Source organism: Phyllobates terribilis, unplaced genomic scaffold, assembly GCF_046119375.1.
Source record: "Phyllobates terribilis strain yellow unplaced genomic scaffold, ASM4611937v1 Scaffold_12__6_contigs__length_324123572, whole genome shotgun sequence".
NCBI lineage: Eukaryota > Metazoa > Chordata > Amphibia > Anura > Dendrobatidae > Phyllobates > Phyllobates terribilis.
In genome coordinates, this window is record NW_027362772.1 from 254,765,559 (window position 1) to 254,826,506 (window position 60,948).

General features: G+C 47.2%; 1 protein-coding gene across 1 annotated transcript; it reads left to right on the forward strand.

The window, feature by feature from the left end:
- The first annotated feature begins 26,327 nt into the window (after positions 1 to 26,327).
- On the forward strand, positions 26,328 to 38,399 carry UBE2J2 (ubiquitin conjugating enzyme E2 J2). Its single transcript, XM_073656863.1, has 7 exons — positions 26,328 to 26,481; positions 30,574 to 30,704; positions 32,857 to 32,897; positions 33,947 to 34,049; positions 34,164 to 34,302; positions 35,917 to 35,997; positions 37,484 to 38,399. Exons 2-7 carry the CDS (start codon positions 30,574 to 30,576, stop codon positions 37,766 to 37,768), a joined length of 780 nt encoding a protein of 259 aa, XP_073512964.1. The 5' UTR covers positions 26,328 to 26,481; the 3' UTR covers positions 37,769 to 38,399.
- The last annotated feature ends 22,549 nt before the right edge of the window (positions 38,400 to 60,948 follow it).

A 60,948-nucleotide genomic window follows, 5' to 3' on the forward strand; every position in this document is an offset into this window, starting at 1 on the left:
TGGCATGCCTACGGGAAAGGGTGTGCTCCGGTGCTATGCCTACGGGAAAAGGTGTGCTCCGGTGGCATGCCTACGGGAAAAGGTGTGCTCCGGTGGCATCCCTACGGGAAAAGGTGTGCTCCGGTGGCATGCCTACGGGAAAAGTGTGCTCCGGTGCCATGCCTACGGTAAAAGGTGAGCTCCGGTGGCATGCCTATGGTAAAAGGTGTGCTCCGGTGGCATGCCTACGGGAAAAGGTGTGCTCCAGTGGCATGCCTACGGGAAAGGTATGCTCCGGTGGCATGCCTGCGGGAAAAGGTGTGCTCCGGTGGCATGCCTACGGGAAAAGGTGTGCTCCGGTGGCATGCCTACGAGAAACGGGGTGCTCCGGTGGCATGCCTACGGGAAAAGGTGTGCTCCGGTGGCATGCCTATGGGAAAAGGTGTGCTGCGGTGGCATGCCTACGGGAAAAGGTGTGCTCCGGTGGCATGCCTACGGGAAAGGTTGTGCTCCGGTGGCATGCCTACAGGAAAGGTGTGCTCCGGTGGCATGCCTACGGGAAAAGGTGTGCTCCGGTGGCATGCCCACGGGAAAGGCTGTGCACCGTTGGCATGCCTACGGGAAAAGGGTGCTCCGGTGGCATGCCTACGGGAGAAGGTGTGCTCCAGTGGCATGCCTACGGGAGAAGTTGGGCTCCGGTGGCATGCCTACGGGAAAAGGTGTGCTCCGTTGGCATGCCTACGGAAAAAGGTGTGCTCCGGTGGCATGCCTACGGAAAAAGGTGTGCTCCGGTGGCATGCCTACGGGAAAAGGGGTGCTCCGGTGGCATGCCTAGGGGAAAAGGTGTGCTCCGGTGGCATGCCTACGGGAAAGGGTGTGCTCCGGTTCCATGCCTAAGGGAAAGGGTGTGCTCCGGTTGCATGCCTACGGGAAAAGGTGTTCTCCGGTGGCATGCCTACGGGAAAAGGGGTGCTCCGGTGGCATGCCTACGGGAAAAGGTGTGCTCCGGTGGCATACCTACGGGAAAAGGTGGGCTCCGGTGGCATGCCTACGGGAAAGGTGTGCTCCGGTGTCATGCCTACGGGAAAAGGTGTGCTCCGGTGGCATGCATACGGGAAAGAGTGTGGTCCGGTAGCATGCATAAGGGAAAGAGTGTGCTCCGGTAGCATGCCTACGGGAAAGGGTGTGCTCCGGTGGCATGCCTACTCGAAAGGGATTGCTTCGGTGGCATGCCTACGGGAAAGGGTGTGCTTTGGTGGCATGCCTACGAGAAATGATGTGCTCCGGTGGCATGCCTACGGGAAAGGGTGTGCTCCAGTGGCATGCCTACGGGAAAAGGTGTGCTCCGGTGGCATGCCTACGGGAAAAGGTGTGCTCCGGTGGCATGCCTACGGAAAAAGGTGTGCTCCGGTGGCATGCCTACGGGAAAGGGTGTGCTCCGGTAGCATGCCTATGGGAAAGGGTATGCTCTGGTGGCATTCCTACTCGAAAGGGTTTGCGTCGGTGGCATGCCTACGGGAAGGGGTGTGCTTTGGTGGCATGCCTACGGGAAAGGGTGTGCTCCGGTGGCATGCCTACGGTAAAAGGTGTGCTCTGGTGGCATGCCTACGGGAAAAGGTGTGCACCGGTGGCATGCCTACGGGAATGGGTGTGCTCCAGTGGCATGCCTACGGGAAAGGGTGTGCTCCGGTGGCATGCCTACGGGAATGGGTGTGCTCCAGTGGCATGCCTACGGGATAGGGTGTGCTCCGGTGGCATGCCTACGGGAAAGGGTGTGCTGCGGTGGCATGACTACGGGAAAAGGTGTGCTCAGGTGGCATGCCAACGGGAAAAGGTGTGCTCCGGTGGCATGAATACGAGAAAAGGTGTGCTCCGGTGGCATGCCTACAGGAAAAGGTGTGCTCCTGTGACATGCCTACGGGAAAGGTGTGCTCCGGTGCCATGCCTACGGGAAAAGGTGTGCTCCGGTGGCATGCCTACGGGAAAATGAGTGCTCCTGTGGCATGCCTACGGGAAAAGGTGTGCTCCGGTGGCATGCCTACGGGAAAAGGAGTGCTCCGGTGGCATGCCTACGGGAAAAGGTGTGCTCCAGTGGCATGCCTACGGGAAAGGGTGTGCTCCGTTGGCATGCCTACGGGAAAAGGTGTGCTCCGGTGGCATGCCTACGGGAAAAGGTGTGCTGCGGTGGCATGCCTACGAGAAAAGGTGGGCTCCGGTGGCATGCCTACGGTAAAGGGTGTGCTCCGGTGGCATGCCTACAGGAAAGGTGTGCTCCGGTGGCATGCATACAGGAAAAGGTGTGCTCCGGTGGCATGCCTACGGGAAAGGGTGTGCTCCGGTGGCATGCCTACGGGAAAAGTAGTGCTCCGGTGGCATGCCTACGGGAAAGGGTGTTCTCCGTTGGCATGCCTACGGGAAAAGGTGTGCTCCGGTGGCATGCCTACGGGAAAAGGTGTGCTCCAGTAGCATGCCTAGGGGAGAAAGTGTGCTCCGGTGGCATGCCTACGGGAAAGGGTGTGCTCCGTTGGCATGCCTACGGAAAAAGGTGTGCTCCGGTGGCATGCCTACGGAAAAAGGTGTGCTCCGGTGGCATGCCTACGGGAAAAGGTGTGCTCCGGTGGCATGCCTACGGGAAAAGGTGTGCTCCGGTGGCATGCCTACGGGACAAGGTGTGCTCCGGTGGCATGCCTACGGGATAGGGTGTGCTCCGGTGGCATGCCTACGGGAAAGGGTGTGATGCGGTGGCATGACTACGGGAAAAGGTGTGCTCCGGTGGCATGCCTACGGGAAAAGGTGTGCTCCGGTGGCATGAATACGAGAAAAGGTGGCTCCGGTGGCATGTCTACAGCAAAAGGTGTGCTCCGGTGGCATGCCTACGGGAAAGGGTGTGCTCCGGTGCCATGCGTACGGGAAAAGGTGTGCTCCGGTGGCATGCCTACGGGAAAATGAGTGTTCCGGTGGCATGCCTACGGGAAAAGATGTGCTCCTGTGGCATGCCTACGGGAAAAGGAGTGCTCCGGTGGCATGCCTACGGGAAAAGGTGTGCTCCGGTGGCATGCCTACGGGAAAAGGTGTGCTCCGGTGGCATCCCTACGGGAAAAGGTGTGGTCCGGTGGCATGCCTACGGGAATGGGTGTGCTCCAGTGGCATGCCTACGGGAAAGGGTGTGCTCCGGTGGCATGCCTACGGGAAAGGGTGTGCTGCGGTGGCATGACTACGGGAAAAGGTGTGCTCAGGTGGCATGCCTACGGGAAAAGGTGTGCTCCGGTGGCATGAATACAAGAAAAGGTGTGCTCCGGTGGCATGCCTACAGGAAAAGGTGTGCTCCTGTGGCATGCCTACGGGAAAGGGTGTGCTCCGGTGCCATGCCTACGGGAAAAGGTGTGCTCCGGTGGCATGCCTACGGGAAAATGAGTGCTCCGGTGGCATGCCTACGGGAAAAGGTGTGCTCCTGTGGCATGCCTACGGGAAAAGGAGTGCTCCGGTGGCATGCCTACGGGAAAAGGTGTGCTCCAGTGGCATGCCTACGGGAAAGGGTGTGCTCCGTTGGCATGCCTACGGGAAAAGGTGTGCTCCGGTGGCATGCCTACGGGAAAAGGTGTGCTGCGGTGGCATGCCTACGGGAAAAGGTGTGCTCCGGTGGCATGCCTACGGGAAAGGGAGTGCTCCGGTGGCATGCCTACAGGAAAGGTGTGCTCCGGTGGCATACTTATGCGAAAAGGTGTGCTCCGGTGGCATGCCTACGGGAAAGGGTGTGCTCCGGTGGCATGCCTACGGGAAAAGGAGTGCTCCGGTGGCATGCCTATGGGAAAGGATGTGCTCCGTTGTCATGCCTACGGGAAAAGGTGTGCTCCGGTGGCATGCCTACGGGAAAAGGTGTGCTCCATTGGCATGCCTACGGGAGAAAGTGTGCTCTGGTGGCATGCCTTCGGGAAAGGGTGTGCTCCGTTGGCATGCCTACGGAAAAAGGTGTGCTCCGGTGGCATGCCTACGGAAAAAGGTGTGCTCCGGTGGCATGCCTACGGGAAAAGCGTGCTCCGGTGGCATGCCTACGGGAAAAGGCGTGCTCCGGTGGCATGCCTACGGGAAAAGGTGTGCTCCGGTGGCATGTCTACGGGAAAAGGTGTGCTCCGGTGGCATGCCTACGGGATAGGGTGTGCTCCGGTGGCATGCCTACGGGAAAGGGTGTGCTGCGGTGGCATGACTGCGGGAAAAGGTGTGCTCCGGTGGCATGCCTACGGGAAAAGGTGTGCTCCGGTGGCATGAATACGAGAAAAGATGTGCTCCGGTGGCATGCCTACAGGAAAAGGTGTGCTCCGGTGGCATGCCTACGGGAAAGGTGTGCTCCGGTGCCATGCCTACGGGAAAAGGTGAGCTCCGGTGGCATGCCTACGGGAAAAGGTGTGCTCCGGTGGCATGCCTACGGGAAAAGGTGTGCTCCGGTGGCATGCCTACGGGAAAAGGTGTGCTCCGGTGGCATGAATACGAGAAAAGGTGTGCTCCGGTGGCATGCCTACGGGAAAAGGTGTGCTCCATTGGCATGCCTACGGGAGAAAGTGTGCTCTGGTGGCATGCCTTCGGGAAAGGGTGTGCTCCGTTGGCATGCCTACGGAAAAAGGTGTGCTCCGGTGGCATGCCTACGGGAAAAGGTGTGCTCCGGTGGCATGCCTACGGGACAAGGTGTGCTCCGGTGGCATGCCTACGGGATAGGGTGTGCTCCGGTGGCATGCCTACGGGAAAGGGTGTGATGCGGTGGCATGACTACGGGAAAAGGTGTGCTCCGGTGGCATGCCTACGGGAAAAGGCGTGCTCCGGTGGCATGCCTACGGGAAAAGGTGTGCTCCGGTGGCATGTCTACGGGAAAAGGTGTGCTCCGGTGGCATGCCTACGGGATAGGGTGTGCTCCGGTGGCATGCCTACGGGAAAGGGTGTGCTGCGGTGGCATGACTGCGGGAAAAGGTGTGCTCCGGTGGCATGCCTACGGGAAAAGGTGTGCTCCGGTGGCATGAATACGAGAAAAGGTGTGCTCCGGTGGCATGCCTACGGGAAAGGTGTGCTCCGGTGCCATGCCTACGGGAAAAGGTGAGCTCCGGTGGCATGCCTACGGGAAAAGGTGTGCTCCGGTGGCATGCCTACGGGAAAAGGTGTGCTCCGGTGGCATGCCTACGGGAAAAGGTGTGCTCCGGTGGCATGCCTACGGGAAAAGGTGTGCTCCGGTGGCATGAATACGAGAAAAGGTGGCTCCGGTGGCATGTCTACAGGAAAAGATGTGCTCCGGTGGCATGCCTACGGGAAAGGGTGTGCTCCGGTGCCATGCGTACGGGAAAAGGTGTGCACCGGTGGCATGCCTAGGGGAAAATGAGTGTTCCGGTGGCATGCCTACGGGAAAAGATGTGCTCCTGTGGCATGCCTACGGGAAAAGGAGTGCTCCGGTGGCATGCCTACGGGAAAAGGTGTGCTCCGGTGGCATGCCTACGGGAAAAGGTGTGCTCCGGTGGCATCCCTACGGGAAAAGGTGTGCTCCGGTGGCATGCCTACGGGAATGGGTGTGCTCCAGTGGCATGCCTACGGGAAAGGGTGTGCTCCGGTGGCATGCCTACGGGAATGGGTGTGCTCCAGTGGCATGCCTACGGGATAGGGTGTGCTCCGGTGGCATGCCTACGGGAAAGGGTGTGCTGCGGTGGCATGACTACGGGAAAAGGTGTGCTCAGGTGGCATGCCTACGGGAAAAGGTGTGCTCCGGTGGCATGAATACAAGAAAAGGTGTGCTCCGGTGGCATGCCTACAGGAAAAGGTGTGCTCCTGTGGCATGCCTACGGGAAAGGGTGTGCTCCGGTGCCATGCCTACGGGAAAAGGTGTGCTCCGGTGGCATGCCTACGGGAAAATGAGTGCTCCGGTGGCATGCCTACGGGAAAAGGTGTGCTCCTGTGGCATGCCTACGGGAAAAGGAGTGCTCTGGTGGCATGCCTACGGGAAAAGGTGTGCTCCAGTGGCATGCCTACGGGAAAGGGTGTGCTCCGTTGGCATGCCTACGGGAAAAGGTGTGCTCCGGTGGCATGCCTACGGGAAAAGGTGTGCTGCGGTGGCATGCCTACGGGAAAAGGTGTGCTCCGGTGGCATGCCTACGGGAAAGGGAGTGCTCCGGTGGCATGCCTACAGGAAAGGTGTGCTCCGGTGGCATACTTATGCGAAAAGGTGTGCTCCGGTGGCATGCCTACGGGAAAGGGTGTGCTCCGGTGGCATGCCTACGGGAAAAGGAGTGCTCCGGTGGCATGCCTACGGGAAAGGATGTGCTCCGTTGGCATGCCTACGGGAAAAGGTGTGCTCCGGTGGCATGCCTACGGGAAAAGGTGTGCTCCATTGGCATGCCTACGGGAGAAAGTGTGCTCTGGTGGCATGCCTTCGGGAAAGGGTGTGCTCCGTTGGCATGCCTACGGAAAAAGGTGTGCTCCGGTGCCATGCCTACGGGAAAAGGTGTGCTCCGGTGGCATGCCTACGGGAAAATGAGTGCTCCGGTGGCATGCCTACGGGAAAATGTGTGCTCCTGTGGCATGCCTACGGGAAAAGGAGTGCTCCGGTGGCATGCCTACGGGAAAAGGTGTGCTCCAGTGGCATGCCTACGGGAAAGGGTGTGCTCCGTTGGCATGCCTACGGGAAAAGGTGTGCTCCGGTGGCATGCCTACGGGAAAAGGTGTGCTGCGGTGGAATGCCTACGGGAAAAGGTGTGCTCCGGTGGCATGCCTACGGGAAAGGGTGTGCTCCGGTGGCATGCCTACAGGAAAGGTGTGCTCCGGTGGCATACTTACGCGAAAAGGTGTGCTCCGGTGGCATGCCTACGGGATAGGGTGTGCTCCGGTGGCATGCCTACGGGAAAGGGTGTGCTGCGGTGGCATGACTACGGGAAAAGGTGTGCTCCGGTGGCATGCCTGCGGGAAAAGGTGTGCTCCGGTGGCATGAATACGAGAAAAGGTGTGCTCCGGTGGCATGCCTACAGGAAAAGGTGTGCTCCGGTGGCATGCCTACGGGAAAGGGTGTGCTCCGGTGCCATGCCTACGGGAAAAGGTGTGCTCCGGTGGCATGCCTACGGGAAAATTAGTGCTCCGGTGGCATGCCTACGGGAAAAGATGTGCTCCTGTGGCATGCCTATGGGAAAAGGAGTGCTCCGGTGGCATGCCTACGGGAAAAGGGGTGCTCCGGTGGCATGCCTACGGGAAAAGGTGGGCTCCGGTGGCATCCCTATGGGAAAAGGTGTGCTCCGGTGGCATGCCTACGGGAAAAGTGTGCTCTGGTGCCATTCCTACGGGAAAAGGGGTGCTGCGGTGGCATGCCTACGGGAAAGGTTGTGCTCCGGTGGCATGCCTACAGGAAAGGTGTGCTCCGGTGGCATGCTTACGGGAAAAGGTGTGCTCCGGTGGCATACCTACGGGAAAGGGTGTGCTCCGGTGGCATGCCTACGGGAAAAGGAGTGCTCCGGTGGCATGCCTACTGGAAAGGGTGTGCTCCTGTGGCATGCCTACGGGAAAAGGTGTGCTCCGGTGGCATGCCTACGGGAAAAGGTGTGCTCCAGTGGCATGCCTATGGGAGAAAGTGTGCTCCGGTGGCATGCCTACGGGAAAGGGTGTGCTCCGTTGGCATGCCTACGGAAAAAGGTGTGCTCCGGTGGCATGCCTACGGAAAAAGGTGTGCTCCGGTGGCATGCCTACGGGAAAAGGTGTGCTCCGGTGGCATGCCTACGGGAAAAGGTGTGCTCCGGTGGCATGCCTACGGGACAAGGTGTGCTCCGGTGGCATGCCTACGGGATAGGGTGTGCTCCGGTGGCATGCCTACGGGAAAAGGTGTGCTGCGGTGGCATGACTACGGGAAAAGGTGTGCTCCGGTGGCATGCCTACGGGAAAAGGTGTGCTCCGTTGGCATGAATACGAGAAAAGGTGTGCTCCGGTGGCATGCCTACAGGAAAAGGTGTGCTCCGGTGGCATGCCTACGGGAAAGGGTGTGCTCCGGTGCCATGCCTACGGGAAAAGGTGTGCTCCGGTGGCATGCCTACGGGAAAATGAGTGCTCCGGTGGCATGCCTATGGGAAAAGATGTGCTCCTGTGGCATGCCTACGGGAAAAGGAGTGCTCCGGTGGCATGCCTACGGGAAAAGGTGTGCTCCGGTGGCATGCCTACGGGAAAAGGTGTGCTCCGGTGGCATCCCTACGGGAAAAGGTGTTCTCCGGTGGCATGCCTACGGGAAAAGTGTGCTCTTGTGCCATGCCTACGGTAAAAGGTGAGCTCCGGTGGCATGCCTATGGTAAAAGGTGTGCTCCGGTGGCATGCCTACGGGAAAAGGGGTGCTGCGGTGGCATGTCTACGGGAAAGGTATGCTCCGGTGGCATGCCTACGGGAAAAGGTGTGCTCCGGTGGCATGTCTACGGGACAAGGTGTGCTCCGGTGGCATGCCTACGGGATAGGGTGAGCTCCGGTGGCATGCCTACGGGAAAGGGCGGGCTGCGGTGGCATGACTTCGGGAAAAGTGTGCTCCGGTGGCATGCCTACGGTAAAAGGTGTGCTCCGGTGGCATGCCTACGGGAAAGGGGGCGCTCCGGTGGCATGCCTACGGGAAAGGTCATGCTCCGGTGGCTTGCCTACGGGAAAAGGTGTGCTCCAGTGGCATGCCTACGGGAAAAGGTGTGCTCCGGCGGCATGCCTACGGGAAAGGGTGTGCTCCGGTGGCATGCCTACGGGAAAGGGTTGGCTCTGGTGGCATGCCTACGGGAAAGGTGTGCTCTGGTGGCATGCCTACGGGAAAAGGTGTGCTCCGGTGACATGCCTGCGGGAAAAGGTGTGCTCCGATGGCATGCCTACCGGAAAAGGTGTTCTCCGGTGGCATGCCTACGGGAAAGGGCACCGGGAAAGGGTGAGCTCCCGTGGCATGCCTACGGGAAAGGGTGTGCTCCGGTGGCATGCTGACAGGAAAAGGTGTGCTCCGGTGTCATGCTAACGGAAATGGTGTGCCCGGTGGCTTACTCACGGGAAAAGGTGTGCTGCGGTGGCATGCTAGCGGGAAATGGTGTGCTTCGGTGCATGATAACGAGAAAAGGGGTACTCCATTGGCACCACAATGGTAAAGGGACTTGGAAATTTCACATGTGAAGTCATACTCGCATAGTGTCTGTTGTTGCAGCTATCAAAAGAGCGACCCGGTGGAGCAAGAGGTGTACACTGTGCGGCAGATGGTTGTTTAAGGACAGCAAACAGCAAAATAAGACCAAGTAACAGCAAGAAAACAATCCAAGAATTACCGCAGCAGACAAGTAAGTGATTGTGATTCTTTTAAATGGTGATGTATGTCAGATGAAGTGGAATGTAGTAAGTTTGGAAATATGATTAACATGTTAATAAAGTGTCTGAAATGTATGAGCGAGAAAGAGAGAAAGGTGGATTGTTACAGGGGGAAAGCTGAGAGTAGGGAGTTACAGAGAAAGTCCTTGTGACAGGTTTAGGATGTATACGGCTGTTTATTGTCTCCTCCACATACAAAGGCAGGAGATGAGACTATCAAACTATCGAACTTGAAGTTGTCAGTAATGTTGGAGGAGAAATTAATAAAGGAAGTAAAATGGGAAAGAAAAAAAGGGGTTGTATGTTTGCCTGGTCAGAGGGATGTTTGCCTGGTCAGAGGGATGCTTGTCTGGTCAGAGGGATGCTTGTCTGGTCAGAGGGATGCTTGTCTGGTCAGAGGGATGTTTCTCTGGTCAGAGGGATGCTTGTCTGGTCAGAAGGATGCTTGTCTGGTCAGAGGGATGCTTGTCTGGTCGGAGGGATGCTTGTCTGGTCAGAGGGACGTTTGTCTGATCAGAGGGACGTTTGTCTGGTCAGAGGGATGTTTGTCTGGTCAGAGGGATGCTTGTCTGGTCAGAGGGATGCTTGTCTGGTCAGAAGGATGCTTGTCTGGTCAGAGGGATGCTTGTCTGGTCAGAGGGATGCTTGTCTGGTCAGAGGGATGCTTGTCTGGTCAGAGGGATGTTTGTCGGATCAGAGGGACGTTTGTCTGGTCAGAGGGATGTTTGTCTGGTCAGAGGGATGCTTGTCTGGTCAGAGGGATGCTTGCCTGGTCAGAGGGATGTTTGTCTGGTCAGAGGGATGTTTGTCTGGTCAGAGAGATGCTTGTCTGGTCAGAGGGATGCTTGCCTGGTCAGAGGGATATTTGTCTGGTCAGAGGGATGTTTGTCTGGTCAGAGGGACGTTTGTCTGGTCAGAGGGATGTTTGCTTCACGTTGGGGAAGAGGGAAAGGACTGAATGATCCGGCACCTGTCCTATCCACAGGATGGTCAGCTAGTGCCGCCATAGGGAAAGAGCCGACCTAGTGTCACTATCAATCATCTGAGTCTGCAGTACAGCTGATTAGGGGTCCAGCAGGGGGGCACTGATGACACAGGTGGGCCTTGGGGCGGTTTTCTGGTTGCGGACGCTGCACCTAGAGGGTTTTCTACATGTAATTATCCTCCTCACATTGCAGACTTGTGAACTTTATAAATATTCTTCATTTGCTTATTTTCTTCCTTCTCTCCCAAACACGTTGCTGAAGTGCTGTCTCACCCCCACTGCCCCCATTCAGAAGCTTCTTGTAGCTGCTGTTCAGCGAGATTTGTCCTCTATATACCAGCAGTCTGTGTATGGGCCTGTCCCTGTCTGATCCTCTCTGCTCTCCACCCCTGCACTCAGACATGGGAAACCTTGTACTCGGATTACTTCATATCTTGGTGAACAACAGCTGAAAGGACCCTATAAAGGAGCCTGTACCAGGCAGGTGACAGTGATGTAGCATTGTGCTTGTGGGGGCAATCGGGCGGTGGAGTCAGAAATTGGGGAACACTTGGGTGCTCTCTGGACGGACAATATTAGTGCTGCAGTAATTTCCCACAAGTTTTTGCAGAGAGTGGCCACTAATATAGAATAAAGTAAAACAATTGTGCTCTGTAAATAACGGCTGTGCTTTGCTACAAATGCTTCATGTTTGCAGGAGGTTTTTATTTCTTTAATAAATTTTATTTAGTTTATAATTGATTTTTCTCTTTCTGCCAGATATCAGGACATGATAGAGGCCGTACGGGACTGATATAAGAAGTTCTTGGCTGAGAAGGAAAGAAGCTTCATTCCTCCATGAGCTGCAGTTCTTTGTGTCCAGTCGGGAGCTCTATTAGTAAGTAAATTTTATCTCCGGCGCAGACATTTCCGGGAAGGTTCCAATTGGCCGAATACAAGACGTTCATTAAACTCTTCATTTGAAATAAATATCTGGTTATCATCCACAATACTTAATACCGGTCACTTGCCACAAATTTGGACATTTTTTACCTGTTATATAATGCTGGCTGCTGATCACTTGAATCTTTTCTTTTTTTTTTGTCATTTTAGACAAGGTAAAACATTACATATTTCTGGCAAGTCCCAGGTCTTTTCACACCACTCATTTTGCAGGTTCTTTAATACTACAGCACTTACGTTATTGGGGTCATTTTTGTGCAGTTTGCAGTTACATGATTTTTTATGCATGTTTTTTTTAGCTTTGTCTTGTTATTACATCACATTCATCTTTTTCCTCTCTTGCTTTCCTGGACTGAAGGAAACATATCTCCAAGTCATTCTGAGCTCCCGGCAGGAGAGATGGACCCTCAGGAGCCTCATAGTCTTCAGAATCCACATGAAGGAGAAGTCCAAGAGCAAGAAAGGCCTCCGACAGCAGAGCAACCTGTCCGCCAAAAAGTCCCAGAAGAAGAAGCGATGGTCCCGCAGCTCATCTGTGTTTTTCCTAAATGTGGTTTATACTTTTACTGATTGTAATTTTCTTGGTCGATACCAGATAAAGTTTTGGATGACAACTGTCTGGACTTGTGTCTTATTTTACATTTCTCCTTTTTTCTTCTTGCTTCCCCTCCAGTGAGATCTGGCTTAGGTGGTACAAGCCTTTCTCTATCTGGCATTTTTGCAGCAGGCTGGAGAATGACTTTTTGGATGATAACTTGCCTTTGTCTCTGGTGCCCATATAATAGTTAGCTTTAGAACGGACACTTGTCCACACAACACATCCCGACTCCCCCATATACATGAATGTGGTTATATGTGTGGGGGAGAAGGCCCCATACAAAGCACATGGTCGGCAGTATGGGGCCATCTCAAGTAACTGGAAGTAAATGGCTAAATCGCACAGTGCAAAAATAATAAATAATGAAGGGTATTTAGTTAACATAATTTTGATCAAAATAATGTAAAAGCTATCCCGCCACGTCACTGCAACCCTTATGGGACAGTCCTAACTCTAATATTAAAACCTTACCATGCGTCAAGTGATGGACATATGGATAAGGGCAGAGAGACTGACCCCCTAGTAGAAGCATAGACCTGAGGCAGAATAAACATTTCAGCTCAGACAATGGGCGGCCACACCCTTATATGTACTAAAGCACACTGAACTACAAAGAAAAAATCTAGAAGTCTGAACTGAGACATAAATTGATGTGCATGCAAAATGTAAATGAATGTTCACACAAGGCCACTAGACAAAGAAAAACCAAAGACAAGCAAAATACCCAAGTAACTGGAAGTAAATGGGTAAAACACACAGTGCAAAAATAATAAATAATGAAGGGTATTTAGTTAACATAATTTTGATCAAAATAATGTAAAAGCTATCCCGCCACGTCACAGCAACCCTTATGAGACAGTCGTAACTCTAATATTAAAACCTTACCATTTGTCAAGTGACGTGCCTCAGGTCTATGCTACTACTAGGGGGTCAGTCTCTCTGCACTTATCCATATGTACGTCACGTGACAAATGGTAAGGTTTTAATATTAGAGTTAGGACTGTCCCATAAGGGTTGCCGTGATGTGGCGGGATAGCTTTTACATTATTTTGTTCAAAATTATGTTAACCCTTGAACGCATACCTGGGGCCTTTCAGGCCCACCCTGTTAATTGTTTTCTATTTTCTGCAAGATTACTTTAGTTAGAATTTTGAAACTCTAGGTATTCCTCAGGTATATACTGTAGTTGTTTGTCAGTTTTGCTTGAGTTATTCCATGTTATTTGCACACGGGCCTAAAAGGCCCCAGGTATGTGAAAAAGTAGATTTTTATGGTCATGCGTTCTAGGGTTAATTAAATACCCTTCATTATTTATTATTTTTCCACTGTGCGATTTACCCATTTACTTCCAGTTACTTGGGTATTTTGCTTGTCTTTGGTTTTTCTATATATATAGCATATATAACCATGTGCCCCTCCCCCACATATAGCCAAGTTCCGCTCCCCGCCATCCTGGTATAATGTCGCCCCATCCAGGTATAATGTCCCGCCATCCAGGTATAATGTACCTCCATCCCGGTATAATGTCGCCCCATCCTGATATAATGTCGCCCCATCCTGATATAATGTCGCCCCATCCTGATATAATGCCCCCCCATCCTGGTATAATGTACCCCCATTCTGGTATAATGTACCCCCATCCTGATATAATGTCCCCCATCCAGGTATAATGTTCCCTATCGTGGTATAATGTACCCCCATCCTGGTATAATGTCCCCTCATCCTGAGATAATGTTCGCCATCCTGTTATAATATAACATGGTAACATAGTTTTTAAAGTTGAAGGAAGACTAAGTCCATCTAGTTCAACCCATAGCCATCCTAGTATAATGTCCCCATGTCCCCCCATCCTGGTATAATGTCCCCCCATCCTGGTATAATGTCCCCCCAATCCTGGTATAATGTCCCTTCATCCTGAGATAATGTCCCCTCATCTTGAGATAATGTCCCCCCATCCTAGTATAATGTACCCCCATCCTAGTATAATGTACCCCCATCCTAGTATAATGTCCCCCCATCCTGGTATACTGTCCTCCATCCTTTTATAATGTACCCCCATCCTGGTATAATATCCCCCATCCAGGTATAATGTTCCCTATCGTGGTATAATGTACCCCCATCCTGGTATAATGTCCCCTCATCCTGAGATAATGTTCGCCATCCTGTTATAATATAACATAGTAACATAGTTTTTAAGGTTGAAGGAAGACTAAGTCCATCTAGTTCAACCCATAGCCTAACATGTTGATCCAGAGGAAGGCAAAAAAAAAACATTTGGCAAACACTAAGCTCCACATTGGGGAAAAAAATTCCTTCCCGACTCCATACGACAATCAGACTAGGTCCCTGGATCAACGCCCTATCAAGGAATCTAGTATTTATAACCTGTAATATTATACTTGTCCGACATCCTGACATAATGTCCCCCCATCCTGGTATAATGTCCCCATTTTGTAATAATTTTCACATCCTTGGCCCCTTCCTTTCTTCTCCATCACATTTAAAAAAAAAAGAAAAAAACAATCACGATTATTCTTACCTTCCTCCGTTCCCACGACATGCAGCGTACTTCAATAGCTGGCGCGGGAGCTGACGTCTGCGTGCCAGCAAACGCAGCGCATGAAGTAACTGCCATGTGCGACCCATCATTGGCGAGACGACATCTGCTGACAAGCTCTGACTGGCCGGCAGCGTGTATTGCAGTGCAGGGAGCCAGCGGGTCTCTGCGTCACAATACATTTCAGCGGAATGTGCGTCAGAGGACCTACAACCAGGTGAAATTGGTGTCGGCGAGCCACACTCCAGCATGGGCCTGGTCGCGGTTGACCCTCCATGACCACGATCATTACGCCCCTGCTTGTTTTGTATGTTTCAATGTAACAATATTGCAGTATATAGTGGAAATAATGCTCTATATGAATCCAGCCTAATGTTGGTCTTCACAGGAATATCAAGATGGTGGTGCACAGCTGAATGGAACCATACAAGCTCATGCCCGCTGTACAGCACAGTTGTCATATGTTGCATGTGAAGCGGGCTCCACTCCTGAGCCAACTCCACACATGCGGACCCTGCTGTGGATGGACTGGTACTGTACGTTCATCTGTGCAGAGGAATTAATGTTTTGAATTGATTTTATGTATGTGCATGGGGAGAGGAGAGCCCTTATCCCAGCACTGACTGTCTTAAAAAAGGCACGGAACAAATGAATTTATATTACAGCTTTTTTACATGCAGAAAAAGTTGCGACTTGTAGAAAAGTATATAACTATGCAACACACTGGACGCCAGCTCTTTTTTTAACATCGAGAAGTTTGCTACCTTGCTTAAAATGTTGCGCTTAAATAATCTACACCAAATTCATCATTAGGGGCGAAATTTGCTAAATATGGAATTGTGCAGTTGAAGTGATTACACAGGATTTGGCTCAGATTCCACCATTTTTGATAAATGTGAACCATTGTGTTTTTATGTTACACCACAATATTAGCATGTTTTACCACACAATTGGAGGGCTTATTTCTATGTAGCTACATAGTGGGCCCCAAGAATGATTTTCTCTGGTGGGCCCAAGCTACTCTAGTCCGACGGTGGTTGGATGTCACCGAATCCGTGGGGCCTCTATAGAGACTCCTTAAGGGAGGAAGTGTTACAATAACTTTTATGGGGCCATATGTCACTCGACTGGTGCTCCGCAACCAACACCAGCTTCTTACAGAGGAAAGGTGGATAGGTTTTTTTATTTATGTTATATTTTGCACTACTTTGGAGATGTATTCAGTGTCAGCTCCATTATGGGTGAGAAGAACAAGACACAATGAGGACGGAGAACGTTGCTTCTATCGTTGTATTATACAGTGTAATTAGTCCCAGCGTGGTCGCTGATATGCGCTCTACAATACATCCCACTCCTATGTAATATACAGTGTACAGACATCAGAAGCCCCCAATTCCCTCCCCTGGGCATATAGTGTTCATTACTGCTCCTGCCAAGATTGCAGCGTGTCCTCCGGTGCTGGCTGTACAGCGCGACAGCTGCTACGTGGCAGGCACAGTAAGTGTAAAGGGTGAGAATATAATGTAGAATCGTTATTGTACGTGCCATTGTCACTGACCACATAGCTCAGCCCTCAATAAAAATCTTTATTGTAACATGTCTGGTCTGTTTGTCATATTCTCGCCACCAGGAATGATTTGGGGGTAACAAAAATAAAGAACTTGCATTCCAAAGAATGGGGTAGGAACAACTGAACGCTGCACTGGGACAAGGATGTGGACGGTGATTGTTGCAAGTCTGCAATGACAGGTGCATGGCGGGAGGCATCTTCGCATGCGCCAAGGATCATTTATGATGGGCACACTTTTAGGCAGTGACCTGGGAGTCAGAGATACTTACAGAGGTCTTCCCCATGCTGTTCCCATGTCTTTTCAGCACTGTATGCATGTGTCTGATGATGTGTCACACACCACATGGCCAGATAAGGTTGTAAAATGTTAAAATGACATTTCCTGGTGAATGCATTTGTCTTGGTTGAAAGCAATGCAAAAGTGCAAAAATGCATCAAAAACGCTACGTGTGAACATAGCCCAAGGTGTGGAGGAGTATTTTTTTTTTCGTTATTTATTTTGCCTTATATACAAGTCATTACCCTCGAAAGGATGTTCCATAACATATTTCCCAGGAAAATCTATTTTTGTATGTTTTATTGTGAGTCCATAAAAGTGGCGTAATACTCTGACAACGTTGTTGACAGCAGTGACCTGGGAGTCGGAGATGCTTCCAGGGGTCTTTCCCATGCTGTTCCCTTGTCATTTGAGCACTGTTCCCATCGATTTGGGCAATTTTTAGGCCCTCTGCAGACCGCCGGGGGGAGCCGCCTGAAAAATGTTCGAGTTTCCCATAGACTTACATTGGGTTTGTTGCTCTGGTCGAGCACCCAATTATTCCAATGTGCTCGACCCAAGCAACGAGTACCCGAGCATTTTAGTGCTCGCTCATCACTAGATATGATCCATTTAATTTTTATTTTATTAGGGGCATAAAGATTGCCAATAGTTACCAAGGTTCCCGCTAGAAGACCTTTCACAAAAATATATCTCCCTTCTGGATCAATTATTGATTCAGTTAACAAAAGGGGGTACTGATGGCAAATGCAATTGACACTCCTCTAGAGCCCTTCTGCGGAGAAGTGGCCTGGAACCATTGATTATAATAAGCTTTTTCAAAAGAGGGGAGTTTCTCAATTTGAAAATGGGTTTCTTGTAAGAGGAGTATATAAAAGTTTTCTTTTCTAAACCTGTTTAGTATCTGGGATCTAGGTATGGGAGAATTTAGTCCATGTGCATTGAAATTTGCTAATTTAAGTGTGGCTTGTTTATCATCCATGTATGTGATGAAAGAGATGAGGACTTTGTTTTTTGTAGCTGTTGAGGTGGAACTAAATGGGGGGAGTGGTAGAATAGGTAATGAACTAGGGGGGAGAAGGTCATTAGAACAATAACTAGAGTAGTACATATACAGTACAGACCAAAAGTTTGGACACACCTTCTCATTTAAAGATTTCTCTGTATTTTCATGACTATGAAAAGTGTACATTCACACTGAAGGCATCAAAACTATGAATTAACACATGTGGAATTATATACTTAACAAAAAAGTGCGAAACAACTGAAAATATGTCTTATATTCTAGGTTTTTCAAAGTAGCCACCTTTTGCTTTGATGACTGCTTTGCACACTCTTGGCATTCTCTTGACGAGCTTCAAGAGGTAGTCACTGGAAATGGTTTTCACTTCACAGGTGTGCACTGTCAGGTTTAATAAGTGGGATTTCTTGCCTTATAAATGGGGATGGGACCATCAGTTGTGTTGTGCAGAAGTCTGGTGGATACACAGCTGATAGTCCTACTGAATAGACTGTTAGAATTTGTATTATGGCATGAAAAAATCAGCTAAGTAAAGAAAAACGAGTGGCCATCATTACTTTAGGAAATGAAGGTCAGTCAGTGCAAAAAATTGGGAAAACTTTGAAAGTGTCCCCAAGTGCAGTTGCAAAAACCATCAAGCACTACAAAGAAACTAGCTCACATGAGGACCCCCCCAGGAAAGGAAGACCAAGAGTCACCTCTGCTTCTGAGGATAAGTTTATCCAAGTCACCAGCCTCAGAAATCGCAGGTTAGCAGCAGCTCAGATTAGAGACCAGGTCAATGCCACACAGAGTTCTAGCAGCAGGCACATCTCTACAACAACTGTTAAGAGGAGACTTTGTGCAGCAGGCCTTCATGGTAAAATAGCTGCTAGGAAACCACTGCTAAGGACAGGCAACAAGCAGAAGAGACTTGTTTGGGCTAATGAACACAAGGAATGGACATTAGACCAGTGGAAATCTGTGCTTTGGTCTGATGAGTCCAAATTTGAGATCTTTGGTTCCAACCACCGTGTCTTTGTGCGACGCAGAAAAGGTTAAAGGATGGACTCTACATGCCTGGTTTGCACCATGAAGCATGGAGGAGGAGGTGTGATGGTGTGGGGGTGCTTTGCTGGTGACGCTGTTGGGGATTTATTCAAAATTGAAGGCATACTGAACCAGCATGGCTACCACAGCATCTTGCAGTGGCATGCTATTCCATCCGGTTTGCGTTTAGTTGGACCATCATTTAGTTTTCAACAGGACAATGACCCCAAACACACCTCCAGGCTGTGTAAGGGCTATTTGACCAAGAAGGAGAGTGAAGGGGTGCTACACCAGATGACCTGGCCTCCACAGTCACCAAACCTGAACCCAATCGAGATTGTTTGGGGTGAGCTGGACCGCAGAGTGAAGGCAAAAGGGCCAACAAGTGCTAAGCATCTCAGGGAACTCCTTCAAGATTGTTGGAAGACCATTTCCGGTGACTACCTCTTGAAGCTCATCAAGAAAATGCCAAGAGTGTGCAAAGCAGTCATCAAAGCAAAAGGTGGCTACTTTGAAGAACCTAGAATATAAGACATATTTTCAGTTGTTTCACACTTTTTTGTTAAGTATATAATTCCACGTGTGTTAATTCATAGTTTTGATGCCTTCAGTGTGAATGTACAATTTTCATAGTCATGAAAATACAGAAAAATCTTTAAATGAGACGGTGTGTCCAAACTTTTGGTCTGTACTGTATGTAAAGATGAAAATGTTAGCGGTTGCGGAATATGGCAATCAGAGCTATTTTTTTTTATTGTCATCATTTAAAAACTATACACGATTAGTACGGCTTTGAGGTCATGTGCCGCTACATGGTGCTCTATTTGGAGGCTTTGCCACTATATGGCACTCTATTTGGATGCTGTACCACTATATGGCACTCTATTTGGATGCTGTGCCACTAAATTGCACTCCATTTGGACGCTGTGCTACTATATGGCGCTCCATTTGGACGCTGTGCTGCTATATGGTGCTCCATTTGGACGCTGTGCTACTATATGGCGCTCCATTTGGACGCTGTGCTACTATATGGCGCTCCATTCGGACGCTGTGCTACTATATGGCGCTCCACTTGGACAATGTGCTGCTATATGGCACTCTATTTGAATGCTGTGCCACTAAATGGCACTCCATTTGGACATTGTGCCGCTATATGGCACTCTGTTTTGAGGCTGTGCTGCTAAATTGCGCTCCATTTGGACGCTGTGCCGCTATATGGCACTCTGTTTGGACACTGTGCCGCTATATGGCCCTCTATTTGGAGGCTGTGCCACTAAATTGCGCTCCATTTGGACGCTGTGCCACTATATGACGCAAAATTTGGACGATGTGCCGCTATATGGCGCTCCATTTGAATGCTGTGCCCCTATATGGCGTCCATTTGGAGGCTGTGCCGCTGTATATGAACACTGTGCAGCTATATGGCGGTCCATTTGGAGGTTTTGCAGCTATATGGTGCTCTATTTGGATGCTGTGCCGCTATATGGCGCTCCATTTGGATGCTGTGTCGCTATATAGCGTCCATTTGGAGGCTGTGCCACTAAATTGCACTCCATTTGGACGCTGTGCTACTATATGGCGCTCCATTTGGACGCTGTGCTGCTATATGGCGCTCCATTTGGACGCTGTGCTACTATATGGCGCTCCATTTGGACGCTGTGCTACTATATGGCGCTCCATTCGGACGCTGTGCTACTATATGGCGCTCCACTTGGACAATGTGCTGCTATATGGCACTCTATTTGAACTTTGAATGCTGTGCCACTAAATGGCACTCCATTTGGACATTGTGCCGCTATATGGCACTCTGTTTGGACGCTGTGCCGCTATATGGCGCTCTATTTTGAGGCTGTGCTGCTAAATTGCGCTCCATTTGGACGCTGTGCCGCTATATGGCACTCTGTTTGGACACTGTGCCACTATATGGCGCTCTATTTGGAGGCTGTGCCGCTATATGGCACTCTGTTTGGATGCTGTGCCGCTATATGGCGCTCTGTTAGGAGGCTGTGCCGCTAAATTGCGCTCCATTTGGATGGTGTGCCACTATATGGCATTCCAATTGGAGGCTATGCCATTATATGGCGCTCCATTTGGAGGCTGTGCTGCTATATATAGCTCTATTTGGATGCTGTGTCGCTATATGGCTCTCCATTTGGACGCTGTGCTGCTATATTGCGCTCCATTTGAACGCTGAGACGCTATATGGCGCTCCATTTGGATGCTGTGCCACTATATGGCCCTCTATTTGGAGGCTGTTCCGCTAAATTGCGCTCCATTTGGACGCTGTGCCACTATATGACGCAAAATTTGGACGATGTGCCGCTATATGGCGCTCCATTTGAATGCTGTGCCGCTATATGGCGTCCATTTGGAGGCTGTGCCGCTGTATATGAACACTGTGCAGCTATATGGCGGTCCATTTGGAGGCTTTGCAGCTATATGGCGCTCCATTTGGATGCTGTGCCACTATATGGCACTCCATTTGGACTCTGTGCCGCTATACTGCACTCCATTTGGACGTTGTGCCGCTATATGTCGCTCTATTTGGATGCTGTGCCGCTATATGGCACTCTATTTGGACGCTGTGTCGCTATATGGTGCTCTATTTGGATGCTATGCCGCTTTATGTCACTCTATTTGAATGCTGTGCCGCTATATGGCGCTCTATTTGGATGCTGTGCCGCTTTATGTCACTTCATTTGGACGCTGTGCCGCTTTATGTCACTCTATTTGGATGCTGTGCCGCTATATGGTGCTCCATTTGGAAAGTGTCGCTATATGGCGCTCTATTTGGACGCTGTGCCGCTATATGGCGCTCCGTTTGGACGATGTGCCACTATATGACCTTCCATTTGGACCCTGTGTCGCTATATGGCACTCTATTTGGACGTTGTGCCGCTATATGGCGCTCTATTTGGATGCTGTGCCGCCATATGGAGATCCATTTGAACGCTGTGTCACTATATGGCGCTCCATTTGGACGATATGCTGCTATATGGCGCTCCATTTGGACACTGTGTCGCTATATGGTGCTCTATTTGGACACTGTGCCGCTATATGACCTTCCATTTGGATGCTGTGCTGCTATATGGTGCTCCATTTGGACGATGTGCTGCTATATGGCGCTCCATTTGGACGCTGTGTCGCTATATGGTGCTGTATTTGGACGGTGTGCCGCTATATGGCGCTCCATTTGGACGCTGTGCCGCTATATGGCGGTCCATTTAGAGGCTTTGCAGCTATATGGCCCTCCATTTGGATGGTGTGCCACTATATGGCACTCCATTCGGACGCTGTGCCGCTATATGGCGCTCCATTTGGACATTGTGCCGCTATATGGTGCTCTATTTGGACACTGTGTCGCTATATGGCGCTCCATTTGGACGCTGTGTCGCTATATGGCGCTCCATTTGGACGCTGTGTCGCTATATGGCGCTCCATTTGGACGCTGTGCCGCTATATGGCGCTCCATTTGGACACTGTGTCGCTATATGGCGCTCTATTTGGAAGCTGTGTCGCTATATGGGGCTCTATTTGGACACTATGCCATTATAAGGTGCTTCATTTTGACGCTGTGTCGCTATATGGCGCTCTATTTGGATGCTGTGCCGCTATATGGTGCTCTATTTGGACGGTGTCGCTATATGGTGCTCTATTTGGATGCTGTGCCGCTATATGGCGCTTCATTTGGACGATGTGCCGCTATATGACCTTCAATTTGGACGCTGTGCAGCTATATGGCGCTCTATTTAGACGCTGTGCTGCTATAAGGTGCTCCATTTGGACGCTGTGTCGCTATATGGCGCTCCATTTGGCCGCTGTGTTGCTATATGGCGCTCCATTTGGACGCTGTGTCGCTATACGGAGCTCCATTTGGACGCTGTGCCGCTATATGGCACTCCATTTGGATGCTGTCGCTATCTGGCGCTCCATTTGGATGCTGTGCTGCTATATGGCGCTCCATTTGTACGCTGTGTTGCTATATGGCGCTCCATTTGGACGCTCTGTCACTATATGGCGCCCATTTGGACACTGTGTCGCTATATGGCGCTCCATTTGGATGCTGTGCCGCTATATGGCGCTCCATTTGGACGCTGTGTCGCTATATGGCGCTCCATTTGGATGCTGTGCCGCTATATGGCGCTCCATTTGAACGCTGTGACGCTATATGGCGCTCCATTTGGACGCTGTGTCGCTATATGGCGCTCCATTTGGACGCTGTGCCGCTCTATGGCACTCCGTTGGGACGCTGTGTCGTTATATGGCGCTCCATTTGGGCGCTGTGTTGCTATATGGTTCTCCATTTGGACGCTGTGTCGCTATATGGAGCACCATTTGGACGCTGTGCCACTATATGGCACTCCATTTGGACGCTGTCACTATATGGCGCTCCATTTGGACGCTGTGCCGCTATATGGCGCTCCATTTGGACGCTGTGTCGCTATATGGCGCTCCATTTGGACGCTGTGTCACTATATGGCGCTCCATTTGGATGCTGTGTCGCTTTATGGCGCTCCATTTGGATGCTGTGCCGCTATATAGCGCTCCATTTGGACGCTGTGTCGCTATACGGAGCTCCATTTGGACGCTGTGCCGCTATTTGGCGCTCTATTTGGACGCTGTGTCGCTTTATGTCACTCCATTTGGACGCTGTGCCTCTTTATCTCACTCTATTTGGATGCTGTGCCGCTATATGGCGCTCCATTTGGAAGCTGTGTCGCTATATGGTGCTCCATTTGGACGCTGCGTCACTATATGGCACTCCATTCGGATGATGTTCCGCAATATGGTGCTCCATTTGGACACTGTGTCGATATATGGTGCTCTATTTGGACACTATGCCGCTATATGGTGCTCCATTTGGATGCTGTGTCGCTATAGGGTGCTCTATTTGGACGCTGTGTTGCTATATGGTGCTCTATTTGGACACTATGCAGCTATATGGAGCTCCATTTGGATGGTGCCGCTATATGGTGCTCTATTTGGACGCTGTGCCGCTCTATTTAGACGCTGTGCCGCTATAAGGCGCTCCATTTGGATGCTGTGTCGCTATATGACCTTCCATTTGGATGCTGTGTTGCTATATGGCGCTCCATTTGGACGATGTGCTGCTATATGGAGCTCTATTTGGACACTATGCTGCTATATGTCACTCCATTTGGACGCTGTGTCGCTATATGTCGCTCCATTTTTACGCTGTGCCGCTATATGGCGCTCCATTTGGATGCTGTGTCGCTATATGGCACTCCATTTGGATGCTGTGTCGCTATATGGCGCTCCATTTGGGCGCTGTGTTGCTATATGGCGCTCCATTTAGACGCTGTGCCGCGATATGGCGCTCCATTTGTACGCTGTGCCGCTATATGGTGCTCCATTTGGAAGCTGTGTCGCTTTATGGTGCTCTATTTGTACGCTGTGCCGCTATATGGCGCTCCATTTGGACGCTGTGTCGCTATATGGTGCTCTATTTGGACGCTGTGCCGCTATATGGCGCTCTATTTGGACGCTGTGTCGCTATATTGCACTCCGTTTGGACGCTGTGTCGCTATATTGCATTCCGTTTGGACGCTGTGTCACTATATTGCATTACGTTTGGACGCTGTGTCGGTATATGGTGCTCTATTTGGACGCTGTGTCGCTATATGGCGCTCCATTTGTATCTGTGTCACTATATTGCATTCAATTTGGACGCTGTGTCGCTATATGGTGCTCTATTTGGACGCTGTGTCGCTATATGGTGCTCTATTTGGATGCTGTGCCGCTATATGGCGCTCCATTTGGACGATGTGCTGCTATATGGAGCTCTATTTGGACACTATGCTATTATATGTCGCTCCATTTTTATGCTGTGTCGGTATATGGCGCTCCATTTGGACGATGTGCCGCTATATGACCTTCCATTTGGACGCTGTGCAGCTATATGGCGCTCTATTTGGATGCTGTGCCGCTCTATGGCGCTCTATTTAGACGCTGTGCCGCTATAAGGCGCTCCATTTGGATACTGTGTCGCTATATGACCTTCCATTTGGATGCTGTGTTGCTATATGGCGCTCCATTTGGACGATGTGCTGCTATATGGAGCTCTATTTGGACACTATGCTGCTATATGTCACTCCATTTGGACGCTGTGTCGCTATATGTCACTCCATTTTTACGCTCTGCCGCTATATGGCGCTCCATTTGAATGCTGTGTCGCTATATGGCGCTCCATTTGGGCGCTGTGTTGCTATATGGCGCTCCATTTAGACGCTGTGCCGCGATATGGCGCTACATTTGTATGCTGTGCCGCTATATGGTGCTCCATTTGGACACTGTGTCGCTATATGGCGCTCTGTTTGGATGCTGTGCCGCTATATGGCGCTCTATTTGGATGCTGTGTCGCTATATTACACTCCGTTTGGACGCTGTGTCGCTATATTGCATTCCGTTTGGACGCTGTGTCGCTATATTGCATTCCGTTTGGATGCTGTGTCGCTATATTGCATTCCGTTTGGACGCTGTGTTGCTATATGGCGCTCCATTTGGACTCTGTGTCACTATGTTGCATTCCATTTGGACGCTGTGTCGCTATATGGTGCTCCATTTGGACGGTGTGTCGCTATATGGTGCTCTATTTGGATGCTGTGCCGCTATATGGCGCTCTATTTGGACGCTGTGTCGCTATATTGCAGTCCGTTTGGACTCTGTGTCGCTATATTGCATTCCGTTTGGACGCTGTGTCGCTATATTGCATTCCGTTTGGACGCTGTGTCACTATATTGCATTCCGTTTGGACGCTGTGTCGCTATATTGCATTTCGTTTGGACGCTGTGTCGGTATATGGTGCTCTATTTGGACGCTGTGTCGCTATATGGCGCTCCATTTGGACTCTGTGTCACTATATTGCATTCCATTTGGACGCTGTGTCGCTATATGGTGCTCTATTTGGACGCTGTGTCGCTATATAGTGCTCTATTTGGACGCTGTGTTGCTATATGGTGCTCCATTTCGACGCTGTGTCGCTATATGGTGCTCTCTTTGGACGCTGTGTCGCTATATGGCGCTCTATTTGGATGCTGTGCCACTATATGGCGCTCTATTTGGACGTTGTGTCGCTATATTGCACTCCGTTTGGACGCTGTGTCGCTATATTGCATTCCGTTTGGACGCTGTGTCGCTATATTGCATTCCGTTTGGACGCTGTGTCGGTATATGGTGCTCTATTTGGACGCTGTGTCGCTGTATAGCGCTCCATTTGGACTCTGTGTCACTATATTGCATTCCATTTGGACACTGTGTCGCTATATGGTGCTCTATTTGGACGCTGTGTCGCTATATGGTGCTCTATTTGGATGCTGTGCCGCTATATGGCGCTCTATTTGGACGTTGTGTCGCTATATTGCACTCCGTTTGGACGCTGTGTCGCTATATTGCATTCCGTTTGGACACTGTGTCGCTATATTGCATTCCGTTTGGACGCTGTGTCGGTATATGGTGCTCTATTTGGACGCTGTGTCGCTGTATAGCGCTCCATTTGGACTCTGTGTCATTATATTGCATTCCATTTGGACGCTGTGTCGCTATATGGTGCTCTATTTGGACGCTGTGTCGCTATATGGTGCTCTATTTGGACGCTGTGTCGCTATATGGTGCTCCATTTCGACGCTGTGTCGCTATATGGTGCTCTCTTTGGACGCTGTGTCGCTATATGGCGCTCCATTTGGATGCTGTGTCGCTATATGGCGCTATATTTTTTACGCTGTGTCACTATATGGTGCTGTATTTGGACACTGTGTATAATAACAATTAGCGCAAAAGTAATAAAGAGCAAATATGTGATAAGGAGGCATCAAAAGTGAGCAAATCTGAAACTGGACGGTGTTATCTCTATAAATGTGACTGCTCACTGCTGCACTCTGCATTATGAGCTTTATACTGATATATACTACAGGCAGTGACGTCACTCAGGAGCCTGACAACCACAGACGCGACAGGGCAGACGTGACGTCACCGCGCCGCTCTGCTCCTTACGGCCTGACACTCGCACACCGTTACCATAACAACCAGCGCTTCCAAGCTGACAGCCCAGAACGCAGAGAACCGGAAGCGGAAGCCGTAGTGCCCGGAGCGGCCATATTGGAAGCGGGGGAGGAAATAGACAGGAGGAGATCGAGGTGGAGAAAAAAAGAAAAGAGAAGCGCGCTGACCCCGGGCTGAGAGGTGAGGAGGCGGCGGTGACATGTCACTCTGGAGCACCGGACAGGCGGGAGACGGAGGGGGCAGGAAGCGGCGGGCGGCTGCTGGGGATATTTGTGGCCAGGCCCTGGCGGAGGGGGAGGCACCCAGTGCTGCTTGTCACCTGAGGGGGATTCTGGGGGGATGTTGGCATCCTGTGTGCCGGCGACATGGTGCCAAGGGGGTGACAGGCCCCCAGTTCTGGCCATGGACACCGCTGATCAGCGCTCGTCTGTTCCTATGGAGACCAGACACTTCCTGATCACTGCTGGGACTGTCAGCACAGCTGTTGTAACCTGCATAGAGCCCTCCATAGGAATATGTGCAATGTATTGTCCATAGAGGACCAGGTATTAGGCGCGAGCGAGTTTGTGCTTCCAGAATTCCCAGCTGTTGTGACCTGCTATTGTATGACTGTCCGAGAGCGGCATGTCAGGTTCTCTGTGGGGGGCGCCGGGTGTTGGACCCCATCAGATACTGATGACCGATCCTTAAAATAGCTCATCCATATAATGCTGTCAAGCCAGATTAATTGGCTATTCTCCCAAAATTACAGGATAACTTGCTGATCGATGGGGGTCCGACAGCTGGGACACCCAGCGATCCCGAGATTGGGGCTCTGCAGCCCAGTCCTAGGTGGTGCGTTTGCTCTGCCTCCATGTATTATCTATGGGACTGGAGGATGAGCATGTGCACCTCCTGCATTCAGGACCTGATCTCAGGACTCCAGTGGTCGGACCCCCTGCATTCAGTAAGTTATTCCTTATCCTGTGGTTAAGGGAGAACTTTATTTTATATCATAATGTGATCTGTTATACCCAGTGCTGGGCCTCGGGGGGCGCTAGCCTGTCACACCTGTCAGCTCCTTTTGACTTGTTAGGTTTAAACACTTGTATTCCTCATGACATAACAATCTTGAAGCAGCTATTCCTCTAGTTTTGCATCATGATGTTCCTCTTATTTCTTCTGAAAATGTGCAAATAAGTTAAACATTACCATTCTCTTTGTCAAAAAAGGAAGTGTCCTTACACAGCCTGACACTATCCACATTAATGGGTGAGTGTCAGGATGTGCAGAGACACGTCCCTTTAACTTGTAACTCCCGGTTGTCAGTATATTCATACTTTTCCAGGAAGGATTACAGAGGATTGACACAATACGGAGTTGTAAGAAAAGATGCGTCAGGTTATGTGCGCGCGTTCAGGATTTGATTGCAGAAATTTCTGCAGCATTTCTACAAGGTTCTGCACCTCTTGGCAGCAAAAACTATGCGGAAATTCGGCACGTTTTTGATGCATTTTTTTTGCATCTTCATCGTTTTTTTTATGCAATTTTTGCCTGCGGATTTGCCATGCGTTTTTTCCAATGCATTGTATAGGAAAAATGCATGCGAAAATGCCCAAAGAATGGACATGCTGCTTCTTTTTCTTCACATGAATTTCTGTAAGGAAAAATCCAGATCATGTGCACAGATCTTGCAGAATCTCATAGGAAATGCTGGGATAAGGTTTGCAATGCTTTTTTGGGGCCATTTCCATATGGATTTACTGCATCAAAAACGCACAAAAAGCACATCGTGTGCACATAGCCTTAGTCCTCCGGGATCTCCACTGCTCTCCCACCACCCCTGCTTTCCTTCCCCGGGGTCTCCACTGCCCTCCCGCCACCCCTGCATTCCTCCTCCGGGGACTCCGCTGCCCTCCCGCCACCCCTGCATTCCTCCTCCGGGGACTCTGCTGCCCTCCCGCCACCCCTGCTTTCCTCCTCCGGGGACTCTGCTGCCCTCCCGCCACCCCTGCTTTCCTCCCCCGGGGACTCTGCTGCCCTCCCGCCACCCCTGCTTTCCACCCCCGGGGACTCTGCTGCCCTCCCGCCACCCCTGCTTTCCTCCCCCGGGGACTCTGCTGCCCTCCCGCCACCCCTGCTTTCCTCCCCCGGGGACTCTGCTGCCCTCCCGCCACCCCTGCTTTCCTCCCCCGGGGACTCTGCTGCCCTCCCGCCACCCCTGCTTTCCTCCCCCGGGGACTCTGCTGCCCTCCCGCCACCCCTGCTTTCCTCCCCCGGGGACTCTGCTGCCCTCCCGCCACCCCTGCTTTCCTCCCCCGGGGACTCTGCTGCCCTCCCGCCACCCCTGCTTTCCTCCCCCGGGGACTCTGCTGCCCTCCCGCCACCCCTGCTTTCCTCCCCCGGGGACTCTGCTGCCCTCCCGCCACCCCTGCTTTCCTCCTCCGGGGACTCTGCTGCCCTCCCGCCACCCCTGCTTTCCTCCTCCGGGGACTCTGCTGCCCTCCCGCCACCCCTGCTTTCCTCCTCCGGGGACTCCGCTGCCCTCCCGCCACCCCTGCTTTCCTCCTCCGGGGACTCCGCTGCCCTCGAAAGTATTGGGCATCTGAATTTCAACTTCCCAATCCCTATGTTTCCTGTCATAATCTGTTGGGCGACATCTGGGAAGACCCCATACCCAATAGATGGTCGGCTGAAATTGGTGCAGTTGGCTTCACTTTATCTAAGGTGCATGGGGTCCCGTAGACGACAGTGTCACCCAGTGGTGGTCTGGGAGTGATGGTGTCATTCATCTACACAGCTCCACTGAACCCATCGGACATCATTACGGCTGTACAGCTTTATTGACCCATATGAGTGAAGTGTCTGCTTTATCGCGCTGTATTCTGGGAGCCGGGCTTCTACATATACACAAAGGTTCTGTCTCATCTGCTGAATCCCCCGTTTGGCCCCTAGGTCCGTCGGGTTTCCACTTTTTCTTTCGTCAGTGGTGAATAACACATTGTGTAATTGCTCCGACCGATGGAAAATATCTGCCCAAGTGTGAACAGAGCCTTTTTTTACTTGGTCTTCTCTTTATGTCCTGAGCAGTCAGCACCACCCAGAGCTAGGACGCTGTTTGTTGGGGTCATTAGATCTCCGGCTGGACAGGATTTTGGCTGCTATAATGTCTGCGATACTTGGGACTTCCAGGAACCAAACTCGGATCACTGTAAAACTTAAAAATCATCCACCTGATTTGCAGAACTTTAGGGAAGGCCTGAAGTGGCCCAACAGTCGTGTCTCACTTAAAGGGGTTCCCCGAGAACTGGAGAAAGTGATGACATAGGCAGGTAATGCTGTAAAATAATATTAATAAGAATCACTTGCCTGTTGTATCCCCTGCCGCTCCAGCGCCATTTCTTTGTGTAAAGGGCGGCAGCGGTGATGTCCTTTCTACAACACATGATCGTAACCAATCGCTTCTCTCCTGCTGTCTACATGGCATCACCCCTGAGGCCAGTCATTGTCTGCAGCGGTCACATGCTGTAGATAGGCTGTCACTGCTGCAGCCCTGTAAAGAAAACCTGGTTGGGGGCAGTGGTGGCTGTAACAGGTAAGAAATGCTTATTTTGTTATTTTACAACATTACTTGCATTTCCCCCATTTTTTTTCCATCGGACAACCCATCGTAAATGGGTAAAATTTGTAAAAAAAAAAAAAAAAAAAAAAAACCACATCGCAATTTTCTTGTTACTAAACATCTTTTCTGTTCTCAAGAACAGATGGATTTTTAATGTAATTGTTTACAGCTCGTTGCCTAGGTTACCGACCACCTCATTAGTCTATCAGAGATGGCCGATCTCTTACATGAGGAGCGCAGTGCTTACAACTCTTTTTAAAATGAGCTTGTAAGTGCTGCTCTGAAGCTGGATAGATCACTGGATCCGACCTGTTTGTGCCACTGATGTGGAAGAGGCCAGGCTGCCATTTGTAGATATACACACCTATCGCTTATATATATGTACAATTCAGAACCATAGCCATGCCATTGGTCTGAGCTGTCAATCATCAGGAGCACACAGCTCCCCAGCATGCAGGATACTGGGAAGCAGGGGAGTGCTATGCTCCTGAAGATCCATGATGAGATAACCCTTTTGAAGCTAATCCTAAGTATTGGTCACTAATATTAGATTTGTGGGGTCCTGCTGTTTGATGAGGCCTGCGGGTCTCCCGTGAGTGTCCCCTTCATTGTAGATGTGTAGATTACATCTGTGACCTCCACATGTCTCCTGTCTTCTTGTCTTTGTGTAGATGAGCAGCAACAGTAATAAGAGAGCACCAACCACTGCAACACAACGGTTAAAGCAGGACTATCTGAGGATCAAAAAAGACCCAGTGCCTTACATCTGCGCTGAACCTCTTCCGTCAAATATTTTGGAATGGTGAGTACCTGTCCCACGACCATCCACAGGCGTAATGACACATAGCGGGCTGGAGACGCTCCAGTGTACTGGAAAGCCCACTAGGTGTTGTTGCTCATGTCCGCTGACTGGCCCATATATTATCCTATTGGACATGTATCTGTCAGGAGTGGTCATGTAGTTATTTTAGTCCCCAGCTATCATCAGTTGATTATTCTGCCAAAGGACTTTCTGTAGGTCCATGAAGTCACAAGACATTGCTCCTTCAAGGACAGAACAATCCTTGGCATTACAGGAACGAGACGTAAAACCACGAATGCCAATGTCACCGTTCTGGCCTGAGTTCGGGGGCACGGTTTGATACGCCAGAGCTTAGCTGCTCCGTACCCTTCACTAATACTATATCCCCCTTCACAGGTGAGTGGGGAGCTGCTTACACCTGTCCCTTAGGCTTCAGTTTCTCAGCAACTTTTCCATAGGGAACACTGAGATCCTCAATAACTGGGGTCCCAGGACTATTGTGCAAAAAAAATAGTCACTATGCAGCCCTGAGCTTTGAGAGATCGATGGCTTCATCTTCTTCTACAAGGACGTCTGGCATTTAATGACTTCTGATCTACTAATGTAAGCTTTGCAAGAGCTATATGGCTCCAAACTAAACCCAACTGAGCTGCAGTACCTGACATGGCCTGAGTACAGGTGTGTCGCTGTTTTTCAAATCTAAACTCCACTTTATCCAAATCCTTAACAAGGTCTCGGTAACAACTTATTGTTGTCGTAAATGTTTTTTTTTTTATGTGCACCACGTTGATAAATACAACTCCATAATAGAGCGACGTGTCGGTTCTTCTAGGTGAGAGGCTGGCATTTGTTTTATGGTGTTCAGCTTTCTAAGGTCACGTGTATAGAAGTTCACACGTGGAGCAAACAAACCAAAAGGCCGTGTGTGCACAGAGCTTGTTTATTGGGCCTGAGAGATATGAGCAGCTGTTCTGTATTGTCACCTGTCGCCTGCTGGGGTTATAGTGACCTAACTTCTATGGGCGGCAGCATATATATTTTTTTTTTTTATTAAAAATTTGTGACTAATACATACACCTGAGAGTGTATATATACACAAGTGCTTCTCACTAAATTAGAATATTATCAAAAAGTTAATTTATTTCAGTTCTTCAATACAAAAAGTGAAACTCGTATATTATATAGAGTCATTACAAACAGAGTGATCTATTTCACGTGGTTATTTCTGTTAATGTTGATGATTATGGCTTACAGCCAATAAAAACACAAAAGTCATTATCTCAGTAAATTAGAATAATTAACAAAAAACACCTGCAAAGACTTCCTAAGCGTTTAAAAAGGTCCCTTAGTCTGTTTCAGATTTCTGACAAGCGTCGCATGAGCGCCCCATCAAATGAGCTCAATACACAGCAATAACAAAACGACATTGCTGTGCATATATTCCGTCTTTTATAACTTTTAGCCGTTTCAAGGTTTGGAAACAATGAAGCGGTTAAAAGAAGTGACCTGCTCATTCTTTGGGCGGCTTCTGCTCTCTACACTCCACAGTATGATGAGAAAGACAACGACGGCGGAGCCAGCCACCTCGGGAAAAAGACCGCTATTGTTTTTGTGAAGCGGATCCACCTGGAAAAACTCGTCGGCAGCGTCTAAAAGTCACATAGCGATATTGGGAGTTTTAGGAGGAGTTTTTGTTTGTTTGTTTCCTGATGCAGTTTTGAATAGTTTTTCAAGCATTTTTTCCCCAGACTTTTCCCTTGGTTTGATCTTTGTAGCCTTTTGATTGGACAGTGCATTTTCTGGCGCAGACATTCACTTTCTTTTCTCCCACAAGGCATTTTTCAAACCCTGAAGTGGAAGAAAATTACTCAAAAGACTGAAGATCTAAACAACAGCAAAGTGGTTTTATCTTACAAATTAATTGAAAAATCTTTCAAGCATCCCCCATCCCCATCCAAAAGACTCCTCCAAAAACTCTGTGTGCATATACCCAAATAGTTTTGCATAACACTGGAAAACCACCACTAATATGTAAAATGACTTATTGTACTTATTAATGTTTAACCTTATTTTTGCAGAAAAAAATCTAAAATGTATTAGATTTGTTTTTGGTGCTTAATAGTTGATGCTTCTTTTCATTTCTCCCTTGCAGGCATTATGTGGTCCATGGACCGGAGATGACACCTTATGAAGGTAAGTCACTAATAATGGCATTTGGGGTATCTTTAATCCCACCCCACTATTGTTACGACTACAAAATGGTTATCACTAAAAGGAGGGCAATGGGGGCGATGCTCTCCTGATGATTGACAGTGTGTACGAGCAGCGTGGTTATGCCGCTGGCCCCGACCATGTCCTCTCCGATGTTGCTATAAGTGGTAGCCTTGCCTCTGCAGCATTGGAGGTGCCCAGACACTGATGCTGGCCGGATCCAGCAATCTGGCCAACTTCAGAGCAGCACTTACAAGTTCTGTAGTAAAGAGCTTGTAAGCACTGTGTTTCTTGCCTAGGAGACCAGCCACTGCTAATAGCCTACATCGGAAGCCGGTAACCTAGGCAACAGTAAGTACACAATAGAATTAAAAATCCCTCTGCAAGGGTATGTGCACACAATGCCTTTTTCAGACGGATTTTGCCTGATAACGCAGCGCAAATTATGGACATAATGCACAGTATTGTAAAAAACAACATTGCTGTGCACATGTTCAGTCTTCTGTCACTTCTTTTAACCGCTTCAGGGCCCAGAAACCGTGAAGCGGGTAAAAAAAAAAGTAGCATGCCCATTCGTTTGGAAGCAACTTGCTCTTTTATAGTTGAAAGTATAGGAAAAAAGTCACTAAACCGCTTCAGGGAAAAGGAGGAATCAAGACGTGGTGTGCACATACCCTTATTGAGACTGGATGGGTTTTTAATAAGATCCAAATTGCAAAGCTGATTGTTTTTACAAGCACTTTGCAATTTTACTCATCAAAGGACTTGGAAATAACCCTGTAATAGCGCCGTGACGTCATCTGTAGGGTTTTCTTTAGGTTAATTCAGTCTCTGAAACTTAAGGTGTTTTTTTTCCCCACATTTACCGTGCACTGCAGTCTCAATTTATGCACAGGCTGCACTGAATATTTTTACCTATAACCCATCCATAGATTACTATGTTAGGACAAACCAGCATGTATCTGTGAACTTCACTGTGGGTGATAATTTATTCATTAATTCTAGCTGTAAACTTGTCTGATCTCTTGCAGGTGGCTACTATCATGGAAAACTAATATTCCCCCGAGAATTCCCCTTCAAGCCTCCCAGTATTTATATGATTACTCCAAATGGCCGGTTTAAATGTAACACACGGTAAGTTTAGTTTGCTGGATTATGTCTGCGATTTTTGGATTTTTTTTTCCTTTTTCTATTTTAAAAAATAATGTTCTAAATAAGTAATCGCTATTCTTATAAATCCCCTGGCAGACTCTGCCTTTCAATCACAGACTTCCACCCCGACACTTGGAATCCTGCATGGTCGGTATCCACAATCCTCACAGGACTCCTCAGCTTCATGGTGGAGAAAGGACCCACACTGGGCAGCATAGAGACCTCAGACTTCACAGTATGTGCTGCCAGTATTTATTTGTATCTGCCTACCACAGGTATACCCTATTGGGCATAATGGGTGGTATGCTGAGATAGATTCCCTTTAAAGCATGTTATCAGCAGGTTTACGCTATGTAATTTGAGAGCAGCATGATGTAGAGGCAGAGACCCTGATTTCAGTCATGTCTGATTGTTGCAATTTTGATAAAAGCTGCTAATCGATGTAAGCGAGATTACACAGAGCAGGAAGATTAGAATGCATAAAACAACTCGTTCGGTAGTGATAATCTCCTGCTGATATTATTGAGACAGCAACAAGGAGCCTAATAGGTTACACATCGCTGGAATCGGGATCTCTTACCTTACATCATGCTGCTCTCAGATTAATCCCTTCACAACATTTGCGTCATATGTCGTGTACCTGCATTTGATTCTGCTCGTAACCCGAGCCCACATCTTTCCTGGCAGATGATGGCGGATTTATTCAGCCATCATCTGACTAACAGCCACGGGTGTGGCAGAGCTCGCAGATGTTAACCCGTTAAATGCTGCTATCATTCTCTGACGAGGCATTTTAACTTGTGATAGTGATCGTGGGGTCTGTTGGGATGCCAACACAGCCGGGGGTCTACTGAAGACCTGTCATTACAATACTCCTGTGAAAGCCATCATTTAGCTGGCGTTCATAGGAGATTGTGATTTTTTTTTTTTTTTTTTTTCGCTATACATAGCAGTGCTTGTGCACGGCTATGTATAGCACAGGTGATCCGATGATCGCAGATTCAAGTCCCCTATGGGGACTAACAAATACAGTAATAAGTGAAAAAGGTGTGTTTTTTAAAAAAAAGAAAGAAAAAAAATGCAAATCACCCATCTTTTGCCCCATTTTAAAAATAAAGCAATTAAATATATATAAAAATACATTTGTTATCGCCGCTTTGGTAAAAGTCAGATCGGGGGGGGGAATAAAATCGAAATGCCAGAATTAATTTTTTTTTTTTTTTTTGGGTCACTGGTACATTGCATAAGAAGCAATGAAAACCTATCTACCCCCAAATGGTATCAGTATAAATGTCAGCTCAGGACGCAAAAAATAAGCCCTCACACAGCCCACTATCCCAAAAATTGAGAACTCAGAAAATGACCACAAAAGCTATTTTTATTTTTAACAAATTTCCTAATTTACTTTTCACCACTAAAACAAAACAAGACTACATGTATTTGCTATCTCAGTACTCTTACTGACCTGTAGAATCATATTACCAGATCAATTTTACCATATAGTGAACAAAGTAAATTAGAAAAAAAAAAAAAGTGCAATTCCACAATTTTTTTTTTTTGGCAATTTCACCGCACTTGGAATTTTTTTTCCCCACTTTCCAGTGCACTATATGGTAAAATGAATGGTGTCATTCAAAAGTACAACTCATCCCGCAGAAAAAACAAGCCTTTATATGGCCATGTGGACAGAGAAATAAAAAATGTATAGCTTGAGGCGAAAGGGACACTAAACTCAAACGGGAGAAAAAAAAAAAACAGGAAATAGCCCAGTCATAAAGGGGTTAAAGAGCGAAAACCTGCTGACAATTCCTTTATTTTTTAATAACTTATTTTTGTTTTTCTTTTGCAGAAACGTCAACTCGCAGCACAAAGTTTAGCATATAACTTAAAGGATAAAGTTTTCTGTGAGCTTTTCCCAGAAGTAGTAGAGGTAAGGGCTCTCCCTCAGGCAAAAAGGACAATTTTCTTGCGTCGGAATAAAGTGTGTTTTTTTTTTTTTTTGTTTTTTAAAAAAAAAAAAAAAAAAATCTTATGTTGAAGTGGTTCATGGGAGTACAGCTTGTAATTATCTTTTTGTTTTGGCTCATCGTCTTCTTTCTTTGACTGCAGTGGAGAATTATATGTTAAGGGAGAATTCACACGCTGCAGATTTTATCGTAGAAAGTTCTGCAGTTGTCCTATCCCAGAAATGACTGCAAGGAAATCTGCAAGTTGGAGTTTTAACTCACAGGGTGTGTGCACACGGCATCTTTTTTTAGGTGGATTCCTCCTGAAAAAGCATTCTGTAAACTTAATATGTAAAAGCAACTTGCTGTGCACATGTTCTGTCTTTTTAAACTTTGTTTAACAACTTCAGGGTTAAAAAATGTCTAAAACGAAAAACAAAAAAAGAAGTGATAGAGGCAAACATGATGCGTCAGGAAATACACTGCCAATGTTTACTTGAATCTTCCACTTCAAAACTGTTAGTCTATAAGACGTCATGTGCACATTAAAAAACAACAAAAAAACAAACAAAAACAACCCACGATACTCATTTTGGGTGTTTAAAAAAAAATGTGGCGCCCAGAACTGGATACAGTATTCCAGATGAGGTCTGACCAAGGAGGAGTAGAGGGGATAATTACTTCATGAGATCTAGACTCTGCTTCTCTTTATACATCCCAGAACTGTTTTTGTCTTTTTTTAACTGTTGCATCACACTGTTGACTCATGTGCAGTCTGTGATCTATTACTATACCCAAGGGTTTTTCACACGTGCTGTTGCTTAGTTCTGTTCCTCCCATTCTGTAGATGTCATTTTTGTTTTTCTTGCCCAGATGTAGAATCTTGTATTTCTCCCTGTTAGAATGGTATTTATTAGTCACTGCCCATTGTTCAAGCTTATCTAGATCCTTCTGAATGCTTTATCTTCTCTAGTGTTAGCTATCACTCCTAGCTTTGCATCATCTGCAAATTTGATTCTAGATATCTAGATCATTTATAGAAATGTAGAACAACACTGGGGTCAGGACAGAGCCTTGTGGTTCCCCACTTGAAACACTCTTTAAATTGAATGTGCAACCATTTATTATTGCTCTTTGAGTATGATCACGGATTCGGTTATGACCCAACCTAACCGTAGCCTTGTCAATCCCATACCTGGTCATTTTTTCAATAACGATAGTGTGAAGATACTTCATCAAATGCTTTGCTTTTATGATCCATTCAGAATTTTACATCAAACTACGGGTTCTAAAAGGTAGAGAAAAAAATAGACTGGGACCTAAAAATGAAGCCCCATGCATCACGAAAAAAGACGCAAAAATTTTACACCTCCTTCATCAGGAACGGGGTAGATTGACCACTTTTGTTTCCCCACCACCCATTTTTTTTTTAATGCTATTTTTTTATTTTTATTTTATTTTTTTTTATAGGAAATAAAGCAGAAGCAACGAGCGCAAGAAGAGTTAAACAACCGGCCACAAACACTTCCTCTCCCCGACGTAGTGCCGGATACAGAAGCTCACATTGGTCAGAACGGTGCCGCACTTTTGAATGGTCATGTCCCCCTGGCAGCAGCAAATCACCCGGGTCTACAACAGCCAAACCGCAATCATGGACTTTTGGGGGGCGCGTTGGCCAATGTCTTTGTCATAGTGGGTTTTGCTGCCTTTGCCTACACAGTCAAGTATGTACTGAGAAGCATAGCTCAGGAATGACCGGCTGGCCGAGTGCGCCAATAAGAATCGGAGACCAAACTAGTCGGAGAGAGCGAACCGGACTGCTGGGAGGAGTTGGACTTGCTCGGCACTACGCTCGAGTTACTACTTTTCGTGCTACAGTTGTGCAAAGTGATATATCGTTGGCTCATGGGTTTAAGATTATAATTTTTTAGAACATGAGAGGAGTGGTTGCGTGTTTTCCATGGCAGCAAACCCCGGTAGAGAACCTGTTGACTGCAGGCTCCTACCAGGCATTTTCTTTTTCTACCATCCAATTTAGTGCATAGAAAATTGGTGACCTAGACGGTAAGATCCTTTTTTTTTTTTTCTTTTTTGGGCCAGAAAGGAAGACCTTATCCTCTTGACGATGTGGTCCACCTGCTTGCACCTCTTCCATTATACAGATACTGAAGGATTGTCCTCTTTTTCTGGACAGCAGTGATTATGTTCTAGCGTCTAATGTTCACGTCTTTATCGTCACTTTTTTGTTTTCTCTTTTTTTTTTTTTTTTTTTATGTTGCTGTATATTTTAGGAATGACAGTGAGGTGTATTTTATGATGAACGCTGAAATAATTATATCAGTTAATTTATATCCTAATAAAAATGGGTAATGACCTTTTTTTATTAGATCACAGTGACCATAACCCCAGAACTACGGCTGCTGCTTCCATCAACTCTTGCCTTTCCCTGAGTGATCCAGTGGGCTTAGTATTTAGAACCTGATATAATGTCACTTGGGAACCTAAAACGTCTCCGAAAAATATTCTACCCCTAGAATAGTAAGCGTGGATATTAGTTTGGAGATGGTAAGTTAGTTGACAACAGTTTATCATTGCCTCCCATAGAAAGTGGTATCCATTTGGCCAAGAAAATTGGCTGCTGACCATCAAGATCTGACAAGATCCAAGGACACTTATCTTAGAACTTGGTATTGTGGTGTTCCTCAGATATTCCTCCGGGAAATGCATTACTATTACCGCTTGCCAGTGTCTCAACTCTGACCGTGTCACTGTTTAGGGACCTTCCCTATTTACAGGAAAAATGCTGTCCCCCTTCTTCATACATTTCCAAAAGGAGTAACAGAGGGACCGCACAAAATTTTATGTTGAATTGCGGACACACTCCATTTACAGGAAAAAATGCTGTCCCCTTCTTCATACATTTCCAGGAGGAATAACAGAGAAACACCACAGCACTCCGCTCCAAGAAAAGTTGCTCCAGAATTGTTTTCATTGGGGGGGTATTTAATAAATTAGACTCGCCTTTTTAGTAGCAGAGATGAAGCACGAGTGATGTAAATGGCACAAGATGTCCCATGATCTATAGGCGTCACGACTTATTTTATAAAACGTAGCACGTCAGACGGACGAGGCGTCAGGAACCTTTAGTCGATTACTAATCGGATCTTAATGGATTACGGTATATACTTAAAATCTGCAAGCGATCACCACGATCTGGTTATGACGTCTTTACAGTTTTGTATATTCTCTGTGCTGGCAAATGTACTGAGTTTTATAAACTTAATTTCTTCTGCACTCCAATCTCTCCTTGTGGTACAGTGTCTCGCATTCGGGTCGTGCAAAGGAGCATTTATTCTAATATTTTATGCCGGCATTGATTTCAGCATGGACAAGCCATGATGCGATAAATTCCTTCCTGCTTTTAAGACTGGAGAAATGTCAGCCTTAAAGAAATTGTCCACTACTAGGACAACTTCTCATACATCACGCCTGGCCCCGATAAAATAAAAATGCCCATGCTCGCCTCCAGTGCTGGTGCTGTTCCTGCGATGTCGGCACTTGCTGTCCCCGGGGCTCTTGTGTGGCTGTTGTGACACGTGGTGCCCGGCGCCCAATCAGCGCTGGCGTCACGGTCTCCGCCTCCTGTCGAATTAAGTGTGATGAAGTCATAGATTGGCTGCAGCCCAGACTTCACCTTCACGCTCAATTAGGAGGCGGGGACAGCGATGTCAGCGCTGATGGGACACGTGACACCGGCGCCCAAACAGCAGCGCGAGAGTCCTGACACCGCGGGAACGGCACCTGCATGGGAGGTGAGTATAGGCTTTATTTTATTGGGGTCAAACATTTAGATCAAGTATTGGACAACCCCTTTAAAGAGGACTGTTTGCCAATTTTCGCCTTATATACTGTACGTTATTGCACATAATGGCAGGAATCTACATAAAAAAAACTTTTTTTTTTCCTCCACTTTGTTGTGGATATACAGGGCACTGAAATTACTGGTGCCTAATGTGTTAATAGTCTTATTCAGCTATGACACTGTCCAATCATAAAAAGTATCGTCATAGGGAAGATAAAGTAGACACTCGCCAAAATGAAATGCCCATTAAAAGACATTAGACGCCATTAATTTCGGTATCTCCGAAAAAATGGAGTGGGGTGGGGGTGGAAAGTAATTTCACTCAGTGAATGAGCATTTTCCTCATTCTTCGGGGGATCAGCAGCCTGTTTACACTGCAAGATAATTGTGAAATGACAGATAATCGTGAATGACAGTAATAATGCTCATCGTATGCGCAGCTTGTACCTCTTTATGGATTTGTCATTAAGTTCCGTTTCTTATGCTCAACAATGCAGTTGGATGTGGCCACTTCGGACGAGGCCTTGAAGGTATGTTGTAGTCTTCCCAATTATGATCTGGACTTTACTGATGAATCTGTGCTACTGTAAATTTATCACTTAAACATGAGCCATGTATGAGGGAGTCGGCGTCTGGAAATTGAGTCGAAGGTTTGACTTACCCGACTCCACAGCCCTGGTTGTAACTCAGATGGCTATCAGAATTGCTCGCATGGACAAAATTGTTGATGTCCTTCTGTTTTTAAAGTAATAAAAACCCATAATGGTCACTGAAATAACTAGAAACTGACAAAGCAAATAGTTTTCAACTTAAATTTACTGAATATCAACTATTGAAAATCAGAAGTTGCTTTTGCGTTTCAAAAACTAACGAAAGTGGCCCAAACAAGAATGATGGTTTCCTTAACTTAATATTGTGTTGCACAATGTTTTGAGGCAATCATTGCAAATGAACGATTTCTGTTACTCTCAGTGAGAATTCTGCCCCCATCCTCAGGTACTTTGTCCGCTCCTCGAGAGCAAACTGCTTCTTGTGTCCCTGGTGTGAAGGAGTCTTCTCCAGACGCCATGTTTCAGCTCCTTCCACAGATGTTCAGTAGGATTTAGGTCAGGGCTCATAGAAGCCACTGCTGAAGAGCCCAATGCTTTGCTCTCAGCCATTCTTGGATGTTTTTAGCTGTATGTTTCGGGTTATTATCCTGTTGGAGGACCCATGACCTGTCACTCAGACCAAGCTTTGTGACACTGGGCAGCACATTTCGGCCAGAATGCCTTTATAATTTTGAGAAGTCATTGTACCCTGTACAAATTCAAGACACCCTGTGCCCCAAAACTTAACCGAACCTCCTCCATGTTTCACAGTAGGTACATTGTTCTTTCTATGCTTCATATTTGTGCAAGTGAACATAGAGTCGATGTGACTTGCCAAAAAAGCTCCAGTTTTCTCTCATCTGTCCAAAGGATATTATCCCACAAGCTTTTTGGCTTTCCCATCCTTTTTATGATTTGCTTTCAACAGTGGTTTCCTCCTCCGTCGTCTTCCATGAAGTTCCCTTTGTTCAAGACAGCGACTTATGGTGAGATCTGAAACTGATGGACCTTGGAATTCACCTCTAATCTCTTGAAGTTGTTCTGGGCTCTTTGGTTACCATTCATATTATACGTCTCTTCAATTTGTCATCCATTTTCCTCTTGCTGCTACGTCCAGGGAGGTTGGCTACAGTCCCATAGACCTTTAAACTTCTGATTAATACGGGCAACTATAGTAACAGGGACATCAAGCTGTTTGAAGGGGGTGTTATAGCCTTTCCTTTTATCACATTTGTCTATAATTTTCTTTCTACTCTGAGAAAATGTTAGCTTTTTTTTTTTTTTTTTTTTTGCTCCATGTTCAGTCTGTTACACACCACGATCCTAAACAGAACCATGACTACTTTTCACCCTTCAAATAGACAGACTGACTGATTCCAAGTATGTAGATACCAGCGATGTTAATTACAGGACACACCTTAGTTTAACATGTCCCTATGGTCAAATTATTTTCAATATTTTCTTGTGGTACCATCATTTTTTGTCCATGCCATTTTCTTTAGTGTTTTTTGTTTTCCTGTTGAACCACAATTCAAAAGCAATGTCTGATTCTCATTAGTTGATATTTTAGTAAATTTAAATTGAAAATGTATTTTGTCCCTTTCTAGTTATTTCAGTGACCATTGTGGGCCTTTCTTACTTTACCAGAAGGGTAGTAACAATTTTATCCATGTGCGCAGGTATATTCCAATGATTTATATATTTTTTTTAATAATGATTTGGTCTTGCTTTTGCTTGAACAATCCAATTTTGCACCCACCAGTATATCAACAAACTAAATTTTTTTTCCCCCCAAAAAAGTCATTCTAAATTGACTTTAAAAAAAAATATACATTTGCAACGTGTACTGATGCTGTATGTTAGCATTGGCTGCCTCTGCACAGCTCTTTATTACTAATCTGACCATCATCCCTAACGAGCATCATGTATTAATCTGTCAAAACAAAACGTTGTGTCTTCTTGTAAAATCTCCAGCAGTATCTCATCACCGCCACCGAGACAGTCTTTAACTGTAAGACGTACCACACTCTCGACGGCGCAAGACGTATGAGATCCTAATCAGTGAATCCCCTCGTATAGACACAACGGCGTGGACATAGTTGTGTAACGTACATCACAATTCGGCAGTATCAGATCTACTGTCACTTCCAAACACTTCACTAAAGCTTCTAATAAGAGGAATGTGCTTCTCCTGCAAAATGTGACTATTCCGCACACTTATTCCCGAAAATGCTTCAGGGCTTATTAGATAATATGTCAGATAAGTGCTGTATTTTTCTTTAGGACGGGGTCCTGCAATAAATGTGGAGGCTTGAATTGAGCTTCTGCTTTCTAATATGCACGCTGTCCGATGTGGTGTTGGATACTTCTTTGGCCTGCGATGGATGAAATGGTTTACAATAAATTCTGGCAGACTGGGGAGCCTAAGGGCTGACCCTAATGCTTCTTTACTTGGAAATTTTTCCAGTTCATACTCAAGCTTCATTCACATGCACAGAGATCTGGCCACAGCTGTTAACCATTTAGTTGCTGCTGTCAATCCTGGACAGCGGCCTTTAAATAAGGTTACAGCCAGTGTGTGAATGCATAGGCTCCTCTCACCACCCCGTGACGCCATTCTTGTTGAAGGCACCATTGCTGCCATCTTGGTACTCCTGTTTGGCTCAAATATATGCTGAACTTCAAAGGAGACCACAATTTACACTAATATACAGTACAGACCAAAAGTTTGGACACACCTTCTCATTTAAAGATTTTTCTGTATTTTCATGACTATGAAAATTGTACATTCACAGTGAAGGCATCAAAACTATGAATTAACACATGTGGAATTAGATACTTAACAAAAAAGTGTGAAACAACTGAAAATATGTCTTATATTCTAGGTTCTTCAAAGTAGCCACCTTTTGCTTTGATGACTGCTTTGCACACTCTTGGCATTCTCTTGATGAGCTTCAAGAGGTAGTCACCAGAAATGGTTTTCACTTCACAGGTGTGCCCTGTCAGTTTTAATAAGTGGGATTTCTTGCATTATAAATGGGGTTGGGACCATCAGTTATGTTGTGCAGAAGTCAGGTGGATACACAGCTGATAGTCCTACTGAATAGACTGTTAGAATTTGTATTATGGCAAGAAAAAAGCAACTAAGTTAAGAAAAACGAGTGGCCATCATGACTTTAAGAAATGAAGGTCAGTCAGTCTGAAAAATTGGGAAAACTTTGAAAGTGTCCCCAAGTGCAGTTTCAAAAACCATCAAGCACTACAAAGAAACTGGCTCACATGAGGACCACCCCAGGAAAGGTAGACCAAGAGTCACCTCTGCTTCTGAGGATAAGTTTATCTGAGTCACCAGCCTCAGCAATCGCAGGTTATCAGCAGCTCAGATTAGAGACCAGGTCAATGCCACACAGAGTTCTAGCAGCAGACACATCTCTTCAACAACTGTTAAGAGGAGACTTTGTGCAGCAGGCCTTCATGGTAAAATAGCTGCTAGGAAACCACTGCTAAGGACAGGCAACAAGCAGAAGAGACTTGTTTGGGCTAAAGAACACAAGGAATGGACATTAGACCAGTGGAAATCTGTGCTTTGGTCTGATGAGTCCAAATTTGAGATCTTTGGTTCCAACCACCGTGTCTTTGTGCGACGCAGAAAAGGTGAATGAATGGACTCTACATGCTTGGTTCCCACTGTGAAGCATGGAGGAGGAGGAGGTGTGATGGTGTGGGGGTGCTTTGTTGGTGACACTGTAGGGGATTTATTCAAAATTGAAGGCATACTGAACCAGCATGGCTACCACAGCATCTTTCAGCGGCATGCTATTCCATCCGGTTTGCGTTTAGTTGGACCATTATTTATTTTTCAACAGGAAAATGACCCCAAACACACCTTCAGGCTGTGTAAGGGCTATTTGACCAAGAAAGAGAGTGATGGGGTGCTACGCCAGATGATCTGGCCTCCACAGTCACCAGACCTGAACCTTGGGGGTGAGCTGGACCGCAGAGTGAAGGCAAAAGGGCCAACAAGTGCTAAGCATCTGTGGGAACTCCTTCAAGATTGTTGGAAGACCATTTCCGGTGACTACCTCTTGAAGCTCATCAAGAGAATGCCAAGAGTGTGCAAAGCAGTCATCAAAGCAAAAGGTGGCTACTTTGAAGAACCTAGAATATAAGACATATTTTCAGTTGTTTCTCACTTTTTTGTTAAGTATATAATTCCACATGTGTTAATTCATAGTTTTGATGCCTTCAGTGTGAATGTACAATTTTCATAGTCATGAAAATACAGAAAAATCTTAAAATGAGAAGGTGTGTCTAAACTTTTGGTCTGTACTGTGTATATATATATATATATATAATATAATTTTTTATTTTTTTTTTCACATTCACACACTGGCTATAACCTTGCAGAAATTCGTGGGACAGGGGCTTGAAATTCAACATAATTGACACCAGTAATGGAGTGTAAATTCCGGCAGAAATGTAAACCAGTGCCTGACTGGAAGATATTTGGAGGGGCATAGCTGCTGAAAGATGCACTAAATTCATTAGGAAGGCACAGTTTTGCACGCTGTAATGTGTGTAAAGCCTCATTCACATGCACATGAGAATTTTGAGTATGAACTGGAAACATTTCCAAGCAAAGAAGCGACAGAATTATTATTTTTTTTAAATACAGTATCACAAGCGAGTACACCACTCACATTTTTGTAAATATTTTATTATATCTTTTCATGGGACATCACTGAAGATATAACACTTTACATTGTATCAAAGTAGTCAGTGTACAGCTTGTATAACAGTGTAAATTTGGTTCCCTCTAACTAACTCAACACAAAGCTATTCATGTCTGAACCTCTGGCAACAATAGTGAGAACACCCTAAGTCAAAATGGCCAAATTGTGCTCAAAGTGTGAACATTTTGTGTGGCCACCAATATTTTCAAGCACTGCCTTAACTCTTTTGGGCGTGGAGGTCACTAGAGCTTCACAGGTTCCCACTGGAATCCTCTTCCACTCCTCCATGACGACATCTCGGTGCTGGTGGGTGTTGGAGACCTTTGTGCTCCTCCACCTTCCGTTTGAGGAAGCCCCACAGATGCTCAATAGGGTTTAGGTCTGGAGAGAGACATGCTTGGCCAGTCCAGCACCTTTACCCTCAGTTTCTTTACCAAGTCAGTGGTCATCTTGGTTGTGTGTTTAGGGTTGTTATCATGTTGGAATACTGCCCTGCAGCCCAGTTTCCGAAGGGAGGGGATCATACTCAACTTCAGTATGTCACAGTACATGTTGGCATTCATGGTTCCCTTAACCCCCTTCACGACCTTGGGATTTTCGATGTTTGCATTTTCGTTTTTTGCTCCCCTTTAAATTTTTTTTTAACTTTTTGCTTCTATAGTCTCCATAGGAGACTAGGAGCAGCAACTGTCTGATCGCCACTGCTACATAGAGGTGATGAGCAGATCGCCTGTATGTAGCAGAAATGCTCCTGTGCTATGAGCGCCGACCACTAGGTGGCGCTCATAGCGCTCTTTACACGACAACTACTGGGGTTTGCTGCAGACCCCGGATTGTCATGCCCACGCATCAGTGACCCGGGGTCACCGATGGGTGGGGTAAGTGACACGCTTCCAGCAGCGGCATTTAACATGTTAACAGCAGCGGGTGGATCGCGATTCCACCCGCGGCTGTTGCGGGCACATGTCAGCTGTAAGAATCAGCTGACATGTGCCCTGTTCAGTGCGGGCTCACCGCCGGAGCCCTCACTGAACGGGGGTGATGGCCTGGGGCGTACCAATACGCCCCAGGCCAGAAAGGGGTTAATGACCTGTAACTCCCCACAGCCAGCAGCACTCATGCAGCCCCAAGCCATGACACTCCCTCCACCATGCTTGACTGTAGGCAGGACACACTTGTCTTTGTACCCCTCGCCTGGTTGCTGCCACACACGCTTGACACCATCTGAACCAAGCTCAGTCTCATCAGGCCACAGGACTTTTGTCCAGTAATCCATGTCCTTAGTCTGCTTGTCTCCAGAAAACTACTTCCTTCTGCATCATCTTTAGAAGAGGCTTCCGTCTGAGACGACAGCCATGCAGACCAATGTGATGCTGTTTGCGGCGTATGGTCTGAGCACTGACAGGCGGACCCCCCCACCCCTCTAACCTCTGCAGCAATGCTGGCAGCACTCATACTTCTATTCTTACCATACAACCTCTGGATAGGACGCTGAGCACGTGCACTCAACTTCTGTGGTTGACCATGGCGAGGTCCGTTCTGAGTGGAACCGGTCTTGATAAACCGCTGTATGGTCTTGGCCACCGTGCTGCAGCTCAGGTTCAGGGTGTCGGCCATCTCTATGTAGAGCAATAATCCTCAGAGAGTTCTTTGCCATGAGGAGTCATGATGAACCTCTAGTGACCAGTATGAGAGAGTGAGAGCAATAACACCTATTTACCACACCTGCTCCCCATTCACACCTGAGACCTTGTAACACTAATAAATCTCATGACACTGGGGAGGAAAAATGGCTAATTGGGCACAATTTGGCCATTTTCACTCAGGGGTGTACTCACTTTTGCCAGTGGTTTAGACATTAATGGCTGTGTGTTGAGTTATTTAAAGGGCACCAAATTTACACTATTATGCCACAGCTGTACACTGACAACTGTACATTGTGTCATATCTTCAGTGTTGTCCCATGAAAAGATATAATAAAATATTTACAAAAAATGTCAGGGGTGTACTTACTTTTGCAATATACTGTACATAAGTGTATGACTTTGAGACTAATGTGTGTGTATGTATATATTTATATGTATATGTAGATCATACGCTCCCGTCCCCACGCCAAGTCAGTGACACACATTTACATCTTGATGCAAGTTACTGCAGATCATCAGGACGTCCTGCAGCAGGAAGGGGTTAAAGCAGGTCTATCACCAAATTTCAAGCATGGCTAAATAATCCTGCATTTAAACAAGCATTTTTAGATTATAAAAGCTCATTATAACATTACACATGGAAACTTTTATCAGTGATTATGCAGCCATTCTTAGTTCCCCCCCCCCTCAAAGTAAGTACATCAGCCTCATCAGTGCTAAGAGATCTATTTAATAATGTATACGGTTTTGTATTGTGAAATCTGCTGACAGATCTTCCTTAAGGGTACTTTTTTATGTATTACATATGGAGACAGCAATTCCTTTTGCAAGCTGACCCTGTTTCTCATAACAGCTGTATCACGCGAAGGGTTTACCTAATCACTGCCCATCTACAGTAGTGCATCATAATAGGTCATCAGGCTCTAGGTTATGGTGGGGTTCACTTACTTCCATGACAAGCAGTAATATAGTCACCATTTGCTAAACAAGGGCCCGGGTATTTTCTTTGCAGAGGGCCAGTATGGCCAATCGCAGTGCTTTTTTTTTTCACCACTAGATGGCGCTTTAATACAAGGAAAGTAAATGACTCCACGGCTCGTATATTCCTCCAGTAATACAGCGCAATACACAGGGGATAAAGTGCAACATCTGCGGACCCTTCAGACTGCTCGGTGGCAGAGAGACCCCCACTGATCTTGGACACAAGCTAGTTTGTTATTTAAAGATGTTTTTTTTTTTTATTTAATTTTCACTTTTTTTTTTTCTTCATCAATATCGTCATATGAGGGCTTGTTTTTTTTGTAGCATGAGATGAATTATTTTGAAATGCCACCATATCAGAGTACCTATAATGTATCACTTATTCATTTTTGAAAGGGGACCAAAACACAGTAATCCCCCCCCCCCGCCGCCATTTTTATTTACAGCATTCACAATGCTGAATAAATTCCTACTACATTTATATTTAAGTTTTTCTACATTTGCACCATAAAAATATATTTATTTTGAATAATCATTTGCTTTTGTAACGCTGAAATTAAAGACCCAGAAGAAAGAGGGGGTCCTCAAATTCTTATATTGAAAGCCATATTAAAAAAAAAATGTAATCATGCCCCCTTTACAAATATTAATACCACCTGAATCACCACCAAGAAATGTAATAATGCCCCAGAGAGCCCATGGCTCTCTGCTCTACCTTTAGGTTCTAACTCTATTGCTGATACATTTTTTAGTGGGAACCGTTTCAAGAAACGTTCCTTCTTTGAGGAGTTTTTGGAGGAGTTTTTTCTTTTCCAGAAATGGTTTTTAAGAGTTATTTTCCTGAATTTTTTTTTTTTTTTTTTGCAGCTCTGCAATTGGACAGTGCCTTGTTTGGAGCATTTTTGCTTCAGGATCTGCTTCAAAGAAGTAACCTTTACTTTCTTTTTTTTCCAACCGAGCGTTTTTCAAAACCTGAAACGGAAAAAAAAAACCCTCAAAAAACTGAATATATGAACAGCAAATTGGTTTTTACAATAGAAATGAATGGAAGGAAGCCGTAAAGTTGTTGTTTTTTTTTTGGAGCAGATCAACTCCAAAAGACTCCTCAAAAAACTCTGCACACGACATATTTTAGAGTAGGGCGACCCCAGCGAGTTTTTTTAGGAGGAAGATGCTTAAGGACACGCCATCATCTTGTCCTGCATTGTCTTTTTTTGGTAGTTTTTTGCAACGTTTTTTGCCGCCAACTAGTTGTATATACTAGTGAGCAGCGTCGCCTGAAGAATGGACATGCCGTGCCTTTTAACAGCTTGATGTTCATTCTTTTTTAGCATTTATTTTGCGTTTTTTCAGGTGGGTTTTCAGAGCGGACTCACCTGAAAAAAAAAGAAGTTATGCGCACATGCCCTTAGTGTTACTACCATATTACAGAGTTCTAATACCTCCGCTATACAGTTCGGCACAGAGCACCATTCAGCGGCACATGGAGGGCCAGTAGTGCAGCAGTGAGAACCTGCTGGGCCCCTGAATGTCTCTATGATGTAGTTTTGAGAGAGAGAAATGGAATTCAATTGACCGCTTCATTATAATGGATTGTATAGAAAACAAATGGATAAACATTGCAAAGAAACTATGTAGATAATTTCACAAATAATATAGTCTTTTATTACCAGGACCAGAAAAGAGTTTTATTCTGTCCCAGTCTGTACAGAGCATCTACTGGGACAGAATAAAACTCTTTTCTTACCAGGACCACTACCCATCTGTTCTGTACAGACTGGGACAGTATAAAACTCTTTTCTTACCAGTACCATTAACTGTCTGCTCTGTACAGACGGGGACAGAATAAAACTCTTTTCTTACCAGGACCACTACCCGTCTGTTCTGTACAGACTGGGACAGTATAAAACTCTTTTCTTACCAGGACCATTAACTGTCTGTTCTGTACAGACTGGGACAGAATAAAACTCTTTTCTTACCAGGACCATTAACTGTCTGTTCTGTACAGACTGGGACAGAATAAAACTTTTCTTACCAGGACCATTAACTGTCTGTTCTGTACAGACTGGGACAGAATAAAACTCTTTTCTTACCAGGACCATTAACTGTCTGTTCTGTACAGACTGGGACAGAATAAAACTCTTTTCTTACCAGGACTATTAACTGTCTGTTCTGTACAGACTGGGACAGAATAAAACTCTTTTCTTACCAGGACCATTAACTGTCTGTTCTGTACAGACTGGGACAGAATAAAACTCTTTTCTTACCAGGACCACTACCCCTCTGCTCTGTACAGACTGGGACAGAATAAAACTCCTTTCTTACCAGGACCACTACCCGTCTGTTCTGTACAGACTGGGACAGAATAAAACTCTTTTCTTACCAGGACCACTACCCGTCTGTTCTGTACAGACTGGGACAGAATAAAACTCTTTTCTTACCAGGACCACTACCCGTCTGTTCTGTACAGACTGGGACAGAATAAAACTCTTTTCTTACCAGGACCACTACCCGTCTGTTTTGTACAGACTGGGACAGAATAAAACTCTTTTCTTACCAGGACCACTACCCGTCTGTTCTGTACAGACTGGGACAGAATAAAACTCTTTTCTTACCAGGACCACTACCCGTCTGTTCTGTACAGACTGGGACAGAATAAAACTCTTTTCTTACCAGGACCATTAACTGTCTGTTCTGTACAGACTGGGACAGTATAAAACTCTTTTCTTACCAGTACCATTAACTGTCTGCTCTGTACAGACGGGGACAGAATAAAACTCTTTTCTTACCAGGACCACTACCCGTCTGTTCTGTACAGACTGGGACAGAATAAAACTCTTTTCTTACCAGGACCATTAACTGTCTGTTCTGTACAGACTGGGACAGAATAAAACTCTTTTCTTACCAGGACCACTACCCGTCTGTTCTGTACAGACTGGGACAGGATAAAACTCTTTTCTTACCAGAACCACTAACTGTCTGCTCTGTACAGACTGGAACAGAATAAAACTTTTCTTACCAGGACTACTAACCGTCTGCTCTGTTCAGACTGGGAAAGAATAAAAATGTCATGACCTTGCGATTGTTAGTAGACTATTTATGTGTGAGCGAAGTGTCTTTACTATTAACTACTTGTGCTGTACTTGACAGCACCAATGGTTGCTGTCAAGAACGATAAGGGAGATGAAATGTAAAACAATTAAAAGAGGAGTAAAGAAAAGCAAGATGGAGTTTAACCATGATAAACCGACCAAAGTTGCAGACAATGAAGGGATGTGATTACCTTACATTTTTTAGCATTTCTCTTCACATCTTCCTACTAAGCAGATTTTATCTCCTTAGACTGAGGTCTCTTACACCTCGCCAGGAGCTTCTCTGTCCATTGTCATCTATTGGATCATTACCTTCTGTAGACAGACAAGTAAACAAAGCTCTCCTGCGTTGTCGCCTCCACTGGAGTTCCACTTAGTTGACCACTTTGTTTTTGACTTACATGATGGATCCTTTCCACTTCTATTTTGACCTTAATTCCTGAAAACATAAACACTTGTCCAGTACCGTATTGACCAATATTTGAGAATCCCACCTTCCCATGACCCATGCTCAAGGAACTGATCTTATTATGCCCCGTAGAGCAACCACCCTACTTTAGGTATCTTCATCTATCATTTATCATCCCCACATAAGGGGACAGCTGCTGTCTCTTCTCATTTTTGTCTCCTCCATTGCTTGGCTTGCACCAAACGAACGTGTTTTTTGGATCCATTGGTGGTCAATAGTAAGATTCAACTGCCCACAAAAATTTTGTGACTATCTACCCCAAGCCCAACTGGTGCCGTGGTCAAACGCTGGTCCCAAAGCCTTCATCACTTCATACTGTATTGAAATAGTAAGGCTCCAAGGGGCCCACAGAATTTTTGGACCAGGAGATCCAAGATGCTTACAGGCTCACCATTGTGAGAAGCAGTAGCTTTTTAATTTTGTTCACAGCATTGAGCATCTCACTCCGATGGTTCTCCATTCTCCTGCCTGGTTCATCAGATACTGGAGTCTTTACTTGCAGAGATAAGCTTCACCCTATGGCTTAGTTCACACCTTCAGGATTTACTGAAGATTTGTGATGTGGATTCCGCACTGCAAATCTGCAGCAATTTACAATACTATAAGAGTAAATTGGGTCTTCAGAATCCCATTCACAGGTTGCAGAAAAAAATCAGCAGGAAAATAAAAGCATGGGGGAATACAAGCTCATTCTTGTGCAGCTTTTCATGGTGGATTTCACCCTTTTCAACGCTTTGTAATGGAGTAGAGTGAAATGTGTAGCCATCAAAATCTGTAAAGTCACACATTCGGATTCTGTTTGCAGATTTGTCGTTGTGGCCAAATCCGCAGCAGAAATTTTACGTAATGTGTGAACATGGAGAGACAGCAGGATACTGTTTCCTAGTGCACAGCTATGAGCATCCCACAGAATGGACCGGGGTCGGTCCCTGTTGCTATTTAGAAATAAAATCGGCTATATAAGTTATTTAGAAAAAATATGATTTTTTGTGCACATTGGTTAAAAATAAATGGAAAGTGAGAAAGTGCTGACACAAGGTAGAGGAAGCAATGGCTACAATAACACATTGTAAATGTCTAAAGCATGAAATAAAAGTTAATACAAGCAATTTATAAAAAAAAAAAAAAAAATAACGAAATAGGAAAAAACAAAACACAAAGCCAACAATAAGAAAAATAGGTACAACACATATTTTATTATTGCCAGTAGAGTCACGTCTTTAAAGTGTGATGTCATTAACGATACCAAGCGCAGTGACTCATATCCAGAATAATAGAGTAATAAAACACCAGGAATTGCTGTAGCTTGCATGATCCATCTCAAACAAAAATACCTTGCATTGTAGCACAAGAAAAACAATCCAAACTCACTTCAACCTGGTCCAGTTCAGCGAATGGTTTCACAATCAACTTCAAGCTTCACGTTGGTTCCAAGAAAGGAAACATATTCTTGTGTTGTATTCAGACTTACAAAATGGGTATATATCAGGGGTGGACAATTAATTTTCCCAAGGGGGCCACATGAGAGACCGTGGCTGTTGTGGAGGCCAAACCAATAGGCTGAAATTATTTCTGCTCAATATTAATATTAACATATTAATAATCATTATTTATATTAATATTAATTGTATCACTTAATATTGAGCAGAATTAAGTATGCTGACAGCCCCCACATAGCTTCCTATATACAGTATGAGCCCTCACATAGTTTAATACATTCAGCTTGAGCCCCCACATAGCCTCCTACATTCAGTATGAGCCCCACATGCCTCCTACATTTAGTATGAACATATAAAGCCTCCTATATACAGTATGAGCCCCCCACATAGCCTCCTACATTTAGTATGAGCATATAAAGCCTCCTATATACCGTATCATCCCCCACATAGCCTCCTACATTCAGTATGAGCCTATATAGTCTACTATATATGAAGAAAGCATAATTTACACGTACATGTGCATGTATCACGTCAATTATCCCTTGAACCGGAGTCAGTGCAAAATTTCCATTGCATTGGCTATCAATGGGATATCACCCCCAAAATTAAAGTGGAAAAACACACTACAGGCTGATCCAACTTTGATGGAATGTCCTTAAAACAAGTCAAAATGAGGCTCAGTATTGTGTGTGGCCTCCATGTGCCTGTATGACCTCCCTACGCCTGGGCATGCTCCTGATGAGGTTGCGGATGGTCCCCTGTGGGATCTCTTCCCAGACCTGGACTAAAGCATCTGTAGCGCCCCGAGGGTTCGGCCGCTACAGGGGTATTGCACCTCAGTCCAGAGGTGTGATATTCCACTCCCGGGTAAGGATGGAGTATGGACCAGGGCTCAGTTAGCTGCATACAGCACACACACCCCATTTCCGAGGGACAGCTCAACGGTGCTCCCACTAGACAGAAGTGCAGGCACGACCAACTATGTCCCTGCCAGGGGGCGAGTCAGCTTTGGCGTAGTCGGCAGGATTTCGTGCCCGCTAACCACGGGTACTGCGCGCCTGAAAAGAGACTGTTTCACGGTACTAAAGATGGCGCCCGCCCCAGAAGAACGAGCGCCATAATGTGCGCGCCAAAAGACCACAGGAGGCCGCCTCCCATCGTGGGCCGGGTCCCAGAATGGCGCCAAAGAGGAAGCCCGCCCCCGACAACCATGAGCACGGCTGTGGAAATGTCCGTCAACGTGGGGGGGCTGCACCTGAGAGTGATTGTCAGCAGAATGCCCCAGGACCACCCCCCATGGGGGCGGAAAGAGAAGAAAACTGCGGGGCAGGGGGTGGTCTGGATCAGTCCAGACAGACCGCACCCGGGAATGGACGCCCTCAGCAGCACCAGCCTCCTGGCCCGAAGCCTGCTGCAGGCTGAACCGCTCTGCAGCCTAGCAGAAGTCCTAGCGCAGCTCCCCAGAGACCCGGAGCGTGCGCAAGCTGCACTGGAGGACCTGGAGCGGAGGATGGTCCGGGCGCAGCGGAGTGCACTCACCGAGTGGAGAGAGGAACTGGCCCGGCAGGCCGAGACCCACCAGCGACAGGCCTCAGCCGCACCCCGGGGTTTGCCTGCCTCTGAGGAGGGCGCAAGAGGAGAGAGGACCGGAGGCGACGCCGCGGAGGGAGCCACGAGGACTGAGGCAAGTGAAGGGGACGTCACCACCCCAAGCCCAGCACCCGCAAGCCTGCCCCAGCCTCCCGTCGCAGCACTAGAAGCCCCACTCACCGCACCTGTTGCCGCGCCGCCACTGCTCCCGGCTAGGCCTCAAGCTGCGAGCGCCGCGGCCACGCCCCACCCAGCGCCACGCCCCTTGACCCCGGGCGCCGTAAAGCAGGAAGCATCATCGGCCCGGTCGCAAGGCCTGGATGACCCTGGCGCCATCGCTAAGCCTGCGCCCCTGTCCCGGATGGGACTGCCACCTAGCGCAGCCACAAGACCCCCGGCCTGGTCGCAAGGCCGAGTGCCCCCGGGCGCTGCTCCCAGATTAGGTCCCCCCACTATACCATCGCTGGGCGTGGACCTATTGGCACATCACACCGGTCTGAAGTGACCGGCAATCAGCCATGGAAGGCTCAGCCCCCGCGCGAGCCTCTGATACCGGCTCCTGAACCCATCGAGGTCACCCTACCCCCACTGGAGGATGTCCAATTTGCGTGGGACCCCACCAGCGAGAACTTGATGGGGTTCTCTCAAGAGACCCGGGCAGACGCGGTCCGTCGTCTGGAGGCCTGTCATCAGCAACTGGCGACCTTTGAGCGGGAGCGACGAGAGAGGCGCGTCAGAGAGGAACGGCTCCAAGCCCAGAGTGCTGAACAAAAGCGCAAGGCCCGCCAAGACCCCCAAGCAGCCCGTGGTCCCCGAATCACCGGGACCATAGTCAAGTTCCACATGGAGAACGGCTGGGGCTTCATCAGGGGCCCAGAAACCGCAGGGACGTGGACGTCTTTGTGACCCGCAGGGACGTGGAGAGTCATCTACCTGAGGGACATCGTGGCCGTGACCTATACCCTGGTGATGTGGTCGCCTTTACGTACGTGCCACGTAGGTGCAAAAGGACCATACGCCCTACATGTCCATCGGCTCACCGATGAGGAGCTACAATACCGTGGCTATGAGGAGAGCCAAGAGGACCCGGACGGGTCTGAAGAACCATATGAGGAGGAAGAAGGAGCATATGGAGGACACCGCTACTAGTAAGTAGCAAAGTACCTGTGTACATAGTTACCCGTCAGGGTATCAGAACTGATTTTGGGACTGTTCCCGTCTTGAAAGTGTGGTCCCCGTTGGGACAAATATTGAACTGTTACCTGTGTGCCCCTCATCCCCTACCAGGCTGAGGACTGTGAGCAGCCATTCCCATCACAAAACTGGCCGAGGACTGAGAGCGGTCAAATCCCTTGTATATAGTTGCGCTTCCCAAAGCGCCCCCTACTGGTTTTATACAAAAACCGCAACGTCTACCTCAAGATTTACTGGACTGTTGCACCTTTACCTGGTCGCAAGTTGCACCGCGGCCATGATCCAAGAATCCAAGAATGTGCTTTACTTAAAAATGTTTTACATAAGAAAGTTTAATATGCTGTTAGGTGATAATGCAAATGTTTTACAAGGTGTTTTATATGACAAAAGAGTTCCAGAGGCATTAGCAAAGTGTTTTATAATAGTGTGACAAGAAAAGGAAAGCGTTTCCCATAAAGGGAATTGAACCATGTTGCCTGTTTTCTGATGTGAAAAGTTTTAAAAAGTTTTGCATGTCCTGTAATTAACTGTTTTTGCTCTTTTCCAGCCCGAGGACGTGCTGTGCTCTACCAGGGGGGAATGTAGCGCCCCGAGGGTTCGGCCGCTACAGGGGTATTGCACCTCAGTCCAGAGGTGTGATATTCCACTCCCGGGTAAGGATGGAGTATGGACCAGGGCTCAGTTAGCTGCATACAGCGCACACACCCCATTTCCGAGGGACAGCTCAACGGTGCTCCCACTAGACAGAAGTGCAGGCACGACCGACTATGTCCCTGCCTGGAGTGGGGAGGGGGGGTGGAACACCCAGTGCTGTAGGGGCAGATAGGGGTTGGTTCCTGAGCGTAGGTAGGAGCCCATTGGTTGCTGGTCACCTGGGCTCATGGTCAGAGGGAGGTATAAAAGGTGGTCACCATCTTAGTTCTGAGTCAGTTCAGCCAGAGGAGAAGACAGGGAGTAGAGGCTCTGTAGGAGCTCTACTCCAGGAGGGCCTAGTGAGAGGCCGAGGAGGAGGTGAAGGGGAGCTGGGATTTTGGCTCATCTCAGCTCCAAGAGAAAGGAACAGAAAGGAACAGAAAGGAACAGAGAAAGAGAAAGAGAGACAGAGAAACAGAAGGGCTCAGGAACAAGAAGGTGGAAGGGACCCTAAGAACCCACGAGAATCCAGGGTGCAGGGTCAGGCAGATTAAGGGTACCGGATCCCAAGTTGGTGGAGGAGAAACAACCCTCAGCCAAAGACCGGCGTCGTGATCATCTATTGGTGCGACACCTCATCAAACCTGCTAGGAAGGTACCATAAAGGACAGCTGAGGACGGGGCCCACGTTTAACCGCACAAGTCCGCGGCAGCCGGACAAAAGTGGGTCACTGGTGAGGCAGGCCAGAGAAAGGATTAAAGGGGGTCCTGTGCCATGCTCTTGACTGCTTGGGAGTTGACCGAGCCCCACACCTGATGGACGCAGCACGGCTTGGGCGGTCACTGCCGACGGAAGTGACCCGGGACAAACAAACTGTGAGTAAAGACCCTGGACTGTAACTTGTTGTCCGTGTGCTCCTTCGCTCCTCCGGCACTACCGGTACTGGGACCTTCACCACCATCACTCCCACCATACACTACACTGCCCTGGGGCCGCACTCTTCCCGTGGGGAGTCACACCATCCCAGCTGCATTCATCATCGGCCCCAGCGGACTGCCTTGCAGCGGCGGTTCCTAATAACCGCAATCCACGGGTGGCGTAGTCGGACATAATCATCAGCACATAACGGACTACCACTGGCCTGACCACCCTGAGCCACGGAACCGAGTTGCCACTACTACTCCCACCGTTTCCCTAATTGCCCGGATCCGAGTGCCCCACGGCCTAGGGGGCGAGTCACATCCACCAACTCCTGAACAGTCAGTGGTGCAACGTGACATTGGTGGATTGAGCGAGACATGATGGATGTCCCAGATGTGCTCAATCAAATTCAGGTCTGGGGAACGGGCGGGCCAGTCCATAGCTTCAATGTCTTCATCTTGCAGGAACTGCTGACACATTCCAGCCACATGAGGTCTGGCATTGTCCTGCATTAGGAGGAACCCAGGGTCAACTGCACCAGCATATGTTCTCACAAGGGGTCTGAGGATCACATCACAGTACCTAATGGCAGTCAGACTACCTCTGGCGAGCACATGGAAGGCTGTGCGGCCCTACAAAGAAATGCCACCCGACACAATTCCTGACCCACTGCCAAACCGGTCATGCTGAAGGATGTTGCAGGCAGCAGATCGCTCTCCACAGCGTCTCCAGTCTCTGTCACGTCTGTCACATGTGCTCAGTGTGAACCTGCTTTCATCTGTGAAGAGCACAGGGTGCCAGTGGCGACTTTGCCAATCCTGGTGTTCTGTGGCAAATGCCAAGCGTCCTGCATGGTGTTGGGCTGTGAGCACAACCCCCATCTGCGGACGTCGGGCCCTCATAACACCCTCATGAAGTCGGTTTATAATCGTTTGTGCAGACACATGCACATTTGTGGCCTACTGGAGGTCATTTTGCAGGGCTCTGGCAGTGCTCCTCCTGTTCCTCCTTGCACAAAGGCAGAGGTAGCGGTCTTGCTGCTGGGTTGTTGCCCTCCTACAGCCCCCTCCACGTTTCCTGGTGTACTGGCCTGTCTCCTGGTAGCGCCTCCAGTCTCTGGACACTACACTGACAGACACTGCAAACCTTCTTGCCACAGCTCGCATTGATGTGCCATCCTGGATGAGCTGAGCTACCTGAGCAACTTCTGTGGGTTGTAGAGTCTGTCTCATGCTACCACGAGTGTGAAAGCACAACCAACATTCAAAAGTGACCAAAACATCAGCCAGAAAGCATTGGTACTGCGATGTGGTCTGTGATCCCCACCTGCGGAACCACTCCTTTATTGAGGGTGTCTTGATAATTGCCAATAATTTCCATCTATTGTCTGTTTCATTTGCACAACAGCATGTGAAATTGATTGTCAATCAGTGTTGCTTCCTAAGTGGACAGTTTGATTTCACAGAAGTTTGATTTACCTGGAGTTATATTCTGTTGTTTAAGTGTTCCCTTTATTTTTTTGAGCAGTGTATATTATATTGGTATCAGAAACAGTCTAGTTAAAGGGCATCTGTCAGTACGATCAACCCTCCTAAGCTGTCTATATGGACATGTAGGTCGTAGGAAGCCTGATAAAATGATACCTTGATATCTGCTATTCGATGTCTTATTCCAGAGAAATCCATGTTTTTCTTAATATGTAAATGAGCTGTTAAGATCTATGGGCCGGACATAGATCTCCCTAAGAATCTGTTTCCAAGGCTTATTATAAATGAAAGAGCTCGTTACCAATGTGAGACATGTAATTACTGACAATCTGCTCTCCTGGTCTACATGCCACCTTTCATTGAATATGATCTCTGGAGAAAGATTCTCAGGGAGATCAATATCCGGCTCATAGATCTTAACAGCTCATTTACATATTAAGAAAAATGTGAATTACTCTGGAATAAGACATCGGATCGCAGATATTAAGGTATCATTATATTCAGCTTCCTATGACCTACATGTCCATATAGACGGCTCAAGAGGGTTGATCCTACTGACAGATTCCCTTTAAGGTTGGCTGATGTCTATGCTGCTGTTTAACAGCAACGATCCTTAATACAGTGATTTAGAAAAGCATACAAATTGCAAAGTCTTGCACATATGATGGATACACTTACAATATATATTTTTTAAAACTTTTTAATATTGGTATTTTTTTTAATTATCAATTTCCTCTCTATATTAAAAATACATTGTGTAGTTTTCAATCTGGCCTCTAAACCTAGTATTTAGCAGATACTTTCTGTTCTATAGAGATCACTTTTCTGCAGTCTCACGATCATCACAGGCAGGATTACAAAAAAGGTAACACCTATACATAGGTAACACAGGATAGCAAAAGTCACCATAGGTGATAGTCACCCCTCCCTGCACATGCCACTGAGCAGGCCCACAACACTCCACTATAGTGGTCAAGTCATGGACAGTAGAACATCTCTGTTATAATTAACCCCACTTTTGTGGCATAAATTTTATTGAATTTGTTGAGCCTAGCCAGACTACACCCCCACCTCTAAGCTTCGCACACGTTACAAAAAGTTAGCTGAACAGGTGGAAAAATTGCAAAAATTTTTGCAGAACTATTGGGCACAAATTTTGCAACATTTGCACCAGTCAGTCTTATGCCAGTTTTCTAGCGCAAACAGTTTGATGAATTGGGCCTATTGTTTATTGCGTCACGTACGGTATAATGTGTGATTTGACTTTATGTGTTATGTGGGTATTATGCTGAGCAGGAGAGGAGGGAGTGATCATGTCTAAGACATTAAGAATGTCAGTTCTTAGCGTGGACTGTGGATCTGCGGATCTGTCAGAGCTGTTTAGCTGCTCTCTGACAGATTGTCCTATTTATGTGTCATCAAGTGCACTTTTAACAAATTCGGGGCTTGTCTACAAGTAACATAGGAGGGGGGCTGAAGTACAAGCAGGCGCCAAAGAAGGTTAAATATTATTAACAAATAAAGAAAGGCACATACTTTTAATGGAATGTGAGGAAGAGAAAGGGTGAGGAGGAGGGACGCAGGTGATTGGACGCCCGGATCTTTAACTGTTCACAGTCCCGGTACCTAGAGAACCCGTCATGGGGGCTTCAGTTCAATTTGAAAACTTAATTTTAAATCTTTCACTGAATGAAGCTTGCAGATGTCTAGGGTACGAGGAATCAGGAGTTTCATACTTAATTTCATTCTAAAACTAACTTGTGCCCCAAGTGATGAATCCTAAGTAATTGGGGTGTTCTCTTTTTCTTAGAAGGTTCTCCAACGATAAACTGATCACAGGTTGTCTAATTCCTTGATAATCCAATGTAATCTGTGCAGTAAGCATGTGTTTGATTTCCCTGCAGTGCCTCCACAGATGAGACAAGGTATTACATATTTACAAAATAAAGCGGCTATCCCTGTAATGCATTGTTGTGGTCAATCTGGAATGGGAGATACTCCACTGATGTAAATGCCTCTCTCTATCTCTATAAATAAAGTTAAAGGGAACCTGGGAGAAAATGAACTTATTTCCTCCCAGGAGCCGCCGGTGCACATGCTAAAAGGAATTTTGCCATTTGGGAATGTCTTGTAAGTGTCTGATAGTAGCTTTGGAAAACTTATGTAGCTTGGTTGGTACCTGGCCATGCACTAAAAGTCTCTGCTGCATGTAATCTACTTTATGGGGAATATTTATATTTTCATCATTTTTTAAAGGACGTCATAGAAAAAAAAAACAGACCCTTCCAGTTTTCTAA

Coding starts and splice junctions, on each gene's coding strand:
- UBE2J2 (XM_073656863.1), top strand. CDS start 30,574: ATGAGCAGCAACAGTAATAAGAGAGCACCAACCACTGCAACACAACGG. Junction 34,050..34,163: donor CGGTTTAAATGTAACACACG/GTAAGTTTAGTT, acceptor ATCCCCTGGCAG/ACTCTGCCTTTCAATCACAG. Junction 35,998..37,483: donor TTTTCCCAGAAGTAGTAGAG/GTAAGGGCTCTC, acceptor TTTTTTTTATAG/GAAATAAAGCAGAAGCAACG.